The sequence below is a fragment of the Coffea arabica genome, chromosome 1e (assembly GCF_036785885.1).
Source record: "Coffea arabica cultivar ET-39 chromosome 1e, Coffea Arabica ET-39 HiFi, whole genome shotgun sequence".
Taxonomy (NCBI): Eukaryota; Viridiplantae; Streptophyta; class Magnoliopsida; order Gentianales; family Rubiaceae; genus Coffea; species Coffea arabica.
This window is the reverse complement of record NC_092311.1, coordinates 35,358,217-35,430,305: the sequence shown is the minus strand read 5'-3', so window position 1 is coordinate 35,430,305 and position 72,089 is coordinate 35,358,217. Positions and strand designations below refer to the sequence as shown.

At 35.9% G+C, this 72,089-nt stretch overlaps 1 protein-coding gene across 1 annotated transcript; it reads right to left on the bottom strand.

Annotated features, from left to right (window-relative positions):
• Positions 1–48,399: 48,399 nt before the first annotated feature.
• LOC113689140 (probable 2-oxoglutarate-dependent dioxygenase AOP1) lies at positions 48,400–54,070 on the bottom strand. The gene is made up of 3 exons (XM_027206965.2): positions 53,615–54,070; positions 53,094–53,415; positions 48,400–48,858 (listed from the first exon to the last, which is right to left on the bottom strand). Exons 1-3 carry the CDS (start codon positions 53,983–53,985, stop codon positions 48,610–48,612), a joined length of 942 nt encoding a protein of 313 aa, XP_027062766.1. The 5' UTR covers positions 53,986–54,070; the 3' UTR covers positions 48,400–48,609.
• Between the last annotated feature and the right edge of the window lie 18,019 nt (positions 54,071–72,089).

Below are 72,089 nucleotides of genomic sequence, written 5' to 3'. Positions count from 1 at the left end.
TTGTCAGCAAAGAAGTAGCTCTGAATGCGCATGAACTTGATACTGACATGCCTCTTGAGGTTAAATCTCTTTTGCAGGAATATGCTGATATCTTTCCCGACGACATACCAAGTGAATTGCCACCACTTAGAGGCATTGAGTATCAAATTGATTTCATCCCTGGGGTTTCATTGCCAAATCGACCAGTTTACAAGAGCAACCCGGAGGAGACTAAGGAGTTGCAAAGGCAAGTGGATGAGTTGCTTGGCAAAGGATGGGCACGTGAGAGCTTGACCCCGTGTGCTGTCCCAGTCATTTTAGTGCCCAAGAAAGACAGTACGTGGAGAATGTGCGCCGATTGTAGGACTGTGAATGCCATCACGGTAAAGTATCGCCACCCTATACCTCGCTTTGATGACATGCTTGATGAGTTACATGCGGTTGTGTTCTTTACCAAAATTGATCTCAAAAGTGGGTACCATCAAATTAGGATTAAGGAGGGGGATGAATGAAAAACTGCCTTCAAAACTAAGTATGGATTGTATGAGTGGTTAGTGATGCCTTTTGGGCTAACTAATGCACCTAGTACCTTCATGAGGTTAATGAATCATGTTCTGCGTTCATTCTTAGAAAAATTTGTGGTAGTTTACTTTGACGATATCCTATTTTATAGCAAGTCTTATGATGAACACCTAGAGCATATTAGAGCTGTTATGGATGTACTTCGAAGAGAGAAACTCTATGCCAATCTCAGGAAGTGCAATTTTAGCACTAACGAACTTGTGTTCCTAGGGTTTGTTATAAGTGCGCAGGGAATGAAGGTGGATGATCAAAAGGTGAAAGCTATTCAAGAGTGGCCAACACCAAGGTCTGTGGGCGATGTTCGAAGCTTCCATGGCCTTGCGGGTTTCTATAGAAAATTCGTGAGGGACTTTAGCACCATTGCTGCACCCTTGACTGTGTTGATCAAGAAGAATGAGAACTTTCATTGGGGAGATTCTCAAGAACAGGCTTTTCGCGCTTTAAAGCACAAACTAACACATGCACCTATACTTGCTTTACCTGACTTTTCTAAAATATTTGAAATTGATTGTGATGCTTCACGTATTGGGGTTGGAGCCGTGTTGAACCAAGGTGGAAGGCCTATTGCCTATTTTAGTGAGAAACTCAATGGGGCTGCACTGTACTACTCAACTTATGATAAAGAGTTGTATGTCATCATTCGAGCACTACAAGTGTGGGAGCACTACTTAAGGCCTAAGGAATTCGTGATACACACTGATCATAAGTCTCTTAAGTACTTTATGGCCCAACACAACTTGAGCAAGAAGCATGCAAGGTGGATTGCATTCGTGGAGTCCTTTCCGTACATGATTAAATACAAGGCTGGTAAGTCTAATGTGGTTGCAGTTGCACTCTCACGAAGGTACTCTCTAATCACTTCCTTAGATGCTAAGTTGCTAGGGTTTGAGCTGATTAAAGAGCTCTATGCACAAGATAGTGACTTTGGTGAGCTTTACACTTCTTGCAAATACACTGGGCACGGTAAGTTCTTTATTTTTGATGGTTACTTGTTTTGTGCCAGTCGGCTTTGCATTCCACATGGATCACTCCGCGAACTCTTGGTAAGGGAATCCCACTCGGGTGGACTTATGGGACACTTTGGGGTTGATAAGACTCTTGCTATGCTGCAGGAACACTTTTATTGGCCGCACATGAGGAGAGATGTTGCACGAGTGGTGGAGCGATGCTTAGCTTGTAAGAAAGCTAAATCCAAGGTACACCCGTATGGCCTTTACACCCCGTTACCTATTTCTAGTGCACCATGGGTCGATATTTCTATGGATTTTATACTTGATTTGCCTAGATCCAGGTATGCCCATGACTCCATTTATGTGGTAGTTGATAGATTCTCCAAAATGGCACACTTCATTGCTTGTCATAAAACGGATGATGCATCTCATATTGCTAACTTGTTCTTTAAGGAGATTGTGAGGTTGCATGGCATCCCCAGGACCATTGTATCTGATAGAGATGTCAAATTTTTGAGCTACTTTTGGAAGACACTCTGGTCTAGGTTATGCACCAAATTGCTATTTTCTACTGCTAGTCACCCCCAAACTGATGGTCAAACTGAGGTGGTAAATCGTACATTAGGTACCTTGTTGCGTGCCAACATAAAAAAGAACTTGAAATCATGGGAAGAGTGTTTATCTCATGCTGAGTTTGCTTATAATAAGGCTGTGCACTCTACTACTGGTTTCTCTCCATTTGAATGTGTTTATGGTTTTAATCCGCTAACACTCCTTGATCTAGTGCCATTACCTACTAATGAGCGTGTACATTTGGATGGTAAGAAACGTGCAGAGTTTGTTAAGCAACTGCATGAGAAAGTCAGGGCCAACATTGAGAGGAGAACTGCTCAATATGTGAAGCAAACTAACAAAGGTCGCCAAAAGTTGATTTTTGAACCTGGCGATTGGGTGTGGTTGCACATGCGCAAGGAACGTTTTGCTGTCCAAAGGAGAAACAAATTACACCCACGTGGTGATGGATCGTTTCAAGTGCTGGAGCGCATCAATGACAATACTTACAAACTTGACCTTCCAGGTGAGTATGGGGTGAGTGCTACATTTAATGTTTCTGACTTAGCTCCTTTTGATGCAAATGATGCTTTTGATTTGAGGGCAAATCATTCTCAAGAGGAGGGGAATGATAGCATCACAGGGCACGCCAACGGTGGCATGGGTGATCGAGGAGCTGAGGATCGCGTGCAAGCTCCAAGCGGATCCATTACTAGGGTTCGCGCAAAAAGACTTCGTGAACAACTCAATGTACTTGTTCAGGCCATACACAAGTCCTTTGAGGGATTCATACACCCTAGTGAATGTGATCGAGGTCCGGTATTGAGCATTGAAGCTATACGTGAGTTTTAGGGTTTTGCCAAACCCTAGTTTCCATTTTAGTAGTTCATTTGTTTTCACAATAGTTTGATTAGCTTGAATAATTGGCTAAATGCATGTTGCACATAAAATCGCCAATGGTAGGATTGCTATTTTATTCATCATTGTTTGTTAAGGCGGGCTGCCTAGGAAGGAAAGCCCGCATGAGGCCCCATCCGTCGAAGGTTGAGCCCGTAGCTTCCATTTCCGTTTCCGTCACTTATTAGAGCTCATATCAGCCGCACCTTTAATTCGTTTCCTTACTAGAATAGGTTTTCACTTATAACCTATATAAGGTACCATATTACATCAATGAAGGGGTAGACACTTTTATCATAAAATACTTGAGAGAATTTTCTCCATAACTTTCGAGCAACCCTTGAACAACTTAGAGTTATACTCTAGTGTTCTTGTTCGGCTTATTAATTCAAGAATCGCACTTGAATTGTGGCGCCTTCTACACTTGCCTGAGGTTCGCTAATTCGTTTGATTACGGGTTGAGATAGTATCAACAGGTTCATAATCACGGGGATTAGAGGGGTCGCAGAGTTCCCGCTGCTACCGTTTCTTGCATCCTACGTCAAATCCAATAAGTGATCTTGGGTCACGAATCTCTCACCAACGAGATTCGTATCAGCTGGCATCAGAGCTAGCTTGTTGGTAACATCGTTTCTTCCTCGTTTTGTGTCTTAATTCGTGTCTGTTTCGTTAGTTCAAAAATTCTCTTTGCACATTGCATTCTGTCCGCGAGTTCCTGTCCGCAAGTTTCCATTGTTTTTCAATTCTGGTCATCGTGTTTTGGAGTCTGTCCTTGGTGTCGTCTGACTTCTGGAATTTCTGAAAGTCAATTGTGTTGTATTTGGCTTAGTTGTGTGATTATCTCATCTCTTGTTACACAAAAAAAAAAAATACAAAGGCTTTCTGGTCGGTGACTTCCTCTAAGTCGCGAAACCGCAACTTTGGGAGTTGCCACGTTCTGTCCGTGTCTCCTTGTTGAGTTGTGGTTGTTCCTAAGCCCCAACTTGTTCCGTTCTGATTTGTTTCTCTTTATCTAGGAGAACATTGGTACCTTGTTCTTGAATTTCGTAAGCAAAACTTCACGGTTTCTTGGAGCTCTTGAAGAGGTTCTTGATCCTTTGAAATCTGGAAATTTGCAGCGATATTCTTGAAGTTATTTGCTGAAATTTTTTGTGTTTGGTTTACAACTCTTGATTGTTAAAGGTTGGTCTACACCTGGAGCTGAACCTTGACCTGATTGGGAACCAAAACTTAGCCTACCTGATTGTCAAAAAAACCATCAAACAGACCGCACCTAGACTCGGACAGACCTGGGAAATTCTGGGTAACCTAAGCCCGTGTTCATCTGAAGTTGCTACTGTACAAACAAAAAAACAAAACGAACACAGCAAGCCAATTTGAAACAAGAGTGTCTTGAATACTTTTATTGAATTAGGGAACTCAAACAAAAAAACAAGAGCCTTGTTGGTAATCAATTTCAGGTTACATTGAGCCTATTCTACATTCAGAAATTCTGATCAACAACTTCTTGAGCTTCTTGCGTCTCTTGAACCTTGACAACTTGCGTCTTGCGTTTCTTGAACAACTTGAAGCACTCTCGAACATCTGTAAAGGGTTTTCAAGGAGCTCTTGAACTTGTCTTGGGAGGTTCTTGGGTCACCCGAAGAAGGGGAGCCCGTGGGGAAACCTGCGTATCACCGTGGGTTTGCGTCGACATTTGGGTTGCTGTCCGTGCTCCTTGTGAGTCAGCAGTTAGAGGGAAGTTTATATCTTAGTTTTTGTGCAATCCTAGAGCACTTGGGAAGAGGAATCTAGTCGGCTGAACATCTAGAAAAAGAAAAGAAAAAAAAAAGAGAGGGAACGGCCGCTACAGACTTCCAAACCTGATTGGCTCCTAAAACCGAAGGGGCTTCCAACTTCATCTTGTCTCATAATTCATAGCCGCCGCTTGCCCATACTTATCCCCAGTCTTGGTGCCCTTCTCAAGCACTTAGGAAAGGATCCAGTCGACTGAACATAAAAAACAAAACAAAAAAAAGAAGGGAAACAGCCGCAAAGATTTCTAAACCAAACTGGTTTCGAAAACTAAAGGAGTCCGACAAGACCAAGTGGCTCCCAACATTCACTTGTCTCCAATTTTTGTAGCCGTGCATTTCCCTAGAGTTATCCTAGGTAATAGCAGTATCTCTGCAAAATCTGGCCAGCACTTTGAGTCGATTAGGACAGGGGTAAACATTCGGAGAAAATCCAGCAAAGCAAAAGGACCATTTTCCTTGTCGGATAGAGTCTTCGAGTGTCATTCTTAATTTTTTGTAGCTTTTGTGTCAAATCTTTTTCCAATTTTTATTCTTGAATATATTCTACCACTCCATTTTTAGTGTCCTAATTTTATTTTCCAAGAAAATCTCCACTCTTACGGACCTCAAATTCTTGCGTGAACTTGATTTTTAAGCCTACTTTGAGCACTTGAGGTATTCTAATTTCTTCAAGGTTTTGCAAGGGGCTGTGAGAAAATTTTGGTGAGCTCATTAGAGTAATCTGAGTGACCATACACGAGTGTGAGATTATACACTTAGGGAGTGAAGTGAAGAAAAACAAAATAGACAAACGTTTCTTTTCCCCTTTCTTTGCTGCTAACCCTTGCAGGTACACCAGAGACTCCATGTCTAGTGGAAACGAAGGAGTATCCCTCCCCATGGACTTTGAACAGATGATGGAGCAAATGGAAAGGCGTTTCCAACGCATGCTCGAACCCATTCAAGATGAGTTGCTACAACTCCGGGCCTCTGGAATACCAAAAACTTCTAAGTCCACGCGAAGGCGAAGGGACGTGGAGGAGTCCGATGGTTCCAACAATGATGATGACGATGAGGAACCTCGCATTCGACCACGGCAAAGGAACCAGGCTGGACCTACCGATGTGTTCAAGGGAATCAAAATGAACATCCCTGAATTCAAAGGACGGTCCGACTCCGAGGTCATTCTTGAATGATTATCCAAAATCGAAATGGTTTTTTCTTGCCAAAACTACACTGAGATGCAAAAGGTGCAGTTGGCAACCATGGAATTCACCGAGTACGCTGTGGTTTGGTGGGACCAAATTAAAAAGTCTAGAAGGAGAAATGAGCTACTCGAGCTCATTCCATGGCTCGAACTTCGAGCCATGATACACACTCAATTTATTCCTGGACACTATACTAGGGATTTGTACCACCGATTACAAACCCTAGTCCAAGGCAACCGGAGTGTGGATGAGTACCATAAGGAGATGGAGATCCTGATACTCAGAGCGGATGTACAAGAGAATCCCGAGGCCACCATGACTAGATTCTTGAGCGGGTTACGACCCGATATTGCTGAACGAGTGGAACTTCAACGCGATATGGAGTTGCATGAGCTTGTAGACAAGGCCATTAAGGTCGAGCAAAGGCTCAAGAGGAGGGGTACTACTCGATCGAATTTCGGCAATACCACCTACTCTACCAACCGGCCATTCCAACCAAGGAATGATTCTCGGCCTTCGCCAAATGCTCCTACACCAAAGCCGAGATTCGAGGGAGGTAAGATGGGCAATTCTAGTGTTTGTAAGCCACCCTCTTCTACTCCAAAATTTGAGGAGCCTAGGGCACAAACTAGAGCTCGTGATACTCGATGCTTCAAATGCCAAGGTAGAGGCCATATTGCTAGTCAATGTCCCAATCAAAGGACTATGAATATGATGCAAAATGGCGAGATCGTGAGTGAGGATGAAACCGAGTACGAAGGCATGCCACCTCTTAAAGGAGGTAGCGATGGTGAATCGCCAAATGAAGAGGAGTTTAGTGCACCCGAGGGTCATTTTGGGGCTGCATTGGTTGCAAGGAGAGCATTAACTGCACGTGTCAAGGAGGATGAGTTTCAACGGGAGAACATCTTTTACACTAGGTGCTTCGTCAACCAAGCACTTTGCAGTGTGATTATTGATAGTGGGAGCTGCACAAATGTAGCTAGTTCACTCATGGTGGACAACTTGAAACTGCCTACAAGGGATCACCCGCGACCATATAAACTCCAATGGCTCAACAACTCTGGGAAGGTTCGAGTAACCAAACAGGTTCTTATATCCTTCCAAATTCATAAGTATTCTGATGATGTATTATGTGATATAGTTCCTATGCAGGTTAGTCACATTATACTAGGTAGGTCGTGGCAGTTTGACAAGCAGATAACTTTTGATGGTGTGACTAACAAGTATAGTTTCTGGTACAATAGTAAAAAAGTCACCCTAACACCCCTTTCCCCAAAATAAGTGCATGAAGATTAATTGAAATTGCAATAGGAGTACGAGAAGTATTGTGCAAAAAAGAAAGAAAATATGAGCGCCGAGGCAAAAAGAGAGAGGAAAAAGGCTATAGATAACTCGAAAAGTGAGATAAAATTCGAGGGAAAACGAATGCTCCTGATAAAAGCCAAGAAAGTGAGGAAGTTAATGAGAGATGAGCAGTAGCTTCTTATGTTTGTCAGCAAAGAAGTAGCTCTGAATGTGCATGAACTTGATACTGACATGCCTCTTGAGGTTAAATCTCTTTTGCAGGAATATGCTGATATCTTCCCCGACAACGTGCCAAGTGGATTGCCACCACTTAGAGGCATTGAGCATCAAATTGATTTCATCCCTGGGGCTTCATTGCCAAATCGACCTGCTTACAAGAGCAACCCGGAGGAGATTAAGGAGTTGCAAAGGCAAGTGGATGAGTTGCTTGGCAAAGGATGGGCACGTGAGAGCTTAACCCCGTGTGCTGTCCCAGTCATTTTAGTGCCCAAGAAAGACGGTACGTGGAGAATGTTCGCTGATTGTAGGACTGTGAATGCCATCACGGTAAAGTATCGCCACCCTATACCTCGCTTAGATGACATGCTTGATGAGTTACATGGGGTTGTGTTCTTTACCAAATTTGATCTCAAAAGTGGGTACCATCAAATTAGGATTAAGGAGGGGGATGAATGAAAAACTGCCTTCAAAACTAAGTATGGATTGTATGAGTGGTTAGTGATGCCTTTCGGGCTAACTAATGCACCTAGTACCTTCATGAAGTTAATGAATCATGTTCTGCGTCCATTCTTAGAAAAATTTGTGGTAGTTTACTTTGACGATATCCTAATTTATAGGATGTCTTATGATGAACACCTAGAGCATATTAGAGCTGTTATGGATGTACTTCGAAGAGAGAAACTCTATGCCAATCTCAAGAAGTGCAATTTTAGCACTAACGAACTTGTGTTCCTAGGGTTTGTTATAAGTGCGCAGGGAATGATGGTGGATGATCAAAAGGTGAAAGCTATTCAAGAGTGGCCAACACCAAGGTTTGTGGGCGATGTTCGAAGCTTCCATGGCCTTGCGGGTTTCTATAGGAGATTCGTGAGGTACTTTAGCACCATTGCTGCACCCTTGACTGAGTTGATCAAGAAGAATGAGAACTTTCATTTGGGAGATTCTCAAGAACAGGCTTTTCGTGCTTTAAAGCACAAACTCACACATGCACCTGTACTTGCTTTACCTGACTTTTCTAAAATATTTGAAATTGATTGTGATGCTTCAGGTATTGGGGTTGGAGCCATGTTGAACCAAGGTGGAAGGCCTATTGCCTATTTTAGTGAGAAACTCAATGGGGCTGCACTGCACTACTCAACTTATGATAAAGAGTTGTATGCCCTCATTTGAGCACTACAAGTGTGGGAGCACTACTTAAGGCCTAAGGAATTCGTGATACACACTGATCATGAGTCCCTTAAGTACCTTAAGGCCCAACACAACTTGAGCAAGAAGCATGCAAGGTGGATTGCATTCGTGGAGTCCTTTCCGTACGTGATTAAATACAAGGCTGGTAAGTCTAATGTGGTTGCAGTTGCACTCTCACGAAGGTACTCTCTAATCACTTCCTTAGATGCTAAGTTGTTAGGGTTTGAGCTGATTAAAGAGCTCTATGCACAAGATAGTGACTTTGGTGAGTTTTACACTTCTTGCAAATACACTGGGCACGGTAAGTTCTTTTGGGGAGAGTTGGAGTAAGTTTTGGACTTTAGTGGAGTTTGCCTACAATAATAGTTTCCACTCTTCTATTCAGATGGCCCCGTATGAGGCACTTTATGGTCGAAAATGTAGATCTCCGATTTGTTGGGATGAAATAGGTGAACGGAAAATCTTAGATCCGACTACGGTGTCTTGGATTGAAGAAGCGAATGAGAAAGTAAAGTTGGTACGCCAAAAAATTCAAACCGCCCAGAGCCGCCAAAAGAGTTATGCCGATAATCGAAGAAAAGATTTGGAGTTTACTGTTGGAGATTTGGTATTTCTCAAAATCACGCCCTTGAAAGCAAGCTTGATGTCTGGAAAAGGAAAGAATTTACAGCCAAGGTTTGTAGGGCCTTACAAGATTATCCAACGTGTGGGGAGTGTAGCCTACAAATTGGAATTGCCGCCGAATTTATCTCGAATTCATAATGTATTCCATGTGTCTATGCTTAAGAAGTACCACCCAGACCCTTCACATGTCTTACGACCGGAAAGTGTCGAGATTGATGAGACCTTAACCTATGAGGAGAAACCGATTAAGATTCTGGATAGGAAGGTGAAAGAATTGAGGAATAAACAGATACCATTAGTAAAAGTCCTCTGGAAGAACCATGGGTTGAAGGAAACACCTTGGGAGGTCGAAGAAGCAATTCGAGAAAGTATCCAGACCTGTTCACCAATCAAGGTAAATTTCGAGGACGAAATTTTCTTAAGGGGGAGAGGATGTGAGAACTCGAAAATCTATTATTTTTAAATCCCTAATTTTGGCTTAATTAATTATTTATTTAGATTTTTTCTTCGATTATTATTTTCTACCCTTATTAGACTTAAATACATGGAGTTATGACTTCATTATATTTTTAAGGTGACTCGTTTCAAAATTTATTTTTTTTTTGGAAGCTCGATTAATGTAAATAGTGAAAACGTGTCTGAAAACTTTAGCCAATTGGGAGTACAATAAGCTCGGAAAATTGAAGACATGTACAATGGTCTTAAAATAGGTAATTTTAGGTTTAAGTACTCAAGTGATAGTTAGTGGTACGATCGTTATAAGAATTTCTTGAAAGTTTCATTTTTATCGCGCCTAAATTGGAAATACGCGTTTCACGCGTGCGCTTAATTGAGGAACTTTAGACCATTATTTTGGGACAATTAAGAGTGAATAATATTTATATGAATATAAGTGCATTAGAGGTTTAGTGCACTAGTGAAACAAATGCGAGAGAAAATCGAGCCCAAACGCGCCCTATGCGCACTATTGAGAGTTGACTTTGAGGTGATCTTGCACCACACATTGTATCTTCCTTAGGAAGCTAAATTTGGACCAAACATACTCTCTCTTAGTCTCTCTCTTGGCCGAACATCAGCTGGAAATACTACACAAGAGTTGCCTTTTTTTTTCATCTTCAATTCTTGCACCAAACCTTCATAGATTCACACCAAAATTGAAGACCACCTAGCTTATTACTTGGAGAGTCCATCTAACTTCAAAGGGAGGAGCTTTCACGGTTTCTTGGAGCTTCAAAGAGGGCCGAAATTCTGGTCTTAAGCACACCAAGGAGGTATATAGTGATCTAACACTCTAAACTTGGTTTATAAGAGTTGATTTACACTTGTAGGCTTGGATATTCATGTGGATGACTTGTTTATGGTGTAAAATAAAATGGGTGGGCTCTATGAACTCCCACCTTTGTCTTGGAGGCTGATCTCATGCTTGATGATGTTTATAATGTTGGATTAGTGCTTAAACTAGTGGATTATTGGTGGAAAATTGATGGAAACTCATGATGGGTGCAAAGGCCAAATCTGACCATTTTGCCCCTGCTTTGTTCGGCCACTTTAATGCAAAAATTTGGGGATTTAATGGCTTGATTGTGTTGTTTACATGTTTTAGTAGTTGTATAAAAATTTTCATTGAAAAATACTGAGTTTGGTTGGTCAAATGAATTTATTTCCCAAAGCTAGTAATCTGGAAACTGATCCCGTAATGCTCAGACCAGTGTTCGTATTTCGTCCATAACTCCGTGCTCCAATGTCGAAATCAAGTGCCGTTAGCGGAATTTGAAACTAGACATTCCCACCTTTCCAACGGTATAAAATACACGTTCTGGTTCCATGTGTGTGAGCCGCACCACTCTTTTGAATTCAGCTATTCTGTTTCTCTGTTCTGCTGGAATGAAATACAGAAGCTGTGATTTGAAGCTCGATTTCGAGCTAGTTGTGTACTGAATTTTAAAACATTTTCTTTTGAGAAATTTTATCCCTATGAATTTATTTTTCAACACTATCAACCATGCTCAATTTTGAGTTAAATTGAGTGAGTTATGATCAAAATACGGAGACTGCCCTGTTCTTGAAAACCCCAACTTTTGGACTGATTTGAGACAAGACTTGGAGTGGTTTTGCTAATTGAGTTTCGTGGTGTTAAACACCTACCAAATGTACCATGTATGTTACTTAGGCCTTTCCTACACAAATGAACCATGTTTGGAGGATTTTCCTTGGCCAAATGTTTGGAAATGAAGAACAAGAAGTTCAAGGCAGTTATGCCTTAAGAATTTTTCAAAACTTTGGTTGGATAGTTGACTACCTTCCCGAAGGTAATTTTCATGAAATTTGATAGAGAGATACCCTTCATATAGGAGTATTATACTGCCAAATTTAGAACCAATCCAAGTCCGTTTCGACACTTAACTAAAGGTCCAAAGTCGGAAACCCAAATCTGGAATTTGTTCAACAGTCTCGAATTTTCCCCAACTTTAAGCTACCGTATCTCGGTTCTCGAAACTCCGATTCTTGATCCGCTTGTTCTATCCTAAACCTTACTTGCAACTCTAATTGAGTTATAAATTTCTAGGGCTGGTTTGCAACGAGTGAATTTTTTCGAATTTCCAAAATTAGCGAAAAACCAACCCCAACACAACCTTAAGTACCCTGAAACAGTAACTTTGAGCCCATTTTTGAATGTCTTCCATTTAGAATCATGAAAAAATGTCTTCTAAGAACTTTTAGTGCTTTCAAACAGGTTTCCAACGGTACCAATTTTTACAATTTTTGACATGTAGAATGTGAGATACGATTTTTCAAAATATCGTATCAAAACCAAAAATTTTCCGAATTCCAAAGGAAGGGAGTTTTCAAGCACTCCTTATTCCTTCGATATTACTTGAATATTTTATACTTGATTTTCCGAAATGAAAACTCGATCGCTCTTGTACTTTAAGAAACTCTAATTGAACCTCGATTTACGAGTAATTGAGGTTCATTTTCATGAAATTTCCTTAGATTGTACTAACATACAATCTTCCTTGATAATTGGGGCACGTGAATGATAATACAATATATTTTGCTCAGGTGCACTCGAGGACCTTCAAGAGGATCCTACAGTGAACACTTGAACTTTCAGAAAATATTTTTTCTTGATTTGCTCGGTGAGTGTCAAGTGTATGGCTACTTGAACTCTATGGGGTTGATTCATGCTTGGCTTACCTGATTACATGCTTAGCTTATTTGGTTTTGAAAATGGAGTCGAGTGTGTACTTTATCGCACTCGTTCTCATTTGAAACAAATGATTCATATTTAATATGTTTTGCCTGGTTTACATGACCTGAAATACATGCTTAAACCTGTCGAATGCTTTATTACATAACGTGGTATGCTATGGCTGCATACGTCATTGGAGTGAATCTCCTCGACACTTACATGATACATGGGGGACGCCCAAACTCATAGGCCGACCTTGGAACTCGAGCCGGCATGGGCTTGGTCGGGGACCTTGGTGAACCATGAGAATCACATGATAAGCTTGATCTATTTGAGAGATCTTACTTGACATACTCGTGGAGTATAGCCTTATAAATGTCGTGCGGGCCCGAAGTGGTGTAGGGTGGACGGATGAGAAGTAAGTGATGATCTACGGTTTGGAAATATCAACCCGGTTGACGGAGAGTTATCGCGGGAAGATATACGAACGAACTGGCAAAGTAAGTGGAACTTAGCTCCTGAGAGCTACTATATCCTTGAATTGTTTCTGCTTACTTTCACTGGCTTTATTAATTACTTGTAATTATCTCTTAGACTGTTATTTGGGACTGTTATCTGGACTACGTGCTTGCATGTGTGTTCTTGGCCTCACGAGCATTTTGCTCACCCTGTAGATTTGTTTTCCTTAATAGGATTGAACTCGGAGATGTATTGAAGAAACCCTCCTGATGCGTTTTTGTTTAGGGTTTCTATTATATTTTGGCTATGCCTTGGTTTTGGATTGTACTTTTGGATTTGAAATGTAACTTTTGGGGCGTGATGTGTATTTGGGATTTAAGATGTACTTTGAACACCCGATATGCGGGTTGGATAATGGATGACGATTGTTATGCTTGATCGCTTCCGCATTTACTATATTTAAGTTTTTACTTGTGTTGTGTAGATCGATAATAAGTTTGAATGGAATTGCTTGAGTCCTGGCGAGAGCTAGGCAGGCGTCCCGCGGATACCCTTTGGTTCGCCTTAGGGAGAAGTGGGGGTGTCACAGTTTTCACTTTTCATCAGGTTTTTAAGTTTATATTACTCTGAACATTTTGACATCTTTGTTAAACTTTCTTAACATATTAGCTTAGCCTTTACGTGGTAAGATTTTTCTTCTAGATAAGTTTGTGGTAGTACTATGAGTAAGAGAATGCCTTTTAGGAATTGGAGGAAAATCCTGTAGCATCATGTTTATGTGAGCAAATGTGAGAATTTCGAGGACGAAATTCTTTTAAGGGGGAGAGAGTGTGAGGATTCAAAAATTATTTTATATTTTATCTTATTTCTCTGGCTACATTTTCTTTACTTTACCTTATTGCCTTAATTTCCTAGATATTTTTATAAGTGAGTCAAGATTTTTAAACATTCTCTCCGATAAGTTAGTGTATGTTAAGTTCGTAATACATTATAGAAGTGGGATTCACTAGTAAGTTGCGTAATAAATTTAGTGGACAAAAAAGAATATTTTTCTTAGAGGGTTTATGTGATTAGAAGTATTAAGAGTGGATTAGAGGAAAACAATATAGACTAACCATTTGAGACAGAGGAAAGACAAGAAGATAAACTTTGTACCTAAGCGTGACATTTGTCGATCACCTAAGCAAACTTTCACCGAGATTGGTCTTGGTCTTTATCTGGAAAAATTGACTAACTTTTCCCTCACTTTCTTCTTCCCTTGGCCAAATTTCTTGAGAGAAAAGAGAGGGAGAAAACTCCATTTTTATACCTTGAATTCTTGCCTTTTAGTGAACCAACAAGATAGAAACCAAAATTACTCCATAAAACCTTGAATCCAACTTGGAGGGAAGCTCTTGGTGAAGTCTTGAGGGAAAGAAAGCTTTGCAACCCTCTTGATTGGCTTGTTATCCTAGGGGTTGAAGGTATCAAGCTAAGCAACCTTCCTTTCACTCTTATTTTGCCTTTTGTTGGATTTAAGACTTGATTATGGTAGAATCTATGAAAAATTTCATGGTTTATGTAGTAAATCAAAATTTTCAGCTTTGGTTATGAAATTCCTGCTTTGATATGTTGATTTCAACTTTGCTATGACTTATTAGCCTTGCCATGTGATTTTTTCAGTTTTTATATGCTTCTTTGGCTTTATAATAGAAATTTGCAACTTGTGATTATGAATTTCAGCCTAGGGTTTAATTTTTCTAGTTTAAGTAGGTGATGGTTATATGATATGTATATGCTTGATTTAGCGAGTTGTTGGCCTGGTATGTATGTGCTTGATTTGAGACTGTTTTGTGATGAGAATGAAGCCTTAAAAATGGCTGAAAATTAGGAAAAATAAGGGGAAGTGCTGCTGAAAATTTTTCATGCAGGAGACTTTGAGCAGTCTTGGAAAATTTGTTATATCTTGGTGTAGAAAAATTCGAATTGAGTTTCGTTTATTGCATTTGAAACTAGATAGAGAGTACTTTCTACCGTGAAAATTTCAGAATTTTCTCAATTCCTATGAATATCTGTGATTTTTTAAAGTTGACTGAATCCCATACCAGTTCTATTTTTCTACTGGATGAAGCAGCAATTTGAAACTAGAATTTGACTAAATTGTGGACAGAGTCTTACAAGTATGTCTTCTGGAAAATTGCAAACCTTTGAGTCTATTTTCCAACGGTATAACGTTTATAGATTTTGGAATTAAGAAGCTTGAGATATGATGTTTCAAATAGCATCGCGCAACACTTCAAAAAATTATGTTCTTCAAAAGTTGTTCTTGCTTTAATTTCCAACTTTAAGTTGAAGTTGTTGAACCATTTTGAATTTGATTTTATGATTGGAGTGGAGATAACTTGGTTGGTTTGGAAGTGTTTTCTTTTGAATATGGTAGTTTGGAATAGTAGATCTCATGACGTTTTACACACTTGATTTTAGGACTTAAATGTGAGGCCGGAAGTGCTCCTGAGGCAAACACTTAAACTTGTTGCCGTGGTAAGTGTTCCAACTACATGTTCCGTGCTCATTGTTGCTAGAAATTGTTGAACACATGATTTATCATTCCATCGACAAGTGTGTACTTTATCGCACTTGACCTAACTCGACTAAACTTTTAATATCTTGTTCATGCATGTACCCGCAAATTGATTTACAAGTAACCTGTATCTGGATTTGAAATACTTGAAATGCTTGAAAACATGATATACTGAACTTACTTGTAACTTGATCTTGTCTAGGCGAGTGTGCCTTTATGTGCACTCGACCTTCGTGAATTTGAAATAATTAATCCTGCGTGCGAGCTTGTATATTTATGTGCATGATTGTAGACCGGCTACATTTCTCTTGCAACGGTTGAATAATAGACTGGCTGCATTTCTCTTGTAGCGAATGAATTGTAGACCGGTTGCATTCCTCTTGCAGCGGTTGAAATAGGCCCTTGGACCCTTATCTGAGACGTCGGGTAAGTGAAAACTAGGGTTACTCATGCATATGCGTGAATGTTGGTCGGTAAACTGAACCCTCATTGGACCTCTTACTTTAAACCAGCCTCAGAGCGGTCAGGTAAGTTGGGGAATCTTGGGTAAAGGACAAGTTCCTAACCTGCTTACTCCTGACTGGAATTCATGACTTGAACTTTGATATTTTTGAATAAGAAGCGTTAAGTGACAACTATCGTCTCCAACTATTAACTGCGTCAGCGTTGGATAACAGCCAACGACTCTACTCTTGAATACTTGGGGTTATAAGCCAGATGTTGAATAACTGAATATCTGGGGTTATAAGCCCAACTCAGGGTTAGTTGGTCGAATTGAGCCGGCAAGGGATTGGTCGAGGAGATTGATGAAACTTGGGTACTTCTTTGACGTTTAGTAGTTACCTACGGACATTATAATTTTCTAGTTGATGGAGAGTCAACAGATCTCGGACAAGCTACTGTGGAACCTGCTCCTGAGAGCGGACTATATCCTTTGACATGAACATATTCTTTATCGTATACTTTTGCATGATCTATATGATTACCTGCTTTACTATACAATATGCCGTGATCAATACAAGCATGACTAATTTCCTAATATCCTGTGAATGATATCATACCTGCTAGTTTACTTGCCTATTTTCGTGGAACGCCATTGGATTTTTAACTCATTCCATAAATTTGTTTTCCTTACAGGGATGAGAACGTGAAAGTGAAAATTAGAAAAGGTCTAAATTTCATCTAAGTTTGTTAGTTGCTCACGTAAGCACTCCATATATGTCTAGCTGACTTGCTTGGTTTGATTTTTGCAAGTTTGACTCCTTGGCTGTATTTATAGATTGTGTGGGCATTGGAAATCCATGAGTGTATACATTGAAGGTTGTAATTGATATCACTTTTATTATTGAGGTTATTATTTATAAATTTCATGATGCGTGACTGAGTCCTGACGAGAGTTGGGCAAGCGATCCGCCGAATCCTTGGGTATGTTCTAGGGGAAGGTAGGGCTATCACAGATAGTCAATGTCGTCCAAGTAGAGGTGAGCAAATGGTGCATATTCGGTAATTCAGGTATATGAATTCGGTAAATTCAGTTATTGGACTTACAAAAATTTAAACTGCTTTCAAATTCAAATTGGAGATACTCGAATTCATTTCAATTTCGAATTTGAATTTGGAAATGGTAATGAATTCAGGTTAACTGAATTCAATGATTAATTTACAAATTTATGATTTACAATGATTAATAATAAGTAATATTAGTTACAAATTTACAAATTACAATGATTAGTGATAAGTGATATTAGTTACAAACTTATAAATAACAATAATTAGTGATATGTTACTAAGTTACAAACTTATAATTTATTTCAAATCAAAATACAACTTATATACTTACTTATGTTATTGTGTAGTTGTATACACAATGTCATTTACTTACTTATAAATTACAAAGTATGTAATACATTATACTTACATTTATTCTTATTTCTTATATAGCTTTTTTGAAAAAAAATGCAAATCACTTAATTTGCTTTTAATAGTGAAAGCCAATACACAAATACATTGATTTGCAATTCATATGCATTCATTTAGACTACTTAGTTGTCTTGTCTATGTTTAAACCCTTAAGATTAACAAATAGAGAACATGAATTTCTATGTTAAATATGTAATGTAATTTTACAACACACTAATATTTGCAAGTTACAAGTTACGCATTCAAATATTAATAATTCAAACATGAATGATATACCAAATTACCAATATCTAAATTCTAATTACTAATTATGTTTATTGTTTAATATTTAGTATTATACCTCTACTTATTAATTATTATCTAATTCTAGTCATGTATAAAATAATAAGTGTGATGACCCTACCTTCTCCTAGGGCGTACCCCAGGGTTTAGCGGACCGCCTGCCCAACTCTCGCCAGGACTCACTCACTTACTGAAAAAAAAATAACTTACAACCATAGAAAGGAACTAGAATAATAATTTCCAAACTTAAAGTATACATTAATACTTAAATCTAGTTCCAAGGTTCATACATGCCCAAATACATTCAAATCTTTGCAATCCAAGTTCATCCAACCCTAGTCTAGCACTAGCGCTAGAATAATCGCAAAAATTTAAAAACTAGACTAAGCTAGTCTGTACCAGTTTCACGCCTTGCTCGCACCCCCTGTAAGGAAAACAAATGGCGTGGAATGAGCTAAAAATCCAGTGAGATTCCAAATAACAAGTTGACCATTTTTAAAAGTACAAATATCAGCATAGCAAATTAGCGAGCATAACAAGTCAAGAAAATGAGCAATAACGCCTCAAGTCGCAAATTTCAAAATGAACGAGTGTAAAGTGTTTTGTTTTTCAAAAGAAACAAGAATCCAATAAATAATAATCATTTCAAAGTATAAGGAAACGGATGGCTCTCTGGAGCCAAGTTCCCATTACTTCACCAGAGCTTGATCAAATAGTAGTTGACACTCCGTCAACTTTCAAGCAAAGTAACCAGTCTAGTAGAGCACCACTTAACTCCATTCTCCATCCACCAACCAAACCCCTTACTGGGCCCGAACTCCACAATAAACATTGGTGGTAATATTCGAGTATACCGATTAGTCGAGGAGATAGCACTCCACTCGACATCACTAACTACCCATGGTTCGTTATCTAATCGACCAAACCCTTGCCGGCTCGACTCGATTAACTAGCCAATGGGGTTTGGATTCCCAAGATGTCGATGAGATAACATCTCCAATCGACTGAATCAAAATAAAAGTATGGAGATGGGAATGAGAGGCACCTCCCACTCGGCTTGAGTGTGGTACATACTGCCGTACCGTACTTACAATTCAAGTACAAGTATATCAAGTTAATTGCAACAATAAACAAGTATATACCATATTAGGACAAGTGCGATAAAGTACACTCTTGCCCGATCAAACAAATCACATATCATTTATTTACATTGATCAACTATTGAAAACAAGTGTCCAGTTCAACCAGGTATTTGGAAGCACTCACCAAAATGTAATGCTTTTCAAAAATCACGTTCAGGTCCAACTCCTTGGTTGGAGTCCAAATCTGCGATAAAATATCATTTATGAATGTAAAACTCTCTAGAATTCGAAACATAGGAATTTCGCTTCAAAAAAATCAAATAAATGCAACTCGTTTAAGTAGTATTCAAGATACTTATCAAATCTCGAAAAATTTATACTCGCTCGTTTAGTTTCGATAAGGAAGCGGTTAAAACTTTAGTTCCTTAATTCCCAATCCAACCACTAAAGATCAAATGAAACGGACGGGAAAGTAGAACATAATTAGGGCAATAAGACCTATTTCTTTCTTCTATAAATGTGAGGACTAGAAAAGTGTTTACTTGATTCGAGACGGTCTGACTGCCACGATATAGAGTTTTCTTGATTTCTCACTCAATCAAGCTAAGCTCAAGATGGAATTGAAGTTTTCTTCCTCTTGTTTTTCCCTCAAGGCTCACGGCCGGAATGGCTGAAAATGAAGAGCAATTTGAGTGATTTTTGGTGATAAATATGGAAGAAATTGGTTGGTCAACAACCTTTGGATGACCGCCACTTGTCGCTATGAGATTAACTCTCAATTTTTTTCTTTTCCTTGGCTTTTTCTAGTCAATAATTTCGGCCAAGATGAGCTGAGTAAGGGGCTGATATTTTGCACTAATATCAATGATATTTTATGGTAAGAAAGTAGTGGTCAAGTGGTGTGTTCAATCGGTAGTGAACGACACCCATCGGTTCAAGCCGATTTTCCTTAAATCGCGTATACTAGGGTTTTAACTTATTATTCACTAACTTATTATTATCACTTCTAATCACACACTTAATCTCATCTAAAACTAAACCGATTAACTTCTAATTTGAGAGTTTAGGAAGCTTGGGGAGCTAAAATTTTATAAGGAGAGGTGAAGGATATCCCTTGCAAGCCTTTTATTGAGGTATTATGGTTGTCCATCTTCTCCCTTTCCCTTGGTCTTGTTTAAATTATGGAGCAACTTGTATTCTTGCCTTGTGATACCTAATTTAAGTGATTTTAATGATTGTGGTGATGAATTTTGAGTTAGAGTTTTGAATTGTTCACTTATATTTCTTGTTGTTTGGTTGGCATATGGTGTATATAATCTTGTATAGGAAGTTGTAGTAGTGGTTTAAGCTAGAAATGTGAAGTTTACACTTTGAATTCACTAAATTTCAGATTTGAGTTATTATGTTACCCTGTTCTGACTGGTTCTATTTGATCATGATGGAGGCCGAATTAGACTTAGTTCAAAACATGAAAGTTATAAGAAATGATGTTTTATATCTGTGTGTAAAATTTCAACTCAATCCGAGCATTATAGCATGTGAAATGACAAAAATACCCTTGACTACCATAGGTAGAGTTCTGTGGACAATTTTGACATTTCATCATTCTGGCCGCATGTTTTCACCTTGATCCGTATCAAATTAGCATTTGTCCAAAACATGAAAGTTGTAGTTCTATGTCCTAGTTTTCCAACGCACCTAAAAATGCCTCGATCGGACTTTTGTAACCTGAGTTATTGTCATTTGAACATAGTGCTGTTAACCAGCTTGATGGTAATTCTGATTCTGTAATCTGTAAATTTGAACTGAATACACTATGAACTGGGTTGAGTGGTCACCAAATTTGATCCGTACTCCGTACCGATTAGTCACACTACGAAAAAGTGTAAAAACCCTAATTTACGATAACTTGAAAACGAAAGGGAAAACCCTTAATTCTATGTTCATTTGCACTTTTTTGTAGGGTGATTGAGTAGTAATGCTATTATCAAGTAATTATTTCCAAATAAAAGGGAACTTTAAGAAAAATATAAGGAAATTTTCCAGTCGTCACAATAAGTATTATAGTTATATTATGTATTATTGTATATTTGTATTATTATAGTCATATAACAATTAACAAATACTAAAATAGTATATTGTACAACATTATATATTATTATTATAATGAGTACATGATAATACCATATACTAACTACTATTAATAGTATTTACCTATATAATATAATATATTATTAGTAGTATATATTAATACTAAATAGCATTTATCCATATATTATATAATTTTATAAACTAATTTGGTATTTGAATACGATAATACGATATCTTATTTCATTTTACCGAATTTGAATTCGAAATCGGTTATTACCAAATTTATAATTTTATCACCTATTTCATACCATATTAGAATTCGGTAAATTCGATAAATATCACTTTTGTACCAAATTACCAAAATACCCGATTTCAAATTATCAAATTGAATTTGAATTCGGTTATGAATTCGGTACGTATCGAATTTGCTCACCCCTACGTTCAAGTGACTAAAGAGCTTCTGCCATTTAGATTGATACAGTGGAGGAGATAGGGTAGCAGTGGAGGGTCCAGTTTCGTCTTGGCCATGACGGGATTTCTGTCATTGTTCTGGAATAGGCTGAGGAATGTGTTCAGTAGCAATATCCATGGCACGAAGTGAAGAAACTGATAATTCGATTTTGCGGCGATCAAATACCCAAGCCACTCTATGTAAATTAACTCCCGCCTGCTCGAACACCAAAGATAAGAGACGGGGAAATGCAAGCTTGAAAGAAGTAGCTCGCCGTCTCGCTGTCGACCTAATGCAACTGATGATGATGTTTGGTAATGGGATGCGAGCGAAGGAGGATTCTCGATTGTGAAACATGTAATCCAAGAAATCAATGTCGCTCTTTCGGACCTTCGTATGGCTTTTCTTCTACGGGATCACATTGTGTACCATTATCTAGATAATGAGGCGATGACGAGTATCCAAAACGCTAGCGGCCATCATCTCTTTTCTTGAGGACCGGAATGGTTGATAATCGAGATCAAATTGAGATATGGCGTGTGATGGATCCCATTTCTTATTTGGAGCAACAAACCCCTTGTTAAGATCAATAACTAGACCGGTGTTGTTGCATCCCAAAATGCTTGCTAGGAGAGCACGACTCAAGTAAATCCGACTACTGTGCACCATGAATCCACCAACTCTCCGCTATGGCTTGTCTTTGTTGACAATATTGGCATAGAAATCGCACACCAAATCTGAGTAGTAATGAGTCGATAACGTGAGAATCAGCTCCCAACCAAGTTGGTTAAACGCCCCAGAGATCTGATAAATCGTCTCAATTTCTGAACTAACATGTTTCTCAAAGATAAACTCCAAGTTAGCATGTGCTTCATGCCACTCTTCATTTTTTTTACTTGTAAATCTGGCACTATTAAAAATTATAACCTTGGAGCTACGAGAAGTGCTCCCCTGTTGTCGCTTTGGTACAGCCTGAGGCGAAGATGATTGTTTCTTCTCTTTACTTTCCTCGATTTCCTTACTCACCTCCATCTCCTCGCTCCCTTCACTGTCTCAGAGTTAGAGGAGAAAGGTTTGCAAACAACAAGTTGCTTTTCTCTTACCATGGTATTTAAGAAAAAAAAAACCATTAACTGTTTATACCAAACTAGCAAATTGTTCACATCACACAGTACATAAGTATTAAGTCTTCTAAAATGCCTAAAGAAAAATCTTTCCAATTATAGTAATCGTAGACATTTAATAGAATTAACTTTCAATTATAGGGATCACAATTTGTAAGGATCGAAAATAACCTAAGAGGGGGTGAATTAGGTAAATTAAAAATCAATCAGATTATGAGACACTTTTTGGCTAAATATGAAATTTACCCTCTTTTCTAGATGACCATTCAATGGAACAGTTAACAAGAAAGCAAGATTACTTGTGAATAGAAGAGATGAGCAATTTATATTTGCAAGACAGTAAGTAATAGGGAAGGAATAGCAAACCAAATTCCAAAACCCTCTTGACCTTGAATGTTACTTTATAGAGCAAGTTTCTTCAAGTTGATCAATTACAACCAATCTTTGTGTACAAAGGAAGGATCACTTCCTCCTTGCCCCAAACCACACTTGGTCAAGTTAGAAAGTTTTACTATCACTCGAATAACCCTTACAAAGCTACACTATTGAAGTAACTTTCTCACACAAGAAAAACTTTTACAAAGTTTACACAACTAAGAGTACAAATCTTCTTAGAAGAGAATTTTCTTACTAAAATTACTCTAGATCTTTCATATTCTCAATGTGCAAAAGTCCTCTGAAGGTTGTTGGCCATGCACTATTTATATAAGACCAAAAGGTGTCCTATTAATGCTAGCAAAGGATAGAAAGTAGCTGAAGAGTCAACTAACTGTTGGCATGCAATTTGATCACTTATAGTAAAACAATTCTTTGAGTCTTCATGAATATCGATACCCTTATTGATGTCGAGTACTCAATCGAATTATTGACCCTTTAAAATGGGCAGTCAAAGTGTCTCCCAAGATTGTTTTAATGAACATTAATCATAACTTTATTTTACATCGACATTGTTTAAATCATAACCCCTACAAATTATTTCACGACCGTTAGAGTCTATAAGGGTTTTATTTGTATTTACCCAATTTCTAAAAGTTGAAATATCATGCGCATTTCCTATAGCACATCTATGTCATACAAAGTGATCATTAGTGTTCATGGATTTTTCAAACTTTCTCCAAATCAGGTTATAGGCTCTCTTATGAACAAAATTTCTCATTACTAGGTCGTTCCCCTCTGCAGTAGTACTGAACCCCATCATCTGCAGCAACAATACCACAATCTCATAGCTCGAGCATCGAGATGGAAAGAGTGCCTATTAACTTCAATTTCATGCAAATTATCTTATATACTTTTTGGAGCTATTTCTCGAAAATTGCATTACTTGAAACATGAAAAAGATTTTCATCATACAGGAAGTGTATATATGGTCCTAGTTATGCCCACTTATAACTGATGAATAGGTTGGTATGTATTTCATCCGTACCAAACAAACTTGATCCATTTCAAACAAATCAAAATAGACTAAGAGCAAATATTGACAAGCAAGCTTTTGCACTTTGCCTGCTATTTTCTTCTCATTTTCGTGCAAATGGTCAACAATAAGCATCATAATGTACTTTTATTTGTATAGAAATTAATGAACATACATTCTTCAAGATAAATTATGCGAAAATTTAATGAAATAAGCATAATCCAAATCAAGACTGACAACATCCTATTGTAATTCTCCTTTTCCCCTATACGAAAATTATTCTCCTTGAGCTTATTTAAAAACTTATATATGATAGAACATTATTATCCTTCTTGTTGACAAGAATACAAAAGTTAATTCTTCATTAAGTGAAAAAAAAATAAAGAAGGCATATCTTTATTAGTGAAGTTCATGTTCTGCTTTATTTCTAAAAGGCGTGAACCCAATTAACATCCTTCTAATACGCAAGGAACTACATATTTTTGTTTAACTTGCAAACTACAAGTACATCATCAGTAAATATTGCAACTTAATCCAATCAAAGTCATATTAAGCTCATTGTTAGCTGACTCATAGGTGGATATATGCCACTTTTCTGCGGCTATATAAGAAGGAGGCCTTCATAGTACAGATCCACCAAAAAGACATACCTAGCAACCTACTATAACTTTTTTTGGTAAAGAAAATAACGATGGCATCCCTACTTTCGAGTTGGGCTTCAACTTTGCAATCTTTGCCCGAAAGTTATGTTTTGCCTGAGGACAAAAGGCCAGGAAAGCCAATTCCAATCAGCAACGACATACCAGTTATTGATCTGGGTGACGCAAATCGAGCTGCTGTAGTTCAGAAAATCATGAAAGCTGTTCAAGAATTTGGAGTATTCTAGGTCCATATTTACGTTTAACACACAAATATATATATTCATATACATGTATACATAAACATATGCATATGTATTACAGCTATTAAAAATTTTGGAGTATTTCGTGTCCACTGTTACATTTAATACATAAGTTTATGTATATATGATAAACAAAAGTTAAAAATTAATGTTATTTGCCTGTGAAGATTATAACGAAACAGGTGATCAACCATGGAGTACCGGAAAAGTCAATGGTTGATGCTAAGAATGTGGGGAAAGAATTCTTTTCGATAGCTGCTGAGGAGAAAGTGAAGTTAAATGCTGATAATGCACAAAATGGATGTAAGCTCTACACGAGTTGTGGACGTTATAGCAACCAGGATTTCGCATTCTGGAAAGACACTTTGGAACATCAGTGTCATCCTTTTGAGAGTCACATCAAATCTTGGCCTACTAAGCCAGCAAAATACCGGTAGTTATCTACTGTCACGGTTTCCTATCGTTCATTTGGTTCTTGAGATTCTGAACTAATGTTTATAAGCTTCCATAAAGTGATTTTCTCTAGCTAATAATTTGATTACATATTATATGTTAATCAAGGCCATTCTCATTTTGCTCAAAAATATCATTTTATTGCATCTGTCTTTGATATTCTACTAAACACTGGCTTCTAAGTTTCCAATTTTGGTTGGCTAAGGAAGCATCTTTTTGATTGCAGAGAAATTGTAGGACCATATACAGTTGAAGTGAGACAGTTGAGCAACAGAATTTTGGATATGATCTATGAAGGATTAGGATTTACTGAGGAAAGCTTTGAGAATTATGCACAAGCCCTGATGATCCACAATTATCCAAAATGCCCAGACCCTAGTTCAGCCTTGGGGGTAGGTGGACACTATGATGGAGTCCTCTTAACTTTACTTCAGCAAGATGTTTATGGGCTACAACTATTCAAGGATGGCCAGTGGATTGGGGTTGAGCCTATTCCAAACGCACTCATGGTAAACATAGGTTTTTCCCTTGAGGTACACCTTCATCCTCACTGCTATAAATATATATACATAAATTTTTTTCCTATTTCTCCAACCAAGGCCTCCTATTAGTGTATTCCCACTTTTAGACTTATAGAACCTAAAAGTGCTAGCTCGAAAGGAATTGTACAAATAATACAATGAACATCTAAACTTTGCTTGAGCTCGTGTTCTTTTGCTGGTGATTAGCAACGGAAAGCTTAGGTGTGCTTTGCAGTTAGCCATTATGGATTCAGAATTTTCTAGGACAACACTGGTCAACTTTGTTAATTTTCCTTATGATAGGATTATTGAACCTGCAAAATCAGTTATCAATCCAAGCAATCTCCCAGTTTTCAGAGGGTTCCTATACAAAGAGTATCTTGAGGTTCTGCTTAGCAAGAAATCTGACATGGAAGCAACGTTTGAGCACTTCAAAATCAAAAGCCAAGCTACCAAATAATGTTGTTTGTGGGATACTATATCCTTTTGTTTCTTGGTATGATGATATACCTAAAGTTGTAGTCTTATCAAAACTTTATCTGTTGAAACAAGTTGTTACAATGTTTATTAATAATTACGAATCTCGTTAATGTGGTATTATCTGCAGTAAAGAAATGTAATTCCGTTAAATGTTGTCTGAGTTATTTGATTGATGCATATGTGCTCAGCTGTAATTGCAAGTTTTCACTTGAACTATTATTCAACAGCAATTCACTTTTAAAAATTATACTAACCTCCCTTGAGATTTATTATCTTGTAACATTTAAATCCAACCAATAATTAAAAAGTGATATTAGGAGAGAGAAAATAATATGATTCCACCACTGCCCCTTGACGAGCGCGGGATATACATATAACAATTATCTCATCTACAGTCAAGTTTTACATTTATAAAATTCTAAATACCCCACACGCGATTTTTCGCAAGTATACGAATCGTGATTGAGCATAGGGTATTAGAGTCGAACCCACAGGGAAGATTGTCAATTACCGATATTTTTCTAACTCCTTTATTATTTAGACTATCACAAATGCAAGAAAATAAACCTACACTATAAACATGAAATAAAAATAATACAAATAACAATAGAAAACTGCTAGAAATATGAAATTCCTCACTACTCTTGCAAATGAAATTACTGGTTAAGTGAATATTATTATCTTGACTAGTTATGGCGTAATTTCATAATGTATGTGAAACCTACTCTCGTAGTGAATCAATTATACTTGTAACTGAGTCATACCTACTCTCGTGGTTATGAAATTAGATACACGCTCATTTCTTTTATGAAATTACATGAAACAAGTCACTAAAATCACAAAGATGCACATCTACTCTCGTGAGTGTATTCCCTAGGTTTATCACTTCCTTGAACTAGTGTTAAATTCCAAGTCTCATTGTAAACTTAACACCTTAAAATTATCACAATTAATGGACGGTTAATCATGATTAGATAAGCAAAAATGACAAATAATTTGCTCAAAATAATTTCATCAAATAACCAAATAAATATCGTAAACAAGATATAGAAAGTTCATCCATAACTCTAGACATAAACTTTAGCTAAACATGAAGAACATAAAAACAAGATCCAAACTTGTATAATAACTAAACATGAAATCTAGTGAAGACAAGATCCAAACTTGTATACTAATCTATCCTAACTAATGAACTAAGGAAATTCTAGTGAAAACTACATTTTTGTGGAGTTCTTTAGTCTTTCAAAGTTGTGAATATATTCCCCAAAGGCCTCTATTTATAGAGAATTCAAGGTCAAGAAGAGTTGTTTCTAGTTGGCATTTTTTACTCTTGAAACTCCCAAAGGTTGCTTCTACAAGATTCTACACTTGCTTGCTCAGATACATTCAGAATTCTTGCAGAAAAATTGGTCAAAAAACTTCTGTGAACAAAGCACAAGTTGCAGAGTAAGTTGCAGCCAAAATTCATGAAAACGTGGGCAAGAAATGCGCCCTAGGTCACGTTTTGACCCCCCTTTTACCCTTTTTGCAGATTTACTCATTCTGGTTAAGTTTTCTCTTTGCTCTATTTTTCCACCAAGTTCAACCTATATTTTCTCAATTATGGAGGTTGAACTAGCTCTTGTACAAAATATGAAATTGTGGCCCTTGGTACTAATGCACTTGTGGAGGGTCAGGGCGACGGAGCCCCTAGAGAGGGAGATGCAGCTAGTTCTACTCATGAGAGAGAGTCTGTTGGCTCTGTTATGAACTAGGATAGCGCACTTTGAAAATTCTTCCTTTTTGTGTATAGGGGATAGTCGTTAGATAGGGCTTCTTTTGATATTGTTATGCTCTTGATGAGCTTGGATGCTGTATTTTGTGTATTCTAGCCTATCTTCCCAGATTTGGAAAATCTTATGAACTCTTTTGGTCTAATGTACATGTCTATGACTTGTTATTGTGAATGAAATGTTTATCTTACTTTTAATTGGTGTTATAGCTTGTATATGTAGTTAAATTTTGTTTATACATGTTTAGACTTGTATTAAAATCATGGATGGCCAAGGTCAAGGTCGTGGTCGGGGACGTAAACAACCCCAAGAGCAAAGAGGTGATCAAGGATCTGCAGTTGATCAAAATCGGGGACCAAGGGCCAAAGTAGGTGACCAAGTGGCTACGGCCATCAACCTAACGTCTTGGAGAGGATAGTGGATAGGCAGGGTCAAGAACCTGTGATTCAACCTAGGGGTTTTGAGGGAGAAATAGGCAGAGCTTTAGAATGATTCCAAAAAATTTTTCCACCTAAGTTCTTGGGAGGGCCTGACCCGGAGAGTTGGCTCGAAAGGATGATCGATATCTTTGCTGCCCTAAATTACACTGAAGAGCGACAAGTGTCCTTCGCCGTTTTTCAATTTGAGGGAGCAGGTCAATCTTGGTGGAATGTTGTGAGAATTAAGTGGTTAAGAAATCAGACCTCTTGGACTTAGGCAAATTTTGTAAGAGAGTTTAACGAGAAGTACCTTCCTCCTTTAATTCAAGAGAAAAGAGAAGATGACTTTATAAGACTTCGGCAAGGCAATTTAAGTGTGGCGGAGTATGAGACTCAATTTACTAGGCTTTCAAAAATTGCTCCGGAATTGGTCGTGACTAAGCAGAAAAGGGTAAGGAGATTTGTACAAGGGCTAAATGTGGAGATCCAGGAAACTCTAGCAGCAGCTCAAATTGATACTTTCGTCGAGGCATTGGAAAAGGTTCAAAGGGTGGAGAGTGCAAGGCTTCAAGTCAAAGCCTTTCAAGCGAGAAAAAGGAATATACCGAGTGGCACATTAGAGCAAACTAGTAAGAGCATGCCACCTCTTAAGGCTGGCAGAGGGACCGGTGGAATTAGAATGTTAGAGCCACCTAGAGTGGTTCCAACTAGAAGAGATCAAAGTGGTTCGAGACAGTCAAAGAATACCTCACCAGGAGGCCAGGGGGTAACCTCTCAGGCACCCTATGGTTATTGTGAAAAGTCAACAATCGTTGGAGGAAAGGAAAAAGCTGTTTTCGCTGTGAAAATGCCGAGTATCAGATTTCTAGTTGCCGACTCATGTCTTCAGAAGGAATTAATACCCAACGATCAGACAAACTTGCTACTAAGCCAACGAGTTCAGGAGGGGGTAGACCTAAAGTGCCGGCTAGGGTTTATGCCTTGGATCATCAACAAATCCCTGACTCGACTAAGCTTATAGAAGGTACGATCCCTGTATTCCATTGCTTAACTAAGGTTTTAATAGACCCTAGTGCGAATCATTCATTTGTGAAATCTGATTTTATGAGTGGGGTGGATGTAAAGGCTGCTAAATTATCTTATGATTTAGAAGTTAGAATACCCACGGGAGATAAATGCTTGACTTCTAATTCGGTGTATAGAAATTGCGAGATTTGGGTTGGGGAGTGTAAGTTATTGGCTGACCTAATAAGTTTACCGATTAAAGGATATGACATCATTTTGGGGATGGATTGGTTAGCTCAATATCGTGCTCAGTTGGATTGTAAGATGAAAATTGCTAAATTGTGCATACTGGGGGAAGCAATACTAAGGCTGGACGTGAGAGGAAAGTTAGCCTCGTCAGCTCTTATTTCAGGGATTCAAGTTAGGAAATTGTTAAGTAAAGGAGTTCGAGGGTACCTAGCATTTCTAATTAATACCCCAGGAGAACAAGTGAAGCTGGAAGATGTACCAATAGTGAAAGATTTTCTCGACATTTTTCCTAAGGAATTGGTCTCGTTACCACTTGAGAGAGATGTGGAGTTTAAGATTGACTTGCTGCCAGGGACTACACCTATTTCTAAAACTCCTTATATGATGGCACCAGTTGAGTTGAAAGAATTGAAGTTGCAATTACAAATTTTACTGGAACGAGGATTTATACGTGAAAGTGATTCGCTTTGGGGAGTTCCAGTCTTATTTGTTAAAAATAAATATTGGAGTTTGAGGTTGTGCATCGATTATCAAGGGTTGAATGATATTACTATTAAAAATAAATATCATTTGTCTCACATAGATGAATTGTTTGATCAATTACAAGGAGTTGTGGTGTTTTCTAAGTTGGATATTAGACAATGATACTATCAACTAAGGATTAAAGAAGAGAATGTACCCAAGACTATTTTTAATTCTAAATACGAGCATTTCGAATTTTTAGTGATGCCTTTTGAATTAACTAATGCCCCAGTAGCTTTTATGGATCTAATGTATCGAATTTGTAGTGATTTTTATTGATGATATTTTGGTATACTCGAAAACAAAGGAAGACCATGAAAACCATTTAAGGATAGTACTGCAAATCCTAAGGGAACATCAGTTTTATGCTAATTTTAGCAAGTGCGAGTTTTGGTTGGATGAGATATCCTTTCTTGGGCATGTAATTTCTAAGGATGGAATAACTGTGGACCCAGCGAAAGTGAAGGCGGTATCTAAGTGGAAGCAACCAGAAAATCCCACCGAGGTTCGTAGTTTCTTGGGTTTAGCAGGTTACTACCGTCGATTTATCCCAGATTTTTCCAAAATTGCCAGGCTATTGTCTAAGTAACCAAAAAAAATACCAAATTTATTTGGAGTATCGAGTGTGAGGCTAGTTTTCATGAATTGAAGAAGCAGTTGACAAGTGCACCGATTTTGACTTTGCTAAGTGGAAAAGATGGTTTCACAGTGTATACAGATGCATCGAAAGAAGGGTGAGGAGGTGTATTGATGCAAAAAGGAAAAGCAATAGCTTATATCTCTAGAAAATTGAAACCTCACGAGCAAAATTATCCGACTCATGATTTGGAGTTAGCCACGATGATTTTCGCCCTCAAGAAGTGGAGGCATTATTTATATGGGGTGACCTTTGAGGTGTATACTGACCATAAAAGTTTTAAGTATTTTTTTTTTCTAAAAAGAGTTGAATTTGAGGCAACGTCGGCGAATGAAATTTTTGAAAGACTATGATTGTACTATCAATTATCACCCGGAAGAGGCTAATGTACTAGCAAATGCACTAAGTCAAAAAGTTCAGATAACTCGGGCTTATGATTAAGGAATGACATTTATTAGAAAGGATTAGTGAGTAGAATTCTCAAATTGAGTATCAAAAAGTGATTTGTGGGAATATAGTTGTGAGGTCTACTTTGTTGGACCGCATTAAGGAAAGTCAAAAGGGAGACCCTGTGGTATATAAGTGGAGTGAGAGAGTGCAAAAAGGAGAACTTCCAGAATTTTGCTTAGGATCCGACGGAGTTTTAAGGTTTAGAAATCAAGTAGTGGTGTCAAACGATGATGGAATAAAAAGAGAAATTTTTGAAGAATCTCACCGCTCAAAGTATTCAATACATCTTGGAAGTAATAAAATGTACAGAGACATGAAGCAATTGTATTGGTGGGATAATATGAAAAGGAAAATAGTACGGTTCGTTCAGACCTACCTTGTTTGTCAGTAGGTGAAAGCAGAACACCAAAAACCATCAGGATTACTGCAGCCATTAAAAATACCTGAGTGAAAATGGGAGCACATTACTATGGATTTCGTGTCGGGGTTACCGAGAACTCAAAAAGGTTATGATGCAATTTGGGTGATAGTCGATCGTTTAACTAAAATTGCTCATTTCTTGCCGATTAACATGAAGTATCCTTTGAAGAAATTAGCAAAACTCTACTTGGATGAGATTGTGAGATTACATGGGGTGCCAGTAAGTATAGTGTCAGATAGAGATGCCAGATTTGTGTCTCGATTCTGGCAAAAGGTACAAGAAGTTTTGCCGACTAAATTGAATTTTAGCACTACTTACCACCCTCGGACCGATGGACAATCAGAAATGACTATTCAAACCCTTGAGGATATGTTGAGGACTTGCGTTTTGAATTTTGGAGAAAGTTGGGGGCAATACCTAACCTTGGTAGAGTTTGCCTATAATAATAGATATCACTCGATTATCCAAATAGCTCCGTATGGGGTTCTTTAAGGGAAGAAATGCAGTTCCCTAATTTATTGGGAAGAAGTAGAGGAAAGAAAAATCGTGGATCCAACAACATTACCGTGGATTGAAGATGCTTATAAGAAAGAAAAAATTATATGTTAAAGGATTCAAACAGCTCAGAGTCGATAGAAAAGCTACGCGAAGAAAAGACTTAGAGTTTGAAGTTGGGGATAGGTTTTCCTTAAAATTACACCATTGAAAGTTAGTATCATGACAGGAAAAAGGAAGAAGCTCAAACCGAGGTATGTGGGACCGTTTAAGGTTTTACAACGAGTGGAAAGCGTAGCATATCGCTTGGAGTTGCTTTAAGTCTTTCTAGAATCAATGATATTTTCCATGTCTTCCTCCTTAAGAAGTATCACCCAAATTCAACTCATGTATACCAACCTGAAGATTTAGAGATTGACAAGTCATTGACTTATAAGGAACAATCAGTATAACTTTTGGATCGGGAAGTGAAAGAATTAAGAAGGAAGAAAATCCCTTTGGTGAAAGTCCTGTAGAGAAACCATGAAGTGGAAGAAGTGACTTGAGAGATGAAGGAGCTGAGGAAATGCGGAAGAACTATCTAGATCTGTTCGCTAGGTCCGGTGAGAATTTCGAGGACGAAATTCTTTTAAGGAGGAGAGGATATGATGACCTAGAAAAATTATTTTCTCACTTCTCAATTATTTACATTTCTATTTAAATTATATTTTTTATAAAATTTGCATTCATTTAGTGATTTACTTGTTAAGTGATAATGAGTTTCTCTTACTTGCTTATTTTAACTTTCGAGCGATTAATTTCTTGAAAATTGTTGATTGCGTGACTTATTAGTGAATTTGCCCAAAACCCTAGGAGAATATAGGTTGAGATATTAGTGAAGTTAAAAAAGATTTTGGGAGTTAAAAGAAAGTTAGAAAAACTAAGGATTGATAGCAAAAAACTTAAGTGGAAGACACTGTTCGGACACTATTTATAGTTGACTTAAAAATCTTGTCTTGTGACTATTATATTAGCTTAAAAAGCAACCAAAATTCCTTCATTTCTTCCATCTTGCTAGCCAAACCTGAGAGATAGAGAAAAAAGGGGAGAGAAGCTACAATTTTCATGAAATCTAAGCTTCCAATTCATCAATCTACTTGAATTTTTGGAAGATCTTGAGAGAAAAAGGCTTCTAGGAGTGGATCTTGCCATCTTCTTGGATTAATTTTGCTAAAGTTTGGAGCTTGAAGAGATAAGTGGCTAATCTACTTCATCCTTTTGCTTTTCAAGTAATTTTGGACTAGATCTTGGTAGATTTATGGCAATTGTGGAAAACCTATGGTGGATTTGGAAGTTTTATGGAAATTTAGTATTAGATGCTTTAATGGTCTTGGTATGCTTGGATCTTGATAAGTTTGACCAAAATTTGGTGGATTTTTGTCTCTTGAGATCCTAGGGTTAATGATTGATGAAACCCTTGAGAATTTGAGTATGATTTATGGTAAATTGTTGGTGAAAATTGGAGTATATATATGCTGAAATTTCTGTTTAGATGGCCAATTATCATGGGCAAATTTTTAGTTTTACCTTCCTTGAATTGAATTTGTGGCTTATTTGTACACTTGTGCTGGAAAATTTTTAAGAAACTTAATGCTACTTGACTCTATGTATGTTAGTTGAAGTATGTTGAAAAATTTGTAAGAAAATGAAGTGGTGGTGTGGATTATCTTGTTGGAAAAAGTAAAGTTGCAAAAGCTGGAAAAAATGGCCTAAGCTGGCTGAATTTGTGAGCTAAAACTTCAGCTTTAATTTTCTATTTTAAAAACCATTTTTGGGTGGAATTTAGCTCAAAAGGCTCACTTATATGTTGTATTTGTCTGTCAGGGTTTCAAACTGAACGTGCAGGCGATCCTTCTGGGGACGATTAAGTGTTAATTGGTGAGTGATCTAAGTGCATGGTAGCACTATATATGTGTTCGATATGTTAATGAGTTTGAGAAATATGACATGACAATGAACTATCATTTTTGAATTTGTTAATGAATGGGCGAGTATGTACTTTATCGCACTCGACCCTATTGAATCGGATCGCTTTGATATCATTTCCATTGAATTGTTATTGCTATAAATGTAGTGTTATTGTGAATGTGATGGGATATCAATGATATATGGGGACCCCAAAACCCAACGACTAGTTATTCGAGGTTGAGCCGGCACGGGTTTGGTCGACTCGATTAGCGAATCTTGGGTAGTGTATATGTGTTGGATCCATACCGTACTGGGTATACTCCAGTAATACCAATCACTGAAATTTTGTTGGTGTACAGGCCCGGTAGGAGGTGAAAGGTGGACGGAGTGGTGTGAAGTGGCGATTCTACATGGACATGAAAGTTGATAGAGTGTCAACTACTTGAATTATTGATTGATCGAGTGGTTTGTCAGCGTTCAATATCCTTAATGATTGACATATCGATTTTTAATGATGCTTATATGATTCCTCTTGTTTATGTTTCTTGTTAACTTAAATATGTGAAATAATTGCTTTCTTAGATTGCATGTTCTTAGACCTCATTGGACGCAAGTTCATACCTTTCCTTTTGTTTTCCTTAGTAGGGTTGGTTGGTGATTCGGGAGATTAACACTTAGCTTTTGTTTTAATTAGACTAAGTAATTAGAGTACTATATTATTTTGAATGTTAATTATAAGTTTAAACTCTCTTTTGTATTTTAAATTGCTTCGACAGACAACTGTATGTATTAGTTGTATTTAGCATATTTTATGATAAGGTTGGACATTTAATTTGATTTTGTGGTTTGTTAACGAGTCCCGACAAGAGTTGAGCAGGCGGCCCGCTAATACTTTAGGATACGCCTTAGGAAGAGGTTGGGCCGTCACATATGAAAGTGTTTTTTTACGTGAAGATTGACATTTTTAAATGAAAATCGCCGGTTACTCAACACTTCACATTCTCAAGTTGCCTTGCATACTCTTAATTTAAGTATCGTATCAAAGCTAAAAAAAACTCCATTCCTTTACTCTTGATTGCATTTCCTTTTTTGCACTTCATATTATCCTTTTATCATTTCAAACCATTATCAATCATCTAATTATCTTCTCAATTCATTCCATTTGATGATTAAATCATTGAACCTACAAAAACATAAAGTTTTCACCATTAAAATCTATAGAAATGCAATTTTGACATTTAAACTATAAAATGCATATTTTCACTAGAAATGTAGTTTATAAACTATAAAACTAATTAAAATACACCCAAACTAATTAATAAAACACACTTAAAACACTCAAAATACACACTTATCACCCCTCATCCAATAAATTGTTTAATTAATCTAACACCCATCTATACATTAATGAAAACACTAAAATTTGCTATTTATCATCGGAGATTAAATCATATATGGCATCAAAAATAGTATATCATTCCATATATTTTATTTAATGTAAGATCTAAATTGCTCTTTTTAGTTACAAACTCAACGTAAAAAATGATCAACAACAAGTACTAAAAAAAATCTGTAACCAAAATATTACAAAGAGTGAACTTTAATACTAGAAAAATCTCAGTGACTAACCTTAATAATTTTGTTGCAAATTTTCCCGTATGTTGTTGATCATGTTTGATAATGGGTATGTAAGTGAAAAGAGTAATTTATATCTTATAATAAATGTAAAATATAAAATGATATACTATGTTTGATACTATATGTGATTCGATCCCTATTGATAAACAACAAATTATAGTGTTTTTCTTTAATGTGTGGGTTGGTATTTAATTTAAATTAATTAAATAATATAATAGATTGGGGGCAATGATAGAATCATATTATCTTCTCTCTCTTAATATTACTTTTTAGGGAAAAATGCACTTTTTATCCCTAATGTTTAAGGTGTTAACCAATTTCATCCCTAAAGTTTCATGCAAAACACATTTCATCCTTATATTTTTATAATTTTACTTAATTTTGACGGGTTTTTACTACAAGTGCAAGTTAAATCCGAATTTATACCCGTTTGACTGCAAGTATACAGGCCAAAATCGTAATGTAGGGTATGTATCGGGTCGATCCCACGAGGAGCAACTTAAACAATTACTATATCCCAATTTACTCTATTATTTAGACTCATGATATATTTGAGCAAAAAATTCAGAATTAAATCCGACTACAAATCTGTTTACTATCTAAAATCCTTAGCTAGATAATTGCAATATCACAAATGGAGAAAAATTCACCAAATACTTGAATCTAGGGATGTGGATTCCACTTATGACACGAATGATCCAAATGAATGAATTTAACACTTGTTACTACTCTTGTTTAACCAGAGATTCATTTCCAAAATTGCCAAAACTTCATTCTCATGATAAAATTGGTCTAAAACAACTTAGTTTTTCCTAATCTCTTGGTGAAAACTGAAATTGCTCTTGTTCATGCATGAAATGCAGATTTAATCCACTTGAATGTATTTCTATTCTCATGAATATACAACTCAAACTCCACTCATGTTATTCCATTGTTTTTACCATTTCTCAATGAGTAATAACAACTATAAACCTGCTATAGATGATCAAACTACAACAAGTAATCAAGCATATACAAGTAGACAAGTTAATACAAGATACAACAAGTATAAATCACATTCAATTCATATCACTTGGCCATAAGTTTCATCTACTCCCTAGATATAGAAATTTAGCTACTCATTGATGATATAATAATCAAACTCATAAGTTCATTAATGGAAAACATCTCAGTATACAAGTACAATAAAGATAAAGAAAAGCTTAGCCAAGTAATGGTGAAGCCCTCCAAAAATCTGCTATGTCTTGTACTAGAAGATTACAAGATGAAGCCTCCAAATGTTCCTGCAAAATTTCCTAACTAGAGAGAGTTTGCTATCAGAAAATCTGGCTACGTATGCTCTGGTGACCTCCCCAGTGTCTCTGCATAAAAGCTGGTCCAAAACTCCTTTTTCCTGGTCAAATTTTCCAGCCTTTGATTCCCAAATCTAAAATTTGTTAAGATAGTCAATAACCAATGTTTTTTACTTGAAAATAAGACACCTTTCTTGCCCTTTTTGTCTTCTGAAGCATGTGCACCGAATTCCCTTGCAACTTATAGTTGGAAAATAGTATAAACACAAGAGAAATGGCTGAGCAAATTGCAGATTTTCGGCTACAAAACGCGGCATCAACCCACGTTTTGTCAACTCGTGTTTTCAACTCTGTGAAATTAGCTTCGCTTCAACTACAATTTTCTCTATGATGGAGGCTGAACTAGCTTTTGTGCAAAACACACAAGTTGTAGCTCTTTCCGTTAACTTTACAAGGCTTCAAGAATCATCTAAACCGGAGCTTTGTAGGCTGAGATATGATGAAAATACTATCACCTGGTCAAACTCCTGTTTCATTCTCGTCCATAGAATGCAACTTCTGTATTTCAACTTTTTGTTCATGAAAACAACAGAATTGGATTCCGATGTCTTCATACCAAATCTAGATCTTTCTCTTATCTTCAAAATGATATAAAGATCACCTCAATCCTATATGTGTAGCTCCAGATATAGTCGAAATACCGAATAGTATCAAAACTGTCTTGAACTGCATTTCTTCACTTAAACGTTTTTCACTTTATTTCTTCTTTACCACTTGAATTCATCACCAATTATCTACTTTTCACCTCACTTGACATCCTTTGGTGATTAAATCATTATTCCTGCATGAAAATAAAGTTTTTACCATTAAAATTAAAAGAAATGCAATATTAACCACTTTTACCAAAAATGTATATTTTTACCAAAATCTAGTTATTTTAGTTATAAAACTAAATGATGAAACCAGAATTAACTACTAAAATGCACTTAAAAATGCGTAAAATAAACTCTTATCAAATTTCATCTTTAAAGTTTTACGTAAACACATTTCATCCTCATAGTTTCCTAAATTTGGCTATTGTGGACAATTCATAGATTGTCAAGCAATTTCAATGAGATAACATCACTTGTCCCTGACATGCCCGTTAGTGAAAAAAAAATTTGGATCAACAAAATGCTCAAAAATCTTTTCTTAATTCACTTTCTCATTTTAGTACAAAAAAGACTAAGGAAATTTTAACCGCCAATACTCTCTTTTTAATTACATTCAAACAAGAAAATCCAAAGACAATGAAGTCAGTGGAAAAGAAACAACCCCATTATAGCCAATTGGAGAAAAATGTCAAACATACCTATTATAACTAATTGAAGAAAAATATTAATGCGAAAGAATGAATGGTTTGGATTGTCATTTATTTGAAAATTTTGTTTTGTCGCATTATATATATGTTTTTCAATCATCTATTTATCTTTCAATCTATATATTTTGTCTCAAATACATCATATCACAATTAAAGGAAAAAGAGAGATAGTCTTCTATCCAAAAACACTTGTTGTTATTTCTATAATTTAATCAAGAATTGAATTAAGTATTGATAATACAATTATTAATGGGTCATGAGATGATATTATGTTTAAATTGGTTAACAATCATTTAATTGTCCGTAATTTGTAGGAATTACAAAACTACGAGAATGAAATGTGTTTAACATAAACTTTAGGGACATAATTGGCCAAAATTACAAAATTGTGAGGATGAAATGTGTTTTGCATTAAACTTTAGGAGTGAAATTGGTTAACAACTTAAATATTGGGGATGAAAAGTACATTTTTCCTTACTTTTTAATTATCTATTAGGTCTAAATGTTACAAAATAATTAACTTCAGGGATGATTGGTGTAATTTTTGAAACCTAGAGTGAGGCCAATGAAATAGTAAGAAACCTTAGGGGAGGTTTCTAACATTATGCCTTAATTTTATTGTTTTAAAGCTAAAAAAAATAATAATAATGACTGTTGTTTGAAGGGTACAAATTGTTATTCCTTTCAACATCAATTTAATTAGAACTTCAGCTTTAATTGCCAGTTTTCACTTGAACCATTATTCAACGGCAAATCACTTCTAAACTATTAATTTTATTGTTTTAAAGCTTAAAAAAAATGACTCTTGTTTTAAGGGTACAAATTGTTATTCGCTTCAACATCAATTTAATTAGAACTATAATTCTACAGAACTGCAACACCGATTTCCAAACTTCATCTTTTTGGATAAAAATACAGAAGCATCATTTCATTATCAATTTCAATAGTTTATTGAGTAACTTGCGAAATTAACCTTCTAAATTTAACCGATGAACTTTAGCCTTTAGGACCGAACGTGCAAAGCTTGTTGAAGATTTAACGTGCATGTATACAAATAGATGACAATTTTAGGGACAGGTACCCGGGGCCAATACCAACAACCAAGTTAGAAGAATATTTCTAAGGGGCGAAATGACGGATCTGCCCTTCATCAGTGAGACAATCGGTCTGTGGTGTGAAGTTAAGTTAACCGTACTTCTATAAGGGGCATTAAAATGTCGAATCCCGTGGAGAAAGGAAATCAATTACCAAGATTTTTAAAATTACTCTATTGTTTAGACTCCAAATTGACACTAAGTAGCAAGAATTAAGTAAGGAATAATTCAGAATTAACAACAAATACAAATTGCAAAAACTACCAAGAGAAATGATTCCTAGAATTTAGGTTTCCACATTTGTCACAATCAATAATCTTATCTTGGTCTTTTTTTTTTTTTTTTTGTATTGGCAAACCCTGTATATGGGGTTGGGATGGCAGTCCATTATTTTATCAGTCAGGTAATCGAAAAAATACAAAAGTTTAAGGAGAGCCAAACCTAACTTCAATAAAACTAAGAATTAATCTTTCCTACATTGACAGTGTATACACTCATGGATGCCGACACGTCACTCGCGGATGGAGTCACTCCACACGGTGCTGCCTAGTATCATCTGCTGGAATATTTGGCTGGTGCGGAACTTAGCTCACTTTGAAGGTTGCTCCCTGCGTAGGCAGACTGTTTGCGATCGTATCCTAGCGGATATAGTCGGGTTAGTTAGTGGAAGGGTTGTGGGAGAGCCGGCTGGATTTGTTTCTTGGCATGCTTTTTACTCTAGTTTTTATGGATGGAGGCCTCGTTACTCTTATAGGGTGGTCTGTTGGGGTTCTCTGTCCCAGGGGATCTGCAAATTAAATACGGATGGATGTTCATTAGGTAACCCGGGGCCTAGTGGAGGGGGTGGTGTCCTTCGGGACTCCTCTGGTGATTTGCTATTTGGTTTTTCCATACCCCTAGGGAAGATGACAAGTTTGCAAGCTGAAGCCAAGTTGTTGCTATATGGGGTGCAACAGTGCCGGTTACGAGGTGTCCCCAGGGTACAGGTGGAGGTGGACTCTCTACTGTTAGTTAATGTTCTCTACGGTGAGTTGAGATGCCCCTGGAGAATTCGCTCTGATGTAGAGGCAATCCAGTCAATGTTGGGTTCGGATTGGACTGTGGGTCATTCTTTTCGAGAAGCAAACCAGGTTGCGGATGTTTTGTCAAAGGTGGGGGTGCAAGGGTCGTTGAGTGTCATGTATACCTCCCATTCGGAGTTACCAAGACCCGATAGGGGGGCCATGGGTTTGGATAGAGCAGGATTCCCTGTAATACGTATTAGGGTTGTGCGCAAGTGATTGGCGTTGTATGGAGCTTTTGCGGTTTTTTAATAATAATATTCGGGGGTGGCGTCCCTCCCCATGCATGGGGTTAGCCGGATAAAAAAAAAAGTGTATACACTATATACTGTCAGCGTTAGATGAATAACAAATATACAAAATTTGAATTTAAAATTTAACTTTTGTAAATATGTCATAGATCCAATGGTAATAGTGTATACATTATCAGTGTACATAAGATTTACTCTAAAACTAATGCGAAACTTATCTTGGTCTATTAATTTACTCTTATATAAAACTATAGTGAATCTTCTAATATTGTAATATCTGCTTTGGCTAGTGTATTGTCGTTACTAATAACAATGTTAAATCTATTATTGTGATTTAAACTAAGTTAAAGAATCATAAAAACTTGAGATCATGCAGTTATTTTTTAAGTGTTTCCCTACTTTTATGACTTACAAATTAAAGTTCATACATTTACCAACTAGCATTGATTAATAACTTTCAGCAAAAGAATTTTACTTCTTTAAATAGATCTACTTTGATTAGATTCCATGCACTTTGAGGTCAGTTAATAAGATTAATTAATGAGTAGGATCAGATTAGCGGTATAGAAATTTAGTTCATGTTTTTTTTTTTTTCAAAATTTTATGTTTAAAAGTTTGTTAAATTTAGAAAGTGTAGATTGATAAGATGGAAAAAAATTGTTGATGATATCTTACCAAAAAGATGGGGAAAAATTGTTGATGTATCTAGAATATATTATTGGATGTCGAAGCAGCTGTGTTGGTACTGATTGATGTTGTCAGCGATGCCATATTACGATATTTGTTTGTGATTTGAAGCTTAAAAAAGGTTGTGCATGTAAAGTTATCCAAACCTGAGGGGGAGTTCATGCAATTATGATGAACTACAAATTATATGCTCAGTTCGATGCCCAAATTCATCTAACTAAAGACGGTACATCAGCAAACTTTAACAACAGATCACTTACTACAGCCATAGACGGCTTAATACATCAATAAGCAAGTGATACATGTGAGATATTAATTGTAATTAAAACTTATATTTTGCCCGTGCCTTAGCACAGTTTATTTTTTAAATTTATTGTAAATTTGGCAACTATGAATAATTTAATAAAAATTAACAACGATCCTCTATGTTCATGCTTATTAATTTCATAAAATTGATATATTCTAAATGTTCAACAATCATACTAATTTTTAAAACTTCTTTACATTTTTTTACTATAACATAATAGTATTTATCAAATATTGTAACGCATGTCAAAAAATTGATATATATATATATATATATATATATATATATATATATATATATATTATAGATATTCTTTTAGATCATTAAAATTTTTATAATGACCATAAACCTAGAAATATATTCACACTTAATTACATACAAAAGATCTAGCAATATATTGATAAATTTATCGATGTGGCAATTAAAAGTTTTTTTAACAATAAGCTAATACATATGGATAAAAAATTATATGAATTTATACGAAAAAAGATATTGTTAGAAAAGAGAGGAACTATAAGAACTAAAAATTCAAATTTAACTAAAAAGATAAAGTTATTAGAAAAGAGAGAAAATACAAATAAAACTAATTATAAAAGAGTTGGATACCAATACGGGTAAAATTCAGTTATCCAAATGACCTGTTAATTCTCTTCACTTAGACATGCCACCTAGAAGACAGAGTATTGATTGACAAATTCATGCAAGGGCACAGAGTCGATTGTAGTAATAAATTATTTGGAGTATTTTAGGGTTGTACCTATAGAGACGAGTTAATTTTACTTACTTTAATTATTATGAGAAGAAAGCAATAAAATTCAAGTTCAAGAGGTTTAATATCTAAAGAAGAAATAAAAACAAATAGTCAAATTAAACAAAATAGGGTTGAGGAAAAACCATTGGCAAAAGACTAGCACATCAGGTCTTGATTAAAGTTAGAACTAATTATGCAGTTATTTTCTTAATAAGTCAAGAACATATCACACACAAGTATATACCTGAAATTATCTCTCAATGCATCTACATTGTACTTAATTAAATCTCACGTCTCCTTCAAGATCATAAGTTTTTAATTAAATCCTATAAGATCTTAGGTGATATAATTACATCATACAGACGCTAATCTACTATCGTGATTAGACTAAGTATATTTATCTATCTAGTGCACAATTTTATGTCCCTTCTCAGTTCAACACAAACCCTAAAAGCATTTCTATGTTGGGCAATCATGAACATGTAATTAAATTAAGACCGATAAATCAAGACAAAAGTTAAGAATTTAACTAAGATAAATAATCAAATCTCTTTCACAAAACCCTAACCCTAGAATAGAATTAGTTCAACATATTCATAATTAAAACCAAAAATTGAAAAAAACAACAACAACAATATTGGAGAATAAAGTAAAGAAAACTTCTCAGTTTATCTGGCTTCAATCCCTATGTTGGTCGCTCCTTGATTCTTCCACCTCTTCTTCTTGATCTCTCGAGAAAAATATGTAAGAAGGATGAACTAAAGCTTAGTCTAGTGTTTTCTAAATCCGAAAACGTCTGAAATATTTCCTATTTATAGCTACTAAAAATTACAAAGTGAATCCCAGTTGGAATAGGTTTCCTATATCTGAAGAAAGATACGCGCGATAGGAATTTGACAATGACCGACGTGATGACTAGCCTAAAGACCAGCGCCAATCATTGTCCTCTAATCTTCACTTTGCAACTTCTGGTGATGCCTAGCCTAACGTCTAGTCTTAAGATGGGCACCAGACATCACCCTTTACTCCTTGAAATTTTGTTTCAACCCCCGAACTTTGAATTCTTTGCACAATTTCCATCCAATTTCCTTAGATCTTCAATTTTCTCCCTGCAACATGGATATAACACCAAATGAGCAGTTTTCCATTCAATTTAAGCATGAAGGGTACAAATAATTGAACATAAACTCATGTAATATGATAAGTGTGCATTTTGAGTGTTTTAAGTGTGTTTTATTATTTAGTTTTGGTGTGTTTTATTTATTTTTATAGCTAATTAACTAAGTTTTTAGTGAAAATATGCATTTTATGGTTTAAGTGTGAAAAATTGCATTTCTATGGACTAAAATGGTGAAAACTTCATGTTTTTGTAGGTTTTAATGATTTAATCATCAAATGGAGTAAACTGACAAGATAATTGGATGATTATTGATGATTTGAAGTGATTTAAAGAGAATATGAAGTGCAAATGTTCAAAAGATGAATTGCAATCAAGTGTAAAAGAAGGGAAGTTTGACAGCTTTGACACCTATTGGTATTTCGGCTATATTTTGAACTACAAGTATCTAATTAAGGTGATTTTTGAGCCATTTTGAAGCTAACACATAGCGCTACATTTCTTATGGAGATATCGAAATCTAGTTCATTGGTTTTCCTAGTCAAAATCTTGAAATACAGTTAACCATTTTTGTTGCCAAAAGTTGAAATAGAGTTTTGACCAATCAAGGGTATTTTGGTCATTTATCAGCCTACAGAGCTTCAAATTAGATTATTCTTGAAGAATTGGAAAGTTAACGCAAAGGGCTACAACTTTCATATTTTTCAAAAGAACTATTTCAGCCTCCATTATCAAGCAAATATCAGTGGAACTTGGTACAAAAATAGAGCAAAATTAAAGATTGATCAGATTTGAGAAAACCTGCAAAGAGGCAAAACATGGGTAATACGCAACCTCGAGCCCACATTTTCAGAGGTCATGTATTCTTCAAATTAAACTGCAACTTGCTCATTAACTTGTTCTGCATTCACACAGCTTTTCCAGTTATTCCCTAGCTCAGAATTTCTGTTGTAGCTGTAAAGAAAGTGTAGAGATTTCAAGAAACAACTTTTAGTGATTTGAAGAGACAAAAATTCCAACTAGAAACAACTCACTTTGAGCTTTAATTCTCTATAAATAGGGCCTTTTTTTAGTTTATTTGATAACTTTGGAAGGCTAGAAACACTACCAAAATTATAGTCTTCACTAGTTCTTCTTAGTTCATTAGTATAGTATAATTAGTAGAGTTTTCCATCTTGTACTTGTAGTTAGATTTTAATGAAGAATTGAGCAACAAGATGGAGAGTTGAATCTCATGTGAAAAGGGTGACTTCTCTCCTATCACTTTCTCTTTTGTATTTGAGTTCATGTTCAGTTATAATACAAGTATGGTATTTTCTTTCATTCTCTTCATGTTTTGCTAAAATTTATGCCTTGAGTTATGGATGAACTTACTATATCTTGTTAATGATATTTACTTGGTTATTTGATAATATTATTTTGAATAAGTTATTTAGCACTTTTTTTTATCTAATCATGATTAACTGGTCATTAATTATGATAATTTTAAGGTGTTAAATTTATAATGAAAATTGGGATTTAAAACTAGTTCAAAAAAGTGCTAAACCTAAGGAGTACAATAACGAGAGTAGAGGTACACCTTTGTGGTTTTAGTGACTTGTTTCATGTAATTTCATAGAAAGAATGAACTTGTAGTTAGTTTCATAGCCACGAGAGTAGGTATGGATTAGTTACAAGTATAGTTGATTCACTACGAGAATAGGTTTCACATACATTATGAAATTACTTAATAACTAGTCAAGATAATCACATTTAATTAACCGGTAATTTCACTAGCAAAAATAGTGAGGAATTCCATAGCCCTAGGAATTTTCTATTATTATTTGTATTACTTTTATTTCATGTTCATATTGTAAATTTAATTTCTTGCACTTGTGGCAGTCTAAATAATAAAGAAGTTCGAATATCATCGGTAATTGACAATCTTTCTTGTGGGATCAATACCAAATATCTCCTATGCTCAATAAATGACCTGTATACTTGCAGAAAATGAGATGTTTAGGTTTTATTAAAATTTGGTGCACGGTAAAACCTGTCATAAAACACTATAATTTATGCCCTATCAAGTATGAGTAGTTGAAATAACAATTTTCACACACACACATATGTACATATATATATAATTATATGTTAAGGAGATCTATTGCATATGATAACTTCAAGTTAAATTTACTATTGTATAGTAAAATAAGGTTTTGGGATGGTCCAACAGAGTCCAACAATCATCAATTGCGATTTTTCCTGATTAACAAGCACAGCTTCACTCTCTAGGTTTCCTCCTCTACTCTTTCTCCTCCATAGGAGGGAGATCTTGGCCTTGAGCCAAGGTCTCCCTTCCTCTTCCTTTGTCCTTTGTTCTTCCTTCAATAAAGTCTCTCCTAGGGTATCCTAGTGAGAGTTTTTTTCTCTCCTAGGGTATCCTATTGAGAGTTTTCGTCTCTCCTAAACTATCTTAGTGAGAGTTTACTTTTAGTTTTTTGTTCTTTATTTTCTCAAATCTTGGAGTTTTTTAGATCTATATGTTAGATCTAAAATTTCTTCACTCTTCTCATCAGATCTCATTTTCAGTTTTGAGCTTGAACCAGTTGGATAACAGATCTGAGGGAATATTTCAGATTTGGATCTATCTCGGCAGATCTCATCATTCTTATTGGACCTTACAACTGTTGATTAGCAGATCTGACGATTACAGCATGCACAAAGAGAGCTGCAGCGACTTATTCTATGATGGAATGTTTTTCAAATTTATGGTACTATTTAGATCTGTTCTTAATTTCTCAAATCTTATGTATTTGTTAAATTGAAGATCTATAATTTTAGTGCATGTTTATCTGCCATCAGGGCAGCAATGTATATCAATTGTGCTGGACGATTTCCAGTAATCCTTTAATGAAATATGTTTTATTATAAAAAAAAAAGTAAAATAAGGTTTTTCAATTGATAAATGCTTATTGGGTACTATATTTTGTGGCACTTTTTAGAAGTTTTTTAGTTATTTTCGACTAGAATCAAGAGTTCAAGTGGCACTTTTCTTAAGAATTAATTGCTTGAGTATAGTTTGATTAATGTTATTATCTTTGTCCACTTTTACTCATTTTGTGTGATTGCATTTGTAGAAAAAGGGATGAGGATAACGAATATATCAATTATCAAGTAGCCAAGTCGAGGAATGATGCAAGAAGCATTGAAGCAAGAAAATTGATAGCGGCGTAGAGCAAAAAAAACAGACATCAAACTGGTTGAAACTCAGCCAGTTTCTTAGCTGGTTATCTACACAAACCGGCCATGAAACCATGGGAAGCAAGACTGGTTCTATCACCGGTTCCTTAGCCAAAATTTTGATGCAAGTTGCACAACTTGTGCAACTTGATTTCTTTTGGAGCTACTCTTTCTTGCTTTTGATTGGAGATTTGACAAGACACTTTGGTGACTAGAAACCAAGCTCAAGCATCATCAAAAAATAATTTTATGTCACTTCAAATCTCCTTGATTTCATTGAACCACAAATCTTGACTTTTGAAGCTAATTTTGTCAAAAGTTCATGTTGGAGAAGATACAAAGAGACTTGAAAAATTCTCTATAAATAGGAGTTTGTGTCTTTCATTTGAACTAAACTTGGAGCTTGGAGGAACATAGAAAATCACTAAAAATGTAGCTCTTAAACTGCAAAACTCTTAATTTAAGCTAGTATAGGTTAGTCCAGATTTTAGTTAGTTCATTCTTTCTTGTGTAATAGCTAAAAAAGGATGAAGTTGGAGATTGAAATAGGTAAGGAGAAAGCTCATGTGACAAGGGTTTTTCTTCATTTTCAACTTTTTATCTTTTGTAATTAACTCTAAGTTTGATTATTATACTAGTTTGGATTTATTCATTATGTGTTTCTAAAAGGTTATTACCTAGAGTTATCAATGAACTTTCAAAAACTTTATTACCTAAAGTTATGGATGAACTTTTTATATCTTATTTGTGTTGCTTATTTGGTTATTTGATGCTATTATTTTGATCTAGTTATTTAGTACTTTTGCATTTATGATCATGATTAATTGGCCATTATTTTTCATAATCTCAAGGTGGTAAATTTGCAATAAGAATTGGGATTTAACACTAAATCAAAGAAGTGTTAAACTTAAGGAGTACACTTACAAGAGTAGAGGTGTATTCTTGTAAATTTGGTGGCTTGTTTTATGTAATTTTATAGATACTAATGAGCGTATAGCCAGTTTCGTAATCACGAGAGTAGATATAAATTAGTTATAGGTATAGGTAATTCACTCCGAGAGTAGGTTTTACATACATTGAGAAAGTACGTCATAACTTAGCCAAAGTAATAATACTCAATTAACTGGTAGATACATTGTGAGAGTAGTTAGGGATTCCATGACCCTAAGAGTTTTCTATTGATTATTTTTACTACTTTAATTTCATATTTGTAGTTGTAGATTTAATTCTTGCTTTTGAAATAGTTTAAATAATAAAGAAGTTTGAAAACCACTGGTAATTGATCATTTTTTCCTATGGGATCAACACTCGAGTACTTGCTATATTTATGTACAACCAGAATCCTTGCAGTAGCAGGAGTTTGATTTTAATTAAAACCTCTCATCATCAATTCTAGTAGCTATGGTTGAGGTATCAGAATTTAGAGATCCTTGTTTTAAATCCCATCTCCCCCTCCCCACTTCTTAAATACCATTGATCCTCTGTTAGAAAAAAGTTTAAACAAAAAGGTTTTTCAACCCTTAGATGCTAACAATTTCGATTATTACAAATACAGAGCAATACCATCATTCAATGATACCAATTGAGGGAATGATTGCCTATGGCAATCATAGAATTTTTCAAAAATTAAAAGCAAGTTTTGCTAAATGACAGATTCAACACGTATTAGCAAACAAATTGGCAAGTCATGCCTCCCTGCTAAATTTTAGATGCCACAGTAGGTTTTGAGGGCAGATTGAGCTCCTTTTCCAGCCTCAGTGCGGAGGAATGAGAGGAACTCAACATTATCAAATGGCTTGAATAGCAAGGGGTGCTCTTCATCTACCAGTTCTTCTGGGGCTTTTATTATATACCCTGCTTTTGGCATTGAAAATATACCGGCTGAGTACCTTGCTATATTTCCAGTCATCATCACCCGGTGAAAAGGACAGTGCAATCGGCCATTTGTCCATGCCTGCCAAAAAAGAAGAAAAATAAGACAATCATTTTGATTATGTTCGTATACATTAAATTGATGAAAAGACAATCATTTTATCGTTGGGAAGGCACTAATTGTTTATTGATTTTTTTTTATAGGAATACTTGAGATCATTGGTTTGACTCTCAAGTCCTCCCATTTCTTTCTTTTTTTTCTTGTAAAAGTTGGAGTCTCCATCAAAAAAAAAAAAAAATCTAAACTTCTCCAATTATTCATTCCTGAGTAGCAAACACTGTTACATAATTCGATCATGATATCTACAAACCAGTTCTACATAACTTTCCACCCAGACAATTTCACAAAAATTTTAGATGAATTGTGAAAATCTAATGTCAATTTTAATAAAAATAATGTCTATAAATGTATTATATTTATTTAGTTCCACCCATCACATTTCCATTAATCTATCACTGTTTGTAAATTATTTATAACTCTCCTGTAATTTTATATAATGCCAGATGATCCCCTAAGGTTTCAAAATAATCACATAACTCCACAATGGTCTTATATAAAGTGGAAAATAGATAAAATGCACAATCAATTACAATTTTTATGTCAAACGCACTCTAAAAGCGCATGTGGTCAAATCTTAATATCCATGTTACCCCCTTATGATTTGTATAAATATCCATTTTATCACCCTACGATTTTTACATTTATCTAAATAGTTTCCCTACGCTTTTATACAAAGTAATTAAGTGGTCGATTGATTTAGCATTTAAGTAGGGCAACTATTAGTATTTCAATTAATGACATAACACAGGCTAGTTTTTGTCGAATTTTCACTTTAAAGAAAACCATATAGGGTGAAGCAAATATTTTGAAACATTGGGGGGGGGAGGGGGGGTCATTGGCTATAGACGAAATTACAAGGGGGATTATATGTAATTTACCCATCAAACAATTATAGCTTATCACAAGCTAGAAGTTATTTTATGATTTCTTTTCAACTTTCATTTTGAGCTTCATGATCTGAAATTCCAAAAAAAGGTTTTGATTTTTTAAAGCTTTGAAAATGGAACCTTGCTCTAAGAACCAACTTTTTTTTTCTGAAAAAAGTAATTTCTTTTAGGGTTACTTTCAAGTTGCTGTGCCAAATGTTTAAGCCTGAGCTTCTAGTGTCAATTTTCAAATCCCAAAATTTTATTTAATTTTTTTTAAAAATTTTTGGATTCTTCCTAATCCATGCCGATTGTGAATTGGTTTATAACATACAACTTGTATAAATGCATATATCCACATTTACACACTTTTTTATTTAACTTTACTTTTCCAAAACGCTAATACTTGTGGCATCTCTTAATTAGTATTGATTCGGCATATGTTAGACAAGGCTATAGTAATTTGTCTAATGTTGGATCATTTACTTTATTTAACTATTATGTGGCTAAGATCACGTTTTCCTTTTTATTTTTATTTTTTAGTTCATGATTGAAACATTTAAATGCAAGAAAAATGTAACTGACCTAGATGCTTGAAATTTGTTTGCACTTTTGAATTTTTTGGGGGAGTTTTTACATTCTACCTCATTAACACTTAGTCTGTCTATCAATTTATTTTCTAACTATTTTCTGGGTTACTAAACCCCCAATACTAACGTTCAAATCAAAAGATGTAACTAATAAGGAAGAAGCCAAATCTGCTTTTCAACAAACAAAGGTTATTTACACTTTACCCCTAATCTTTAGTGCCTGTCACACTTTAGCTTCTAATGTTTTCTTTTGGTCAATTAAAATCGATAACATTGGGAATATATAAGGGAAAAACAGAAAAGTATAGAACCAACAGCAAAAGATGATTGAAATCCTTGTACAATGAAAAATAATTTGATTACGAATTTTGTCATTCACTGGCAGTTACATCCCATAATTAATTGCATCCTTCCAAATTAAACACATCTGGACCATCGACTGTGTGTAGAATCCCAATCCCTCTTAATCATTACTTACTGGGGCATCTGTTAGACAAACACATGCAATCTATGTAATGCTGATTTATTTATTTCATTTAATTTTTCTGTAGCTAAGATCATGTTTTTAGTTTTATTGATTCAATAAGGGCAAATTACACTTTACCCCCGGTGGTATAGCTAATTTCACATAACCCCCCTCTAGTTTTAAAAATTATATATAATCCCCTCATAATTTGAATTAAAGTGTCAAAATGATAGAAATAATCATCCGTAACGTAACCTATGAAAAAGTTAAAATTACCCTTGTTTAAAAACTAAAATGACTTAAGTGAGACCAAAATATATAAACATAATATGTACGATACTCTAACCCCATATAGTTTTCTATTGTACCACATAACCCCCTTATACTTAATATTTTACAAAATAACCCCCTGTAGCTTTCAATATATATACATTACCCCCTCTATGGTTAATAAAGGGTTAATTACAATTAATCCCCTTAAGGTATACCTCATTTCTCACTTTACCCCCTAACCTTTAATTTTGCTCACTTAACCTCCTATAGGACAAAATTACCCTTCCATTATTTTGACTTTTCATTTACCTTTTTCCCTCTTTTTTATTTCTTTTCTCTTTCTTCTCTCTTTCATCCATTCCAATAGAAAACTCCATCTCAATGGAAATTTTTATTTTGAGTTTGTAATTACATTTCTGGGTGAAGATTTAAAAGGCATCAAAAAATAATTTTGATTTTTGTATGATGCCACGTGTCACAATTTCAATTGATGATTATTAATCAGGTCACAATTTCATCTTATGATATTTTCTTGAGAATAAAATGAGAAACTAGAAAGGAAAGAGGAAAACCCAAAATTAAAAGAATTGAAAGGCTAAAAAAATTGTATTTTAGGAAAATGATTTGAATATTTTTTAATCATTTAAGGAGAATATAGATCTCTGTAATTCCTCTTTTTAAATTTCAATCATTAAGATGAAGATTTTTCTGGGAAAGAGGAAGAATTAAAGAAAGAAGAAAGAGGCAAAGAAAATAAAAGAGCCCAAAAGGGGAAAGGAAAAAAAATAAAAGAGAAAAATAAGATTTTAGAATAATAGAGGGATAATTTTGTCCAATGGGGGATAAAGTGAGACAAAAAAAATGGTTAGAGGGTAAAATGAGAAATGAGGTATATTTTAAGGGGATTAATTGTGATTAACCTGTTAATAAATAATTTTTAATTTTACATAAAGGTATTTTTGATATTTTAGTTGATTCCGTTATGAATTGCAAATTTTGTTATTTTGACTTTAATTCAAATCATGAGGGGTTATGTATAGCTTTTGAAACTATAGGGGAGTTATATAATAAAATACCAAACCACAGGGGAGTAAATTGTAATTTGCCCATTCAATAAACTTCTTCTGCGTCAATGTTGAACTTCGTAATTGCAAGTGAAGATATAGTTGATCGAAATGCATGAATTTTGTATGAAACAATTTAAAAGTTTTGAGGGCGATTTTCAACCCTTTACCTCTTTACATTTACTGCTCTGTCACTTTGTTTCCTGAATTTTTTTTTTTGGGGTTACTTAATCCTGTACACTAGTGGAGTAACTTGTATGCAAAAAACGAAATCTATCATTTAGTTAACAAAGAGGTTTTTAAGACCTTAACTTCAAGTCTTTAGCGTTTGTATCACTTTAGTTCTAAGTGTTATTCTTTTGGTTAATCAAAAAAGAAAAATTGAGAAAATACAGGAAAAAACAACACGATTCTTCCTTGATTCATAAGAAATTTTTTGATGTACAAATTTTAAGGATGAAGTAATGAAAACTGATTTAACCCAGAAACTTATATAGCCTAAAGTGTTAAAAATCACGTCAGAAAATGAAGTGTTAGAAGCGCTGAAGGTTTAATGGATAAAGTGTTAAAATCCCATTTACGAGGATATATAAGAATTTAAAGTTGCACCATATTGAAATGCAGAGTAATTAGAAAGAACTAATACTTGAACTTCAACATCAGTAAATGTTGGCCATTAATTTTAATTTTCAACTCCAAATAAGTAATTTTAAGTTTAGGCCTTTAGTAAAAGTGCAAAATGCTTTTGGATATGGAAGCAAGTCTTCATCCATAATTCTTCAGTTTGATGACTGCTATATTTTGGTAGATTAACCAATTTCCTTCACATACTTCTTCATCTCGTCTCTTCTGTCATTTTTGCTTCGCAATATTTTGTATTCAAATATCGATGACCATTTTTATGACAAAAGCAAGTATGAATTTAAGGAATACTTACAAAAAGGGCATCTCCAATCATGACAGTGAAGGAGCCTGGAGAGGGTTCGACATCAATCCAATGTCCATCTTTTGTGAGAACTTGCAAACCGCGTATTTGATCTTGACACAAAATGGATAGGATGTTCTTGTCAGTGTGAGCATGTAGTCCAACTTTTGTCTCAGTTGTTTGAGGTCCTTCGTACTTCATTGCTCTAAGAAGGTAATTTGTTAATTCCATGTGCTCATCCATATATTTCTCTAAACCTAGGCTCTCCAGTATCATCCTTCTCACAATCTTATCTAATTCTGAGATTTGCTCCGAGTAGGAATGCACAGTCTTGCTGCATATTGAATAAGAGTTTAACAAGAAATTTTTTTTTTTTTTTTTTTTTTTTATGAATTTGCGCACAGAAAACTGGTTGTTGTATTTGGAAATTTTAAGAAAATATCGCTATCGCATTTTTGGATTAAATATTTTTGTGAGGTAACTAGTAGGGGAAATGATTAAGGACATGATTCAAATATATAATATATTTTTACCAGAAATTTGAGTTCCCCTCAGGCCATAAGAGATCAGTGAAGCTTTCAACTTTTTCAGGGATGTTTGCATCATCAAGACCCATGCTCTCATACAGTGGAAAAATTGGATATTGTCCAATGTAGCCATGGTAGATCTTCTTAGATGTGTTTCTTTGCTTAGTCTGCAAAGGGAGGTTGAAAAGCTCTTCTAAGGCTTCGAAAAATGATTTCTGAAGTTCAAGAGAAATTTTGTCATACAAGGCCTCGAAGCAGCCAAATTCTTCAAGTGCTTTTCGGACTTGACCTTTCACTGAATCCCACTCTGGATTTCCTGGTTTCAATCCAGGTTGGGAGAAATCTATAGTCGGAAGCTTTATGGTTTCAGAATCCATTTCCTCACAAATTCCTCCTCTTTTTTTTTTTTTTTGGTTTCCTTATTTCTATTGAAGCAGTGGTTGATGAAGTTTTTTTGAAGAAGTGAAGTGTACGATGTTTTTGGTATGTTTTATAGGCAGTCATGTCATGTACAATCACAACTCAGAGTTAGTTAAGCAGTCATACTCGAGTCTTATGGACACATAAAGTGCTAATTAATTTCCAATGATTCCTATGAGATAATGTTCCTAACTATTCAATGTTTGCATTTAGCTAAAGCCAATTGATGGTGATATAGATCAGATTTCAGAAGATTATTTGGCCAAAATGGATAGCATTAAGGGTGGAAGGAAGAATGATAATCTAAATGTTACTTTCCGTTTTATAGAATGTTAACCGCCCTTCAAGTTTCACAATAAGCCATGACTAATATGGGGACAAGCTTCCATGACGCTGGGTATATTTCACCAAAATTCTACAGAAATGTAAATATTGGCTAAAGCCTGTAATGTATTTGCATATTCATATTGTGCTCGTTCTGGATAAGATATTATTAGGTAAAAATAGATAGTTAAATTACATGACTTTGCTTGAAGAAAATATGCTCGGTATGTACAGGATGGGAACTATGACAATAATGCTTTTACCACGAAAAATCAAACATCAATGGTGTTTTGGGCGAAGTAAGTGGAAGGGACTTGCAACCCTAGTATGACAAACAAAGTTTGAATATGTTTAGAGGGATCCCCTTGTTATAAAAGAGAGTTCGACAAAATTGTGGGGATGACGTATTTTCCTATCTAACCATATTCCTACCAAAAAAAATATACGGATAATAACTTTTCACATGATATTAAAAAAAATTTCCACACAATGTATATTGAGGGTAGACCGTGTGAATGTGCCTTTTTTTATGTTCCCATCGATCTATGTTGGGCATAAAATTTACCAGAACAAGGAGAAGTCCTGGATAACCAAGCAAACTCCCAGGAATATTACATGTTATCACTGGTAATTTAATCAGCTGTTACGAATACAAGGAGGTCCATCAAGGGTCGCAAGACTCAAAAACCAGGTTGGTCCTCGTCAGCACTGACAATTGGAGACGAAAGCATGGAAATTAAAATGCTTTGAAAGTACATAATAGATAAGGAATATGAGGTTGTTGCGGAGATGGACAAAATAAAAAAGGTCTTAACAGAGACGAACAAAGGCAAAAGGATCTTAACAGCTAATGAGACAAATAATTGCATTTTTATTTCTGGGAACAGCTACCAACTAGGATTGATTTATGATATTATCTATGCGGATGGCCTTATATGTGCAAAAATCTATTTCATTCAAGAACATCCGATCAAGCTTTACCTCACCACCATCAAGAATAATCTTCATCTATAGCCATTGATGCTGCAAAATATATATTGAAACAATGTATTTTTGCAATTGCAAGAATATAGTTGGTGACTTAAGGAGTAGGGTCAAAGATCCTACATCGGTCAATAGCGAAGAAAGAATTTTACTCAATAAGGGGCCTGCCCATACCACATGAGGCGCATTTTTAAAGGTAAAAATCAGGAGAGCCAATGGGCCAAAGCGGACGATATCTCACACGAACCTACAGACAATTGACTCTAGCATTAACATAATGGTGCTATCTATGAATTTTCGAGCATCCCGCATCAGTTGATAATTAAGAAAGAGTCTTGTTCATAATGTAAAAGGTCCGACTCTAGCATGTGATGCGCAAAATTATTCGCATACTAAATCAAGCCTACAAAATAGAAGTTTCTAAATTGTTATTTAGATGTGTTTAAGTCAATTCAAGTTTTTAGTAGTTTTGTTAGAGTCAAATTACGGTAGTTTTATTGTTTAAAAATTATTTAATATTTTATTAGAAAATTTCTTATAGTTGTAAGACTTATTTGCCAAATCATCTAATTTATAAATAGGGAATCTTATTATTGTATAACAGTGAACTTTGAGAGACTTATTATTATGTGTAATTAATGATATATTGTTGATTTATTCCTCTTTCTCCCACACGTAATTGTATGTGTGTAAATTGCTACCCTATCATCCACCCCATATATATTGGTTTTATTAAATTTATCTCCTACAACTTTTTGGTGGAATTTTTTGGATTCTACATCTGGTATTAGAGCCCTAGATTCAGGAAATTGATCTTGGAGTGCTTGTGAATATTGAAAAATTGCCTCGACTACAAAGTTAGTCTTGGGTGTTTTCCGCTATCAGAGTTAGAGCATAAATATTTCTGTAAAGAAGTCAGTTGATCGAGTAAGACCACAAGGTTGGTCTTGAAGTGCATTATTGGTGAAGAATTTGATCATAAGATTGGTCCGAGAATTGGCAAATTATTGCGAATGTTTAACAATGATTGGAGAAGAATCATGTCAGTTAAGTTGTGATTATTGGAATCACAAAGTGAGTTGTCAACAAATTGATATCAAATTATGTGACGAAAACGGTCTATCCGAATGCGTGGATTATTGTAGCAAGTTAAAAACGAATTGAATGACTAGATGAATTTGTCCAGGTGCGTGGAATATTCCAGCAACAAAAACTTGAACATGAAGAGTTCAAATTGACGTCTACAGAATTTGGAAAGAAGATTATTGATAGTGATGATGGTGAGTCTGATCCAAAAGAGAGTTTGATTTAATGGAGGCAATGTTGGCATACTAAATCAAGCCTACAAAATAGAAGTTTCTAAATTGTTATTTAGATGTGTTTGAGTCAAGTCAAGTTTTTAGTAGTTTTATTGGAATCAAGTTATGGTAGTTTTATTGTTTAGGAATTAATGCCCTGTGCAAAAAATAGGTTAATGGATGGCTCGAATTTAATTTTCTACTGTAGTACAACATCACTATACCCTGTGGCAGATGGGACTCATAATTTTTATTTCCTAAAAATTTGTCCTTTGCTTAATTGGGTTGAAAAATAATCTAACAACAGTTTAAATGTGGTGAAGTAAATTGAAAAATTGTGTAACAAAGTAGAAAATTAGTAATTTACCCCTAAATGGAGCAAAATTAAGCTTGTGAGGCCCCTGATCTCCCTTCTATGCTATATTAACCATCTGATCTTTCACTCCTCAAGAGCACTTTCACACTGTCCCTTCTCGTCTATACCTCAGGCAATGTACCAATTTTAGGAATGGGAACCAAAGAATTTGCTCTCCCAATCATTACTTTCTGTTCTTATAATTAATTAACCTTCTAACTTGACCACTGCTATTTTTCTTTGCTATTTTTCTTGACCATTGCAATTCGATACATGCACGTTAATTGGGATACAGAAACGGTTGAATTTGATCAAGAAGTTTGCCAATTTGGAATTTAGAATTGTGATTTTGCAGAAATATAGTTCGAATTAATTGATGGTGAAAGAGAAAATGTGCCCTTAAAACAATAATTGTTTTTCAGGCCAAAAAATAAGGTTTAGTTACTTTAACATCAAAGAGCCCATAAACTACTAAAACAGCTAGAGAGAAGCTGAAAACTACTAATCCTAACACGTTGCAAACTTCATCAGACCTACCGCCGGAAGGTCCTTTTGAAATCTCTTGTGATTAGCTAATTGTACTAATGCCGTCTCTACTAGATGTTCTAAATGTATTTAAGGAACAATCTCATTTACAAAAATAAACACCAAATTATTGCATTAGATAAATGATTGACAAAGGTAAAGACAAAATCGGCAGAGACATTGAGACTTTTGTCCATCTCCAATTATTGATCTTGATTTCTTGGTAATGAGATAAAGCTATCTCTCCAACTATTTTTTTTTTATTCTTTCTTTCGAATATGATACGGGAAGGTGAAATTAGAGATAGCAAAATTGCAAGGTAAAGTGATATACCTAATTTATTTTCTTCAAGACTTTCTGATCTGAGTAAAAATAAAAGAAAGAAGAAGAACATTATTTTAAAAATATATGTAATAACTGCAATGCAACGTCATAATATTTAGGGACCCTAAAAGAGAAAGGTATTTTAAAAGAATGCCTAATGATCACTCGTTATTTTGATATGAAGCCACCACGGAGAGAAAATAAATTATCTTGATATGATGCCAATAATACTAGTTTTCAAATTATCAGAGCTTCCTAGCAGCATTCAACTCAACCGCCACGGAGAATAATTTTGATATGAAGCCAATAATGCTGCAAAGTTTTGAGAAAATATACTATACAACTATATAGATACAGTACACATTTACTAAAATTTGAGAAGTCTTTGTCACTCTGGCTAACGCTTGTTTTATTTACTAATGATGCTTCAACTTGCTGACCTTGATCCAAATTTATAAGAATGGTTAAGACGTCACGATTGCCTCCAGTATTTGCTTCTTATATTGTGCAAAATATTCAATCCTGGCTTGCTGATAACATAAACAATTTTATTTTTTATTAGAATACTAGGTGATTCCCTTTTACTGAAACTCGGTTTTCGTTATCATATTCAGACTATAATAATAGGTAATCTTTTTCATCAAACGTGATGTTGCACATGATGAATGCACTATCCGTTCTGATTGTACAATCAAACCTCTGAATTATTGCGATCTTTGGATTCTTATGATACTTTTGTACAAGAAAATTTAGCTCTATCATAGAGCTCGGTGAGATTTATATTAATTTATGAGAAGAAAAACATAATAGGTTAAATTATTGTGCAAAAAAAGGCTGAACCAAATAGGGGAAAAAATGCATTTCAATATTCAATAGAATAATTTGGTGGATTAAATTCATAAATCTGCATATTGGAGAACTAACACCCTTAAATTACCTAAATTTGCTTTCAGAACTAATATTTCTCTTTCGACCTGTAAAATCTGTAGTTGCTATATCCCACATTTGTGGGAAGGAAAGCAAATGTTATGTATATAAACTTAGGCTTATAGGATACTTAATAACTTGATATAACCATTCTAAACCCGTGACTCCACTCAAGAGTTACTTTGGCCAACTCGTTAAGTCAGGGCATTATAGTTGGTCTTTGTGTAGTGTGAGTACACATTGGACAAGGGCCATCTCTCAAGAGTTACTTCGGCCAACTCATTAATTCAGGGCATTATAGTTGGTCTTTGTGTAGCGTGAGTACACATTGGACAAAGGCCAATGTTATCATGGTCTTTGTGTAGGGTGAGTACACATTGGATAGAGGCCATCTCTATAATCCACACACAACTAAGTCTACACAAGGGGAATAAGTATCACATTTGGAATTTGTACAGACTAATTTGACAATTTAGAGTAGGGTGAGTAGACATTGGATAGAGGCCATCTCTAGAATCCACGCACAACTAAGTCTACACAAGGGGACCTCTGGAATCCACAAGCGCAACTGAGTCGATAGTTATGATTTATCATGTTGGACAAAGGCCACCTCCACAATTGAGTCGACGGTTATGATGTGCCATTTTGGACAAATGCCGCCTGTGGAATCCATGCACAACTGAGTTGAAAGTTTATATTATGACAGGCGCCTCCACAACTCAGTCGACAGTTATGTTGTGCTATGTTGAACAAAGGCCGCCTACACACAACTAAGTCTACACAAGGGGAATAAGTATCACGTTTGGAATCTGCACATGACTAATTCAACAATTTAGAGTCGACAGTTATGATGTGGCATGTTGGACAAAGGTCGCCTCCACAATTGAGTCGACAATTATGATGTGCCATTTTGGACAAACGCCACCTCTGGAATCCCTGCACAACTGAGTTGAAAGTTTATATTATGACGGGGCCTCCACAACTGAGTTGACAGTTATGTTGTGCTATGTTGAACAAAGGCCACCTCTGGAATCCACACACAACTAAGTTGAAAGTTTATATTATGATGGCCTTTGCAAGGATGCAAAATTCTTACGTGCACCAAGTTGGACGAGGCCATCTCTAAAATTTGCACACAACTAAGTAGATAGTTTAGATTATGATAGATTTTGCAAAGACACAAAGTCCTTAAGTGGATGCAATTGTGATATCCCACATCAATGGGAAGGAAAGAAAATGTTATGTATGCAAGTTTGGACCCATAAGCTACTTAGTAACTCAGTTTAACCATTTCAAACCCGTGGATTTACTCAAAAATTAGTTGAACTAGCCCGTGAATCTGAGGTATTACAGTTGGTACCAGAGCGAACCTCGGTGATTTCTGCATGGGGTAAGCCTAGGGTTAGAGGTTTTATGGTTTCAACTATATAAATGATTGGAAGGAACTAAGTACCACGTTTGATAAGAGCCACCTTTAGAACTTGTGGGATTAAATGCATCCACTAAAATTCATGCACAAATGAGTGAATAGTTTAGATTATGATGGGTTTTGTGAGGATACAAAGTCCTTCATTGGAGGTGATTATGATATCCCACATCAGTAGTAAAGAAGGGAAATGTTATGTATACAAGCTTGGACCCATGGGATACTTAGTGACTTAGATTAACTATTTTGAACCCCTAGCTTCATTCAAAAGTTACTTGGGCCAATCTGTGAATCTGAGGTATTATAGTTAGTATCAAAGCAAACCTCATGATATTTGCACAAAGGAGTTGTGCGCTAATGGTGTTATAGTTCTGACTATAAAATCGAGTGCAAGGAACTAAGTACTATGTTCAACCGGGACCATCTTTACAACCTATGGGATTAAGTATCATGTTGAAGTGTGGCTGCCTCTAGAATCTATAGAGTGCCACATCCAATGGAGGTCACCTCTAGAACCTATAGGACTAAGTGCCATGTTGGATCAAGGCCATCTCTAGAATCTTCAGAAAACTAAGTGGACAGCGTGGATTAATATGACAGGTTTTCTGAGGATGCAAAATTCTTAAGTGGAAGTACCATCTCTACAACCTATGGGATTAAGTGCCATGTTGGACGAGGCCACCTCTAGAATCCGTAGAGTACCATATTTGACAAAGATCACCTCTAAAACCTACAAGACTAAGTGCCACATTGAACTAGAGCTATATCTAGAATCTGTAGATAACTGAGTGGATAGCGAGGATTATGACAAGCCTTGCAAGTACGTAAAATCTTTAAGTGGGAGTAATTATGACATCTCACATTATTGTGAAGGAAAGAAAATGTTACGTGTATAAGTATGGGCTTATGGGCTACTTAGTAATATAGGTTAACTATTTTAGACAGGTGATTTTACTCAAAAGTTACTAGGACTAGTTCGTAGACCCAGGGCGTAACAAACTCTTTCATATTAGTTATAAAAGTTTATTAGATTGATAAAATACAAAAAAAAAGTCTCTTTATTTTTTTACCCTAGAATTCATTTCTTACTAATGTTAGATCAAGGTTTATTTTTTTAATACTGTCTTTTTTTTCATTAGAATTTGAATTAAATAATAACAATGATGATGGCAGTAAGTTAGCAAATTTTTGTGAACAATAAAGAAGTATTAAACTTGATGTTTGTTTTCATATTCTTATGTAAGTTGATAGAAAGAGAATGTTAAAATATTTCATTAATCAAATTAACCAAGTATCAAATAATTAACCAAAACTATGAATGAAAAAAAGAGTTAACATGCCTTATTTTCAAATATAGAGAAGAAAAATAGGCATGAAATCAATTCTCTGGGGGAGGGATTGAAAAATGTCATACATAGATTAGGCTTAGAAGGATCATTTAGGACAAAATTTATTAGTTAAGTGACGTCATAGACACTTCTATAAGTTTAGGACGAAATAGGACCGTGAGTAAAAGTTGAAGGATTATGGAAGTCATTTACCCCCAAATTATGTTAATATTGATCTCGTTCTTTACATGGTGGATTCCTGACCGCTTGTTTTCAAAATGAGTTTTCTAACTTTATGGTGGGAAGCCTCTTTTAGCTTCGTGGATCTTTGCAACATGACTGTCATCCTCTTGACGGTTGCACTAAATTTTGGCCTAGCAAGATACCGTTATATATTTACTATCAGTCCTAAACAGCATCTGATTCTTGAGTTTGGAAAAAATAATTTTATGAGCCTTGATAAAGTGCTTTTCTCTAGCCAATAAATTGATTTTATATTGTAATGTTAGTCCAGGCTGTTTTCGATTCTACTGCAAAAGATCATTTTATTGCATCAAGCTTCTACATTTTGATAAACACTAAATTCTACCATTCTGAATTTGGTTGGCTGAGGAAGTATTTTTCTATTTGCAGAGAGATTATAGGAGCATGTACAGTTGTAGTGAGAGAGTCGGGCAAGAAAATTTTGGATCTGATCTATGAAGGACTACGATTGACTGAGGGAAATTTTGACAATTATGACTTAGGTATGACGATCCACAATTAACCTGCAAGCCCAGACCCCAGTTCAGCCTTGGGAAGCTATGAATGTTGCGGAAGCTCTACCAAATTAAGGTATAACGAGTAAATTATTGTATCTAAAATTGCAAAATGGTAATTCTCAGGAAATATTTGGTGAGGCACATTGGCCTGCTTAAGTACCAATTTTCTCGACAAAATCACCTATATTTGCAATTAATTGCACAATAACTCACTACAAATATACCTACAAATATAGTTACTAAATAGACAATAAAATAGAACACCAGAATTTAACGAGGTTTGGCTAATTTGCCTACATCCTCGGACACTACCGACAATTTAATATTTCACTAGAAGAAATATTACAAAGAGAGAGAAGGAAGCAAGTTATTAACTCTTGCTTGGTGTGTTTGAATTGGTTTGTTTGAGAGCTATTTATAGCTATCAAACAACCTCTCAAATGTCAAACTAACCGATATGGGATTTAGAAACTTAGGCCAAAGATTTCAAAGTCAACAATTTTGGCTTGGAAAAGTCATCAATTGAGGCTTTGAATTCAACAAATCTCCACCTTGGCATAATTTCTAATTCTACCAAAATACAAATCTTCGCCCTCAAAATTCGGTGGTGTCTTCAAATGCGTTGTCAAGCGCCAATCTTCAAGTTGTGCACAACATTTATCAAATTCAAACAATGTTGGAATTTGATAGTTGTCACAACCTTCGTAAGCATATCAACAGGATTCTCCTTGGTTTGAATCTTTTGAAGTAGTATCGTACTATCTTCCAAAATCTTCCTCACAAAATGATACCGTACGTCGATATGCTTCGTCCTTGCATGATAAACCTGGTTCTTTGCTAAATGAATAGCACTCTGACTATCACAATGAACTTTGATAGACTTCTGTCCGATTCCCAATTCATCAAGCAACCCATGAAGCCAAATTGCTTCCTTAACAGCCTCCGTACTCCGCCTCTGTAGTAGATAAAGCAACCGTTGACTGTAAAATAGACCTCCAACTGACTGGTGCCTTAGCAAGTGTAAACATATACCCAGTCGTTGATCGACGTGTATCTTGATCACCTGCGTAGTCGGAATCACAATATCTAACTACGCCTTGACCAATCTTCTCATCCCGCTCAAATACTAATCCAACATCTACGATGTTCAAAATGTACCATAAAATCCATTTCACAGCCTGCCAATGCTCCTTGCCAGGATCATGCATGTACCTGCACACAACTCCAACTGTTTGTGAAATGTCGGGCCTTGTACACACCATAGCATACATCAAGCTACCCACCGCATTTGCATGTGGTACTTTTGCCATATATTCTCGTTCTGCATCATTCTTTGGAGATAACGATGTACTGAGTTTGAAATGAGGTGCAAGTGGAGTACTAACAGGTTTGGTATTTTCATTCATGCCAAACCTTTTTAATACTTTACTAAGATTCTCTTTCTGAGTCAAATAAAATCTCCCCAATCTTCTATCTCTGCTGATCTCCATGCCGAGAATCTTTTTGGCTTCGCCGAGATCCATTATTTCAAACTTCCGACTCAAATGAGATTTCAATTTTTCAATCTCACCTTGATTCTTGGAAGCTATCAACATATCATCAACATAAAGGAGAATATATATGTAGGATCCATCTCGTAGCTTGCGCAAATATGTACAGTCATCCTATTTGCTTCTTGTGTACCTCTGCACCATCATAAACTTGTCAAATCGCTTGTACCACTACCTTGGAGATTGCTTCAATCCATACAACGATTTGTCAAGCTTACACACCATCTTTTCTTTACCAGCAACTTGAATCCTTCTGGCTGAGTCATGTAGATTTCCTCTTCCAAGTCACCATGTAAAAACTGCGTTTTTACATCTAATTGGACAAGTTCCAGATCCAATTGCGCTACCAAAGCCAATAAAATTCTGATGAAGGAATGTTTCACGACTGGAGAAAACACTTCATTGTAATCAATTCCCTCCTTCTGAGCGTAGCCTTTAGCCACCAATCTTGCTTTATAGCGAACTCCAGATTTGTCAGGAAATTCTTCTTTCTTTGCATATACCCACTTGCATCCGATTGCCTTCTTTCCCTTTGGAAGACTGGTTAGCCTCCATGTTTGATTCTTATGAAGGGAATGTACTTCTTCATCCATTGTAATCCTCCACTTTTCTTTATCCGAACTTTGAACTGTTTCATTGAAAGTGGCAGGAATATCATCATTTATGGTTGGGGATGCATAGGCCACCATATCAGCAAAACGAGCAGGTTTTCTGATTATCTTCTTTGGCCTACTGGTTGCAATTGATTCATGTTGCTGTGGAAGTTCTTCAACTAGAACATCTTCTTCAGTTGATTCTTCTTCTACCATAGGAGTCCTTTCATCTGCTCCTATATCCACTGTTGGTCTGATAATGCTTCTTTCAAACTCCACCTGCTTAGGAGTGCTCTACACCTGTTGGGGAGTACCATCATTCTGCTGTACATCTACCTTTGTTAACATGGTAGTTTCATCAAAGGTGACATCCCTGCTGAAAATTATCTTCTTCGTCTCGGGACACCAAAGGCGATAACCTTTAATCCCTGTCGTGATCCCCATAAAAAGCGCCTTCTTCGCCATTGGATCCAACTTTGATTCTTTAATATGATAATATGCAGTAGAACCAAACACATGTAAGGAATCATAATCTGTAGCAGGTTTTCCCGACCATTTCTCTAATGGCGTTTTGCCGCGCAATAGCAGTTGATGGTAAGCGATTAATGAGGTGATTTGTGTATGCTAAAGCCTCAGCCAAAAATTGTCTGCCCAACCTAGCATTGGACAACATACACCGAACTTTCTCCACCAATGTCCGGTTCATACGCTCTACCACCCCGTTCTGCTGTGGTGTATCTCTGACTGTGAAGTGCCGAACAATACCTTCATTTTCACAGATCTCCATGAACGGATCACTAGTGTATTCACCTACGTTGTCTGTTCGAAGGCGTTTGATCTTTCTTTCTGTTTGAGTTTCCACCATCTTTTTTCACTTGATGAAAATTTCCAATACTTCACTTTTTGCCTTCATAGTATACACTCATACTCTTCAAGAGAAGTCATTGACAAAGGTAGCAAAATAATTTTTGCCTCCCAGAGAAGTTGTTTTGGAAGGTTCCTACATATCAGAGTGTACATAATCCAAAATACCCTTAGTATCGTGAATTGCAGTGCCAAATTTTACCCTTATCTGCTTCCCTTTGACACAATGCTCGCAAAAATCTAACTTGCAAATACTGGCTCCTTTCAATAGTTCTTGATTCATCAGAAGATTCAAGAATATTTCTCCGGCATGCCCTAAGCGCATATGCCATAATCTGGTTACTTTCAATTCTCGATCATCACTGGAAGCCACTGCCGCTACTCCAACAACTGCATTACCTTGATAGTAATACAAGTTATTATTATTTCGGATTCCTTTCACTAGCACCAATGCACCTGAAATGTTTTCATCACTCCATTATATGCCGACACCTTGTAGCCCATTGATTCTAGTACTCCCACAGAAATGAGGTTGTTTTTCAATTCTAGCACATATCAGACATCAGTTAGAATCCTAATTGATCCATCCTGATTCCTCAGCTGAATTGAACCAACCCCATTTGTTGCTAATGTGGTCTCATCTACCATGTAGACGACTCCACCTTCTTGTTCCTTGAAATCAAAGAACCATTCCCTATTGCATGTCATATGATGACTACAACCTGAGTCCAATAGCCATGTACTTGAATGACCAGTAGGCATGACAGCTAATGAAAAGTCTGAATCTTTATCAATGCACTCAGCTACATTTGAATCCGTAACAGCTTTTTCCTTGTCAGGTCTACCCTTCAGTTTTGGACAGTCCTTCTTCCAGTACCCTTTTTCTCTGCAAAAGCCACACTCATCTTTGCTTAATCTAGCTCTCGACTTGAATCTAGCTCTCGTCCCCTTTCTCTGGTTTTGTGAGCGTCCTCTAATTACCAGAGCTTCTGCTGCTCCATCTCTGCTACTTTGCTTGTCTTTTCTTCTGAACTCGTAGTTATACAGGGCAGAGCTAACTTCATTGAGTGACACCTCAGCTTTTTCATGGAGTAGAGTTGTTTCAAGATGTTCAAACTCCTCAGGAAGAGATTCCAACAACATGAGAGCCGAATCTTCATCTTCAAATGTCACATCTAAATTCATCAGATCAGTGATTAACTGATTGAAATTAGTGATGTGATCACTTAGAGTTGTGCCAGAAATATAAGTGAAGCGAAATAAACACTTCTTCATATTGAGCCTGTTTTGACAATTTTTCTTCAAGAACTTCTCCTCCAATCCAGTCCATAATTTATTTGCAGAGGTTTCTTTTGAGAACACATATTTTTGTTCTCTTGAAAGACACGATCGAATTGTACCACACGCTAAAAGATTTAGCGTCCTCCATTCCTTCTCTTCAATCTCTTCTGGTTTCTCTTCTTCGATGGCAATGTCTAGACCTTGATTAAAGAATGCGTCTAGAATCTCACTTTGCCACATATCGAAATGACCGGTACCATCAAATGTCTCCGCATTTAATTTTGCATTCATCATAGCATTTCTTGCCACAATAGACAATGACGAGCTTGTTGATGCTTGCATTGTAGATGAAGATCTACTTTCGGCCATCTCTACAAATTATATTTAGTAGCTCCTAAATGTAGAGTAACAATAGCCCAAGAAATCTTTTCTGATGTGGAAGATAAGACTATACTGCAACCACAGAGCATACTAAGAAATCTCGAACTCTGATACCAATTGTTGCGGAAGCTCTACCAAATTAAAGTATAACGAGTAAATTATTGTACCTAAAATTGCAAAATGGTAATTGCCAGGAAATATTTGGTGAGGTACACTGGCCTGCTTAAGTACTAATTTCCTAGACAGAATCACCTATATTTGCAATTAATTGCACAATAACTCACTACAAATATAGCTACTAAATAGACAATAAAATAAAACACCAGAATTTAACGAGATTCGGCTAATTTGCCTACGTCCTCGGACACTACCGACAATTTAATATTTCTCTAGAAGAAATATTACAAAGAGAGAGAAGGAAGCAAGTTATTAACTCTTGCTTGGTGTGTTTGAATTGGTTTGTTTGAGAGCTATTTATAGCTCTCAAACAACCTCTCAAATGTTAAACTAACCGATGCGGGATTTAGAAACTTAGGCCAAAGATTTCAAAGTCAACAATTTTGGCTTAAAAAAGTCATCAATTGAGGTTTTGAATTCAACAATGAACACTATGATAAGAACCTCATAACTCTACTTCTGCAAGATGTTCATGGAATACAAATATTCAAGGAAGGCCAGTGGTTAGGGGTTGAGCCTCTTCCAAATGCATTGATAAACTTAGGTTTTTCCATTGACGTATAACTCCATCCTTGTATATTTAAAAATTGTTTTCTAAGCAAGGCAGCGATGAGATTTTTATGAAGCGGGAAGGGGAGGGGGATTTGAGTTCACTACTTGTAATTCCTAAAGCCCCAACCTTACTATAAAAGAATATATACACAAGTGCTTCCAGGCTATATCTACTTATATATACAAAAGACTCTCTCTAGAGCAAGAAAGGAGGATCTTATCAAATAAGTTATCCAGGCCATATCTACTTATTCAATGTCCTGCGTCCTGCTTCTAGATAATATTCTTATAGATATTCAATCCATGGCTGTTAAATATTCGTGGAATGATAGTCTGGACAAGCAAAAGATGCACTGGAAGAGCTGGAACTCACTTTGCGTTACTAAGGAACTTGGTGGATTGGGTTTTAGGAATTTTAAAGTTTATAATTATGCTATGCTTGCTAAACAAGCATGGTGAATTTTAAGTAATCCAAATACCCCTCTGTCCAAGATACTTAAAGCCAAATATTTCCCAGTTGTTGATTTCCTGCAGGCTAGTTTGGGCTTGAGTCCATCCCTCACTTGGCATCATATCCTTGAAGGTCGTAAGATGCTAAATATTGGTTGCAGATTGAGAGTCAGGTCTAGCAATTCCATTCGCATATGGGGTGATAGGTGGCTACCCAGAACACATTTATTCCTATTTAATTCACCTTGCTGTCATCCTCCTCTTGATGCTCGTGTCAGTGAACTCATAGATAATGAGTTGTCATGTTGGGATGTTTCATTAAATGATGATATCTTCTGGCCTGAAGAAGCAGAGCTCATCAAATTGATTCCTCTAGGCAGAGTATGAGCAACTGATAAATGGGTTTGGCATCACAAAAAGAATGGTAAGTTCACTCTACGAAGTGCTTACCATATTACCATGAATTCAGAGATTATTCAACACAATTGACTGATCAAGGCAATTACCGCGGAGAACAGGATCATGTATGGAAGCAACTTTGGTCTCTTAATACTCCCAGTAAGTGCAAACATCTACTTTGGCCTGTTTGTCACTATTCTCCTCCTACTTGTGATAATCTACGGCGAGTACTAGGTGACCTCATTTGTGTACTATGTTCTGAAGCTAATAGGGATCTTCTCCACACTTTATTTTACTGCCCAATGTCAACTCAGGTTTGGGCGCTATCTTTCTAGGAGCGAAAAATCCAGAAATGCTGACACAACACGACAATGTGTGTCTTTGGGCAAAGGAAATGATACGAAAGTTCTCCAGCGATGATTGTGAGTACTTTGCTTTCCTATGTTTTATGATTTGTAGTGCTCGAAACTCTTATTTGCACAATCAAAAATGCAAGGATCCTCTGGCATTAGTCTCATTTGTGCCTGACAGGGGGAAACATCTCGAGAGAGTCCACCAAAGAATCCAATATGTAAGTCAGGAACCTAACTCTGACCCAAAAACTTAAGTTATAAGGTCTCGGACCCTTACTTATATATTAACCACTATTTTTCTATCTCTTGCACCAATGTGAGACATAACCATTTACTTATACATCTAACAAATCTCCTCTTTCATGAGTAACCCCCACATTAAAATCCAAATTTATAATCCCTTTTTCGAGCCCACTTTAATACTCAACACAAGCCCACCTTATCATTTAAGGTTACCTCTTCTCCCAAATATGGACTCACTCTTCTTCAACATTCCAAATGGATTTTTTTTTTTGGATCTCTACCAACCCTTGGCTCCATCTCACACCAACCGGATCCCCTGCCAAACCCATAGCACACCTGGTTCAATACTAACTAAACTCCTTAGCACTTCGGTTCACCACTAAGAAGAGAATACCTGAAGCTCTGATACTAATTTGATAGGCGGAAACATCTCGAGAGAGTCTATCAAAGAGTCCAATATATAAGTCAAAAACCCAACTCTAATAAAAAAACTTAAGCCATTAGGTCTCGGACCCTTACTTACATATTAACCACTCTTTTTCTATCTCTCGGACCAATGTGGGATATAATCCTTTAGTCATGAACCTAACAGTGTCTTGTCTCCATGCAGCTTTTAAAGAAGCTAACACAAGCCCTGCAAATCATAGTACTAACCATGACGTTGCTTGATGGTCACCCCCAGAAATAGGCCACTTTAAAGTTAATTTTAATGCTGCTATTTCCCAAGTTAAAGATGCTTATAGTATAGGTATTGTGTTATCCCGGATCACAGTGGTATTTTTTTCACTGGCTTAGCAAAGCAATTTCGTGGTACGGTTACTCTGGAAGTGGCTGAGGCAGTCGCCTAAGGGAGCTATCTTTAGGGCAAAAAACTTGTGTCTCCCCACTTACTCTTGAAGGTGATGGACTGGGAACCATTCAAAGTGTGCTCTACAGAGCATACCCTTTCTACTACCGAGATTTTGATCGATGATATTGTATGCGATAAAATTTCAAGTCTGCAGAAACAAGAAATATACATGACAAATATGTTATATATAAATCTAAGAAAAATATGTGAGTACAATCTCTGGAATTTTCTTGAACTTGTGGAGAGTTTCCCTCGATTTTTCTCCTCGAACGCCAATCCAAGGGTTTCGCAGCTTGTTCTTGGATCCACCACCGATTCCTTCAAATCTTGATATGGAAGATTTGGAGGACTTGAAAATATTTGGAGGCTCAATCCTTGATATATGGAAGACTTGAAAAGCTTGAAGACCTAGACCTTCGTAGCTTGGAACTTCACCACTTGAGTGTATGAGATGCCTCCTGGTGTGTGTCTCTGTATATTCTTGATTTGGTTGAGAGACCCCTATTTATAGTTGTAGCAAGAGGTAGAAGTTGAAGACCTGTGTACCACTTTACTTGTCTTGCAAGACGTGCAGTCATATTAGGACTGTGCCAGTCAAATATTATCTCTTCATTTTATATTTATTAATAAAGAGATAAGTAATTCATCGATTGGCCAAATTCGTAGGGACACGTGACGTGGCGCCGTTTGACTGGCCAAGCTATTGCAGTATATAAGAAATATACTTGGATTAAAAAACTCTAAATATTATCCCTTTAATAAGAAATAAATATTTAAATATTTATCCAATAGACATGTGACATGATGTGATTTGGTTGGTGGAGATATCTCTGCAATTTAAATTGATTTGGAACACCTCAACTTGACACGTGACCAAATATAATTGGCCATTTAATAACCAACTTTTCCAGGTGTACATGACATATGGCAATATCCGATTGGATGAAAATAAATCATAAAAATGATTTAAGGACCAATGGTAATTTTTTAGAATTTAATTAAAATTTCATTGTCTACAAATGCCCCCTCGAAACTTGTTTGCGAAGAGTAAAACTTGAACGGACAAGTTTCGACATTCTTCATTTTTTTCCCCAATTTGATTTGAATGCCACAAGGCTGAAATTTAAGCATCAATATAGCCACGGGTCTTGATTAATTCATACGATATAGCCATGGATCTTGATTAATTCACTTGAACTTCACACTTTATATGGGTTCATAGTCACGGGTCTTGATTAAGCCATACAACATGCCCGCCAGATTCCAAGTAGTATTTGAATTCCAAATAGTATTCGATGTTGATGATGATTAGGAAAATCCCGAGGCCGAATTACTCCATATTGGAGTCTTATAACAAAGTCCGTTAATGGACTTAAAGCTTTACAATTTCATGGCTTTTGAATTGGTCATAAGATGACCATGCGGGGGCCACCAATCCATGGAACATTTAGCGATATCAATCCCAAGGTCAAAACATATCATGCCAGAGCTTCAAGTCCACCGTGCATCATCAAACAAGTTTTGGTGTCTAATTTCCAATATAACTCTCTCGTGGCCCACAAGACTTTTCCTATATCAACCATGATTGACCGATCCCAAGCCAAATTAGAATTCTTGACCGTAGTAAACTACCTGGCTGGAAATTACTGACATAGTCCACGAGGCTCTTGGTAAATCCGTTTCGGCTCAGTAAAGTCATTCCAACAAGGAATCGACTTCCTTCCCAAATTTTTACGGACGGAGACTTTCTTTTTGGCTCGGATTCTCATCAAATTTTTTCCCTATAAATAGCCACGTCTAGGCCACAACTTTTGAACGAGCTTTTTTTCTTCAGCTATATCATCACGCAGCCGCTGCTGCAAGGGACAGCCATCATCCGCCGGTTATACTCCAACAACAAGTACCTTCCTTCGTTTGTCAGGTACTTCAGGGTTTTTTTTTTGTTTGCCTTACCCGCAACATTTAGTTGTTACAAGGGGTCTCGGTCAAGGCTCTTACGTGTCTCATCGTTAGATGCTTTGAACATGATCAGCACTTGGAATTTATTTCTTCACTCAACGTGTGCCTTTGACTTGTATCCCCAACATATTACAAGGCAACTTGGCCCTTTGATTTA

Bases quoted from the DNA above. Each gene is read 5' to 3' on its own strand.
- LOC113689140 (XM_027206965.2), bottom strand. From the start codon at position 53,985: ATGGATTCTGAAACCATAAAGCTTCCGACTATAGATTTCTCCCAACCT. The intron at 53,416-53,614 runs GTAAAAATATAT...TTCAATATGCAG, and splicing joins GAGGGGAACTCAAATTTCTG to CAAGACTGTGCATTCCTACT. The intron at 48,859-53,093 runs GTAAGTATTCCT...CTTTTTTGGCAG, and splicing joins TGATTGGAGATGCCCTTTTT to GCATGGACAAATGGCCGATT.